This window comes from Lissotriton vulgaris, chromosome 2_1 (genome assembly GCF_964263255.1).
Source record: "Lissotriton vulgaris chromosome 2_1, aLisVul1.2, whole genome shotgun sequence".
Taxonomy (NCBI): Eukaryota; Metazoa; Chordata; class Amphibia; order Caudata; family Salamandridae; genus Lissotriton; species Lissotriton vulgaris.
The window spans coordinates 1,879,364,461-1,879,436,549 of NC_141687.1; positions in this window are offsets into that span (position 1 = coordinate 1,879,364,461).

A 72,089-nucleotide genomic window follows, 5' to 3' on the forward strand; every position below is an offset into this window, starting at 1 on the left:
CCTTTTCCTGTCCGAGACCTGGCTGACAGACGACTCTGTACCCGATATCCTGGCCGCTACTCCCAACGGTTACTATATTTTACAAGTCAACCGCCCTGGGGGACAAGTTGGTGGTGGAGTTGCAGCCATTATCTGCAAAGAACACGTCTTTTCCATCTTAGACTGCACTCCCATCCCTAGCACTCAATTTCTTGTCATCCAACTTCGTTCGACCAGGACCTCCCTTATTTGCGTTCTCATGTACAGACCCCCTATCTACATGCCCTCCTTCCCACAATTAGTTGGGGACCTTGTCTCCCAGCTTCTTATCAATCATGCCAAAGTCATCATCTTGGGCGACTTTAATTATTGGCCTACCGACCCTCGAGAAAGCTGATTGTCTGAGCAGTTCTCAGCAACTTTAACCAGCATGAACTGTCAGCAACTGATCTCAACTCCTACCCACTGCAAGGGCCACATACTAGATCAGGTCTGGACGGCTAACTTAGACATCTTGCCTCCATTGATCACCCCCTGTTCTTGGTCAGACCACTATTTTATCTCCTTTTCAATTGACCTTTCCAGCTTCCACCGCCCTCCGCTCCCTGCCAACATCACAGCTCGCAATTGGAAGAATGCCAATTTGACTGAATTGCATTCCCTCCTGGCAGCTTCAGTTCCATCAACTTCCGGATCAGTTTCCCACCAAGCCTTTACTCTTGAGCACTGGTTGATGGCAGCCTCCGACTCTGTAGCTCCTCTAAAAACTATAAAAGCCTTGCGTCCCCACGACGCCCAGCGTTGGTTTACCGACCAGTTAAAACTCGACAAACTGGCCCTCCGCCAAGCCGAACGCCGCTGGCGCCATAAGTATGATCTCTTACTTAAAATAAAATTCACGACTTTACTGAATAAATATAAATCTTCCATATTAGAGGCAAAAACATCTTACTTCTCCCGCAAAATCTTGGAGTCGGCCTCCAAAGCCAAAGACATCTTTTCGATCGTCAATGAGCTTTCCCTCCCTGATCGCATCACTCTCCCCCCTATGCCCACCCAGGCCCTGTGTGACGAGCTCAATGCTTTCTTCCAGGACAAAATCTCCACAATTAAAAACAATATTTCTCCACCCTCTCCCTTCCAATCATTCTCCCTCCCCTCTGAAAACCCCCAGCAATATAATGCTTTTCCTCCCATTTCCATCACCGAACTTCACAGTCTTCTTCACAAAGTTAGTTCCGGTTCTCCCAAAGACTGCTGCCCCGCCCCACATTCTTAAAGAAATCTTCCTGACCTGCCCTGATCCTGCCTTGGCTCTTCTCAATACCTCTTTAGCCACAGGAGTTGTCCCAGACTCCTTCAAGCAGGCCGTGGTGCTACCCATTTTGAAAAAGCCCAACGCAGATCCACTAGTGTTGAGCAACTATAGACCCATCTCCCTTCTCCCTTTCTTGGGAAAGATCTTAGAGACCTATGTAACTCGGTGTCTGAGCACTTTCATAGAGACTTCATCTTTCTTGGACCCCCAACAGGCTGGTTTCCGCCCCCTCCATTCCACAGAGGCGGTGATTGCGGCAGTCATGGACACCCTAAGAACAGGAGCTGACAACAACACTCCTCAAGCCCTTGTACTGCTTGACCTGTCGGCGGCTTTTGACACGGTCGATCACACTATACTGATCGACCGTGTCACCAATGCCGGCATTCAGGGCGCAGCCCTCGACTGGGTTCGATCTTTCCTTCAAGGCCGCTCCCAGGCAGTCCACCTCTCCACTTTTTCTGCTCCTCTTTCCCCCCTTTCCTGTGGTGTCCCTCAGGGCTCGGCTCTATCCCCCCTTCTTTTTAATTTATACATGCAACCACTCATGGTTTCTCTCCGTCACTCCCCTGCCACTATCTATAATTATGCAGACGATCTGCAATTGATCTTTCCTTTGGATACCTCACCCTCTTCCCGCACTAATTTCCAAACCACAATGTTATACATCTCTGACTGGATGGCTCACAGCCAGCTCAAGCTGAATCCGTCTAAGAAGGAACTTGTTCTGGTGGGTGGCCCGACCAATCCTTGGGATGATAATTACTGGCCCCCCTCTCTTGGCATCCCCCCTCGCCCGGTCAGCTCTGTGAAAAGCCTTGGAGTGGTCATCTCTGAGGACCTATTTATGAAATCGCAGATCTCGGCTGTAACATCTTCCTGCTGCTTTCAGCTGCGCAGGATCCGTAAGATCTGCCGATTTATTACCAGAGAGGCACTCATATTAGTCATCCTGGCTTTGGTCATCTCCAGGGTTGACTTTGCAAACATCTTATATGTGGGGATTCCTGCCTACCAGCTCCAAAGCCTCCAGCTAATCCAGAACCAGGCCGCTCGCTTGGTGTTTCATCAACCCAAACACCAGCATGTTTCCCTTCTCCTGAGGAGCCTTCACTGGCTCCCAGTGGCCAAACGGTGTCCTTCAAACTCGGGTGCACCATTTTCAAATCCCTCCATAATCATGAACCTGTGTTCATCTCCTCCAAGTTAAAGCGGTATCTCCCAACCCGCAATCTCCGTTCCTCTGCTGACAATCTTCTGTGCATTCCATCCAACCGCCGCAAGAAACATGGCGGCCTGCGCCTCTCTTTTCTAGGGCATTCCTTTTGGAATTCTCTCCCTTCCTCCTTCCATCACTGCCCCTCATATGAGCTGTTCCGAAAGACATTAAAAACTTATCTCTTCAAAGCTGCCTTTGAGTAAAACCACCTGCCCGGGTCCGCTATGTCTGTTATGAGCGCCAAGAAACCGTTTCGGTGTACGTGCGCGGTATAAGCTTTTTAACATAACATAACATAACATGGCTGCACTAATGCCTTTGCCTAAGCAGATAGCTTTAGGTTGGATAGCTGCTTCTGTCCATTTTTTGATTGGTGTTGTTTCTAGGCTTGGGATACCCCACTGAGCGTCTTCCTCCCCCGCCATGTAATTTTCTTCATTATCTTGTGGCTTAAAATACAATTTAAAATCCCCTGAATTGATTACTGATGCAGCCTCTGAAAGGTTGTCTAGGAACTCATTTAGAGCTGTTACAGTTTCAGACCTCTGCCCGCCTCTATGTCCTCTTGCATATATGTTATAGATGGGCTTTCCTGTTTTCAGTTTCTCTTTTTGGTAAATTCTGGTGGGGTTTTATCAGTTGTTTCAATACCTTAAAAAACAGTGGTTATCAGTGGTTACATATTTTCGCGCCATTAAAAACAACAGAAACAGTGTTTTTCCGGTGTTTATTGGATTTTAGTTTAATTTGAAATATTGCTTGCTTTCTGCACTGATGAGGTATGTGAGATCCAAATACATTTTTACTGCACCAGAATGAACTACAAAGTCAATAGCATTCTTCATTAACTCTGAAGATTGTAAAGATGCTTCCAGCATACCGTCTAGCAAGTGACAAGGATCTCTTACAGGGAAGCACTTCTGCTCAGGTAATGATTTAGACAGACCATCATACAGCTTTTTCACATACGTAGCTGAATTACTGCAAATACAAACAATATCACTCCAATCTTTATTGAACTTGGTAGGAACTTTTTTCAGCAGCATTCTAAGCGGCACTGCATTCCATTTTTACCAAACGTCTGGTGTCATGTTTTCACCACTATCTCAGATGCTTGGTGACAACATTCTTTTCACATATACCTGTCACTACATCTTGCATTGAATGTTTAAAGCTTGGTGTGTGTGACAATTCACTTGCAATCAACACTGACTCACTAGAAAACGGGGATGATGTATCAAAGGATTTCACCCATTCTCTGTCTGTGGGTAAATGTGATGGTACATATTGGGAAAGATTCCTATGAAACCAGCCTTTTTACCTATCAGTGAAAACAAATATAGCCAAAATGTCAAATATGTTTTCGATATTTCCAGATTCTCTTCAGTTAATAAAATAACTAAATAAGACCTAAAACATGCTTCTAAACACTGCAGAATGAAGAAGAGACAATGTTTCAGTGACATCCCTAAACAACAAAACTCAAGCAGAATAATGTTAGACCAGTCTTTCTTGATGCTACCTTGATATAACAAAATAACATTGTATTGTCCCCTTTAGGAAGACATATAAATGATTCTTTCACTCATCTTTTCCTTTCTTTGAATGACGCTTAGTTTGTGGTTGCCAAGGTGTTTTTTCAGTGTTTATATGTTTACACCGGTGATGGCTATTTTCCTTTTGGTGGGGTTTTATCAGTTATTACAGGTTTAAACCTAAAACCAGATAGCCTAGTTATAGATATCAATATTGCCATATGGACCGATCAACAGCCTAATGGTAAGGATATCCAGGCTCTGGTCGGAAGTTCCTGTCCCTTAAGGCTAATATCCTGATGAACCCAGATTTTTAACTCCCCCCGATGGGGACCCTTTCTGCCATGAATTGCAGGGACACGATCATTTAAATACCCTGGACAGTAAAGTGGGTCCAGCTTCACATCTCCTGGTAGTAAAAAACTCTTTCATTCATTTTTCACTAATGCAATGCCCACCACTTCCATAGATCAACATTGGAGTTAGCTTACTACGATTAATAAGCTGAAACACCCAAATAGGAACAGGTAACATTTTTGGTGTCTTTGGAATTAAAATGAAAAATCCTAACTTACATTGAAGTTGGAGTTTAGATTCAAATTTTGAAAAACTCCTTTTAGAAAGCTTACATTGTCCTGCTTTAGCAGTATGCGGCCATCAGCCTGTCTCTAGGTCACATGACTGAGAGTAATTGACAGTTGGTCTTTGTGTATTCCTCCTAAAAAGCCACATACAATAAGGGGCTTGGTGTGCCTGGATGGGCCATCAATGGCCGTATTCAAGAGAGGAGCTGGGCACAGCTCCACTAACGCTTGAATAGTCTGTGTCCTGCCTCCTTGAAAAGGGCTGCATACCCCCTGTAGTTAGTCTGGGGACAGTGCAGATAAGTCAGGGCACCTGTACACCTACCATATATTTGACATGGACCCTCCCAACACTTTGCAAATCTGGATTTAAGGTACTTTGACTAACAGGCTCTAACCAGGTCCCTGTAGCCAGGCCATGCTCCATCACAGCTGGTGTGAACTTGTGACCTTGTTCCAATCTGGTGCGGCCAGAGCCGCCATATATCCACAGTTGGCGCTTTGTGCCTTATGGCACTATTTTCACTGAAATATTTAAAATTATACATCTCAGGTTCTACTGATTGTATATTTGTCATTTTGGTCTTGTTTTATCGAATGAAAATGACCCTATTTTCCTAATCTTGTGTGGGATCCTGTTTGTGTGGTGTTTTCACGTTATTATTGTTTGAAATGTTGTACAAATACTTTAGACATTGCCTCTAAATTATGCCTGAATGCTCTGTGCCAAGACACTAGGCATTTAAGTGCAGGTTAATTTAGGGTCTACTTGTGCCTCACCATGACAAGAATTGTTTTGCTGCTTGACCGGGGTTCACACCCCAGTCAACCAACAAACCATTTCCTACAGTTTCTCTGATATGAAAACAAAAATGAGCAGCTACAAGTTCAATCCATGCAGTCTTCCATACCTTGTAAAACTCTTATACAGTCTGGGGCAGATTTATGAGGACGTTGCGCCTCTTTGCGCTGCAATTGCATCACTTTATTTGACGCAACGGCGGTGCAAACAATGCGCCCTATTTACAATGTGACACATCTAGGAAATGTGTCACGTTGTAAAGCCCTGCGCCATAAGGAGGCGTTCCTGCGCAGGGGGGTGGGGCGTTCCTGTTCAGGAACGCCTCCTGAAAGTGGCTGAGTGAAATCTATGAGATTTCACTCAGTCACTTTCAGGCCAATGCTGCGTCAAAACCCTGCACCTGCTTGAAGCAGGCGTAGGTCTTGACTCAGTATTGTGAAGATGGGGCACCCCCGAGCCTTGCTGGAGCTGCGTCGCGCTTGCGACGCAACTCCAGCAATGCGCCACCTTTCCGGCACAGATGCGTCACGCATCTGTGCCGTTTTTGCCCCATGGTGCGCCGCATTGTAAATGCGGCGCACCATGGGTGGCGGAGCTGTGGCGCACATTAACTAGCGCATCCCTGGGGATGCGCCAGTTAACATAAATCTGCCCCATTGTCTTTACGAGTTCAAGACTGCCCCAATGTGCAAACATGGGCCACTTTTTTTAGTTATCTAATTCACTAATGGTGGCCAGGTTTGTTAAGGTGGCCAAAACGAATTTCTGTCCCAGTCTTACCCTGCTCAGGGCCGTTTTTAAAAACCCTTTTCACAACCTGCTCCTATCACTTCACGACCTTTGTGAGTACTCAGACCAAAGTTAGAAAGGGCGGGTCCATGGGAACCAAAGAGCACACCATGGTGCTTATTTACAAGACCCTTGCGCCGCTGGTTTGTCACTTTTCCCCATATTAAAAGTGGGGTACGGGTGGCGCACTGGGCTTGTACATACGGCCCCCGGAGTAGTAGCTGCTACCCCTGACTGCCCTTTAGTGACATCCATGCTGCGAAGCTCCAGACAGCCCAAGACCGGCACTCATGACAAATTGTTCATATGCGTGCGCAATAATATAAAAGGGGAAGGGTGCTGGCATCCTGTGTCAGGCTGTCAAGCCATTACTTCCTTTTGGACAGCTGTTTAGACTAATGATGTTAATAGCTAGTAAAACTATGAAAAGGATCGTGCAACGTGAGAGAAGCCTGTTCGTTTCAGCCTCCTGCTCCTTGCAGAACTGATACACACACACATATTAACTGTGCGGATTTTTTTTTTTTGCCTGTTTCATTTTCAATAGCGTGGGCATTAGAAGAGCAGAACTTGGTGAACATTAATATTGGAATAATGAGCCTTTCAATTATTTCGGCCAATCTTTTGTGTGCCTGTCCGTGTTCCTTGAGAAGTACTTTCTCTAAGAGTCGCACTCTCTGCCCATTATCTCGTGACAGATCCTCGAGCGGTTTGAATGCATGTTATCACCTTTTAACAAAACGTTGGTGTCATTGTTAAAGGTGCGACACTCGCTAAGCCATCGCCGCGACATCGTGCTGACAGCTGAAGTCAGGGTGGCCCTAGCTTTCCCCACTTTTGGTGAAACAGACTCGCAGTATACTTTTAAGTCCATTTTAATTTTTGTCTTACTTAGAACAGAGTTGTAATATTATGATGCTTAGGCATACCTAAAAACTCCCAGTTGACCTGCACCTTGCTGTAAAATTGGACCAGTGGAGAAGGTGGGCTACAGGGACTTCCGGAGTTTCGCTGACAAGTTGGTGGACTTTACACTGAATCGACAAAAAAGCAAAAAGCAAGTACAGTGTATAGTAATTTGCTGTCGTCTAGGACCATATTCCTCAAAACCAATGTAAATATTTTTAATTGTGATAATATTCATTCATTCAGTCACCCTACTTCTCCTTCAGTCACCCAGAGGAAGAGTAAAGCAGTCAACCTGTGGTATCTACCCGTCACCTACATCATTTGCACTGTAGAAGATACCAGAACATTGGAGAAGAGACCAGAACAGTGGAACCTTGCGCCCATGAAGTTTTAGAAGGTAGAGTGAGGAGCCTGCACGCTACTGAACTGGTAGTTGGTATGCTGAGGTGTATGGAATAAACTGTTATGTGCCAGAGTTAGATCCATGTGGCAGTGCTGCACATTTTCTTACATTACCCTGTTTTTGAAAAACATTTTACGATAACCTTTTGCACATATTCATGTGTGCTACAATGTTGGATTTGTTTCGCTGAAACTGCTTTGCAAACACATTTTGCTTCGTGCAACATGATACCTCGAACACCGAGTACAAGGCCTACATGCCCGCTGTACAAATGTCGTTCAATCTTGATTCATGGCACCACAGGGCTATCTACAAATCCATAACAATGCTAATCTGTATAACTCTCGTGCTATTCTCTCCTGGTGTACTGGCCCACACGTCTGTTGTTTTTACTCTATGATGTATACTTATGACACATTTATTTGCCAAGACTCCCACCACCGCTTGTGCTACATAGTGTTAGCGCCCATGTACACTTCGTCTACACGGGAGTACTGTTGGCCTCATGGGATAGGCCAATGCCATCTGGACCTTGGCATCTCGCATTTGTTTACTACACATTGAAGGTTCCAGTTGCCTGGGCGTTACTGGTTTGTGCAAAATGGAGTTTGATACTGTATTCAGCTTCTTTTTCTTCCACATGCACAGGACCCAAATTGGTGTCTTTTACGACCGCCGGATATTGTTGCAGTCCACATTAGACAACAGTGTAGGTGGGCATTGATTCTGTCTTATCTGTTATGTTATTCTATTGCTCAAGATGAATGACTTCATCCTGAGCCTTTGGTTTTAATATTACACCTCCTGTGCATGCGAGTCCTTGCCTTCCCCTTTTTAATCTTAGCCTCACTCCTCACACGGTGTTGAGCATGTGAGTGTGACTATACAATTCACTTAGCACATGTACCATTTTGGTACCTTACGAACAGTTCTATGAGATACATGTCATATAAGGTATTTACATCTTTCTTTAAATACTTTATGATATTTCTTTTGGTTGCAGGTTATTGACCTGAGACTGTGGTATGTAGATAGCATTTGCTCTGGTACTGAAGAAGTGCCTAGATCCTCCTGACACTCAGGGCACGAAACATGTTGACCGACCGAGAGTAGGGCGTATATTGCTAGATACATTGCCTCTAGTTCACCACCACTCTCTATATTTTTTATCAAGCAGTTTACCTTCTTGAATAAATAATTGCTAGGACTAACTGACCTGTTTTAACTCACTTCCTTCTCACATTTACACACACTAGGCCCCTCACCCCCACTGCACCCTACGGCAGGACCAAAAGATCCCAACCAAAGAGCCCTGTACTGGGTACCTGTCAGGTATTGCAGCGCCGACTTGACGAGGGGCAGGCTCAATGATAAAGCATGACACCTAGCTTGCTAGGTGTGTGAGAGCCCTAGTTCCGAAAAGGGGAACCCCTCTTATCTTCAATGTGGGGCTTTTCCTGTTTTACCCCCACCTTTAGTATCTCCCTGTTCTTTTACTTAGACTCAGAGGAACTCCATACACTTCTTGTTTACAGTACTGTTAGGGCAAATATGTCGGACCTCTTAAAACATTCCCCGATGTCCCTCTTTTTGGAATCATAAACTGTTATGTGCCAGAGTTAGATCCATGTAGCAGCGCTGCACATTTTCTTATATTACCCTGGTTTTGAACAATAACATTTTACGATAACCTTTTGGACATATTCGTGTGTGCTACAATGTTGGATTAGTTTCTCTAAAACTGCTTTTCTTACACATTTCTCTTCGTGCAACATGATACCTCGAAAACACGGAGCACAAGGCCTTCATGCAAGCTGTACAAATGTCATTCAATCTTCATCCATGGGACGACAGGGCTATCTACAAATCCATAACAATGCTAATCTGCATATACATTGCAAGGATGTTCTTTATTATAAATAAATAAATAAATAAGCATTTCCGGGGGTTAGCCAGAAAAGACACTTCAGCTGACATCGAGGGCTCCCTGTATACTGAGGCTTCACCAAGCAGCTGCCTAACATCTCTGTGAGGGGTGTTCAGTTTGTGACCAAGACGGCGTCCTACATTCTGTCCTGCTAGGTAATGGGGTTAGATCATCTTGTGGGGAGATTCTTGGCTCTAGATACACAAACCTACTACCCATAGACTGGATGAACATAGAGTAGGGATTGCATAGTAGTAGTACGCCTGTTTACTACCTTGTGTTATATGCATGCATATTTACACTGTTTCTAACACCATGGTGGAATTGTACCTGCTAGTTACTATTTTGGTGCTTGTAATCACTTTCATATGCTTCTGTCAACTGATTATTGAACTCATGTATTCTGTTGAAGAATAATGTTGGTTCAATAAATATATTGAACATGTCACAGTGTGTATTCTCTGTATACTATTCTGAGAACATGAGTGCACGAGTGACTGAGCAAAAGGATTGTAGATCTGTCACCATGATCCTTGATGGGACATGGTTGTCATTTTCAATGGCTGACAGAAACCTTTTGCTCCCTGTTTCGATAAGGGGGGCTTAGGTGGCACGGTGAGCTAGCTGGTCTCTAGGCCAACATATACTACAGGGGTGCATGGAATCAGCCTAGGCACCTCACCCAAAGTTTATGTTTTCCACAAACGTGAGAATCCTACGGATTAGTGGGAACTACACGACATTGCACCGCGAATGTTGGTTAGGTTCTTATTTTATGGATTACCTGGGTAGTTAAATTGTACCTTCTCATAGACTTCTACTCACCTCCAAACTAGAGACTTCTGTGGTGATAGGGAAATCCGCCTCAGCTGACTAGGTAAATCCGATGTATTGGCTGTAGGTTGTTCAAGCGTGAAGGAAAACATTTCCCACATTGTGTTAACCCTCTCAGTAATTTATTAATTTTATTATGTCAGGGACAAAGCTGCTTACGCATTAAACATTGCGGAGAACTGCAGACATGCAGTTACTCTCAAATTGTTACATTTTGGTCTCCCAGCTACGGGTGGAAACATTACCTTCATGGTTGAGGCACACAAAGCATTCAGGACAGAGGTATTCTATTCCTAGGTTGAATTTCCAGCTGCAAATGCTTGTGCATGATTGTTTTATACCTATATTGAGGGTGAAGCCCCAGATTAATACACTCCATATGAGGATATTGAGATTCCTCTTTCTTACTAAGAACATATTAATTGGTTTAAAGGCGCCCTCCCACACACAACAGAAAATGGGAAACTCGGTCTGCTCAGTAAAGAGGGAGCAATATGGCCGATCTTAAGCTGCATACACACCTAATCCTAACCTGCTAATTTAAATGCAGCAGAAATAAATACGCTATATGGAGATTTTGTGAAAATTTACAGAAATCTCACACAATTCAAAATACGAACACTTACAGTAAACACTGCGTGGACTGCTCAATCCGCACAACCACAATTGGCTACTACTGGTATCAGCCCACAAACACTCAATGCTGTTATGGGAGATATTCCTACCAGTCGGGAGCCAATGCGCAGTGGATAGCTAAAAAACAAGCCAGTTTGAAGCAGCATTTCCACATACGGGTCTGCAGGAAAAATACATAATACTAACTATATGCTTGCCAATGGGAATGGTTCCCCCAGTGGAAGACTGTGCCACTTGGGATACAGTATTTGTTGCCAGAACACATGGACCCCCTAGGCTGGCTATTTTACCTGTGTGTTGAAGCTGCTACAGAATGAGTACCGGGCAGTACCTGCCCTGGACTTTGGGAGGAAACTGATGGGCAATTTTGAAGCAGTGTCCGATAATATGTTGAGCAACATAAAAGGGGAGACAGCTGCATTGGCTATATGCCAACGCCTGAATATCCCACTCCTGTACAGCAGGAGCAGGAATTACCAAAAAAGTATCCACGAAACCTATGCTACCCTAGGTAGAAATAATTTATAACCACAGAACTTCCTAACAGACTTCGAGATAACAATGCTGAGTACCTCACAGATTTTTTTATTTATGGCTATACCTTTAGAAATATAACGTAGTGAGGAAATACAAGCTATTGTGATTTGTCAGACTGGACGCAGTGAGACAGCATGGGACAAACATTAAAAGGCTGTCGGGCACCCTACAAGGCATTGTATGTCTCATTGAGGGCATAGCCTGATAGTAGTTGACCAAGCCAATGTTCTCCTGGTCGGAAACACTTAAATTATTGGGTTAATGATGAAGATGGGGGGACTCATGCATTGAACCTGACAGCCATGTTACATGAATTGAACCTGGAACAGGTAGTAAATTCTCCAAATCACATTAAAGGCCACATTCTGGATCAAGTTTGGACCTTGAAACTTCCAGTGCAGAACTTGAGCCTTGTCCCATGTGGGTGACCAGACCATCATCTGATCTCCTTTTCGGTGTCTAGGCCTGTGGAGATAAGCCCCCCAAGGGGACCGGTGGTCTCATTTAGCAACTGGGCCCAGGTTGAGCTCATAGAGTTCTGTGAGGACCTAGGGAAATCCCCTCCATCCCCTATGGAGGATATTGACCGATATGAGGAAAATGTGTTCCACTGGCTGAAGGCGGCAGGCAACATTCATGCCCTCAGTCCTAGCCCTCAAAAGACGAGAAGCCGTGAGGCCGGTAAATGGTTCTCTGTAGATCTGAGAATGGCAAAACGTAATCTCCGCAAAGCTGAAAGGAAATAGTGATCGGAATATTAGCTAGGTCTGGGAACCAGTTATATCCAACAACTTAAAATGTATAAGTCTCTCGTGAGGCAAACGAAAATCAGCCATTTCACGAATGAAATCCTTGAGGCACCCAATAAATCTAAGGCAATTTTTAGAATTGTTAACAAACTTTCTAATTTAGACAGAGTTACCCTCCCTATCACACCATCACAAAGTATGTGTGACACTCTAAATGCCTTCTTTGTGAACAAGATAGCCACAATAAACAAGCATTTACAATGCAACGGTTTCGCCTTTGCAAAAGTTAGAGATATTGGCATTGTAAATGACAACATTTTTATTTATGTGTTGGTTTTGAAAACAGATAAATAAATGTCATTTTCATTCACAATGCCAATAGCTTAATCTCTCACAAATGCCACACCCACACACCCACAGAGACCCCCTCACACAGAGCCCCCCCACACACACACAGAACCCCCCCACACATACACCCACATAGAGCCCCCCCACACAGAGCACACCCCACACACCCACACAGAGCCCCCCCACACACCCACAGAGCCCCCCCACACACCCACACAGAGCACCCCCACACAGAGCCCCCCACACAGCCCCCACACACACCCACAGAGCCCCCCACACACAGTCCCCCCCACACACTACGAGCCCCCCCACACACCGCGAGCCCCCCCACACACCGCGAGCCCCCCCACACACCGCGAGCCCCCCCACACACTGCGAGCCCCCCCACACACACCAGATAAGTTTCCGCTCTCAAACCTATCTGCACTCTCTAGCAATACAGCACCCTTAGCGCTTCCCGGGGGTGTCCAGCGAGGCCGAAACATTTCGCCTCGAAGAGCCCTATTAAGGAAAACGTTTCAATGCATGTTTTTCTTAAATGATTTTGTTTCCTCTTCCGGATTATATCCGGGGAAAAGGTGAAGGGGTATTGGGGGGTCTGTCTTCAAAGTTGAACACTGCGCCCTAACTTTTCCCTCCATTGTAGGAAAGATTCAGCAGGACCTGAACACGTGGAAAGCTGGTAGTAGTAACAATATCACTACTATTATGATAACATTAACTAACGGTCGCTGCAGCCACTATTTATAATGTTGACACGAATACCAATATATTAATAATAATAATATTCCTTTCACTCTTAATATTGAAAATATTAAATGTGGCACCGCTGCAAATGGCGACTATTGTCATATAGTTTTTATATGTCATTGGCTAGCGCTATACACATGAAATTAATAGAGGTAACATGTTACATAACTGGCGGTACTTCAAATAAAGACGCAAAAGAGGCCCCTCTTATGCACTTCTATTGAACATGAACATTAAGGACCAGAAAATTCCTTTGCAGGAAAACTTCAATTCATTTTAAATATAGTTAAAACCTGTGAGAAAATGAGGTCTGTGGTGCGGAAGCAGAGCGGTGAAGCGTTACTCTGAGGGTAAACCATACATATGTACTCAAACCTGGAAGAACGTGTTTGTGAAATACATACGTAATAATCAACTTAAAAAACAGGCGGACACACATGGGGATGGTAAATAACACTCGCAGGAGTAGAAAACAGCAACGGAAATCACTTCTCGCAGGGAAGATGCAAACGTTCGAGAAACCTTAGGAATATATTTTAAGAAATCTACAAAGCCTGTGCACTTTTATTTTAGAAGACCGGCGAATTAGCGAGGTCAGGGTTCTTGTTTTAGCTTGAAGAATCTGCGAGGTAACTTAAAATGTATTTACATTTCGGACAGAGACAAAATGCACAATTATTAAAGAAAGCCACACGTCGACTAGGGAAAGAGACATCAGCTTGTTATACAGGAAAGTTGCCACTGCTGTGCGACTAAGACAAAAGCAGGTGTAGCCGGAAAAGGTAGAAAATGTTCATAAAATAAACATAACTCGCTCAGTCACATAAGAACATTGGCTCCTGCAAGACGCAGCGACATCCCCCATAAAATCACAAACCCACCATAACTTGCACACACACTGACACACATGCACACACTCATACTTCCACACACACACGCTGACACACACATCATAACTTTTGCACACACTGACTCATGCTTACAAGCAACCCGACACACACAACTTATGGACACACTCACAACTTGCACACAGGCGACACTCACAGCCACCACTTAATCACACGCTGACACTCGTGCACGCACCCATACTTGTACACTGGCACATTCATGCAAGCACCCACAACTTCACACACACTGACACACCTACATTTTGCACACACACGGACTCATGGCTGTACATACACACATACACACACACAGACAGACACACCTACAGTTTGGCACAGCCAGGGCCCTCACATGCTGCTCAGAAAGATGGATAAAAGGCAAAAAGGAGAAAACAAATGAAATAAGCAAGGGAGGGGCCGGGGGGGGGGGTGTCCTGGGCTTTCACCCTGTGCGTAGGACGGGCGGGGTCCGTTAGATTCTGGCCGCTGTTATAATCCACTCTGGATAACAAGAGTATTTACACAACGTCCAGACTAGGAGGGGGGAGTTGGTGAGTGTCTCACAGTACAGCCCATAAACGGTCAAACTGGACAGGACCGCACAGTTCTCTTTGTTATACGAAAGTTCGACACTGCATACAGCACTTGGATCATAGGACCTTGCCGGCAAACGAAAATCTGGAAACAACGACCCATAAACAGTAACACAAAACATTAAGGCAAGCAATAAAAATATAACATATTCGTTCCTAATGCAATTTACTGCCAACACGGCGTTCTGCAGACAGGCGTTAATCTGACGTATAGGCTTTCTAAAAAAAAAATACAATACAAAAAAATCGAAACCGCTAAAATGTTATACTACATAAAACAAGATAAACAGTCGAACGAAATCATGAAGAGTACAGTAAAATAACCACTCTCTCGCAGGGAGTCTACTCTCTTATATAGTGATCTCATTTCAATTCAGCACCACGCCGCACAGAGCCGGGGGCATTTCTGTTCTCCGGGCTGGAGTAGCTAGGAGACCGGGGCGCCGGCTATGCAGGCCTCTTGCAGCAGGCTTCCCGTGGGCATAGGTCACAGGGCGCCGGAAAGGTCCGAGGAATAGCGCAAAGAACGTGGAATTCGGAGCATGGGAGCTCCTGAAAACTAAAACTGGTGCTATATAATGAAGTTAACAGCACATACACCATCAACGCGTATGGGAGGCGACAGAAAGGGCCGTCTTGCAGAGACATACAGAATTTGAATGCAAAAGCCCATTCATTGCCAGGCCGGCCCACTCAGCAATCCATTCAACAATACTACCCAACCTAAGAGGCGGGCCTATAGCGTAAGCAGGGAGTTAAATACTTTCTTTCCAGGACCCTGACTCTCACATTCTCAAACAGAATCCCGTGTTCAGGGTATTATAATTGGTGAAAAGTGAAAGCGGCATCACTAAATTAAAAAAACGTAATAGGCCCGAGTCCCAAAACTTTTTTTTTTTACGAACATATGTTAATCAGGTGCGCACAGAAAGCATTACGAAAGCTACAAATCGAACGAGTATTTAAAAGGATTAGATCTAGCGCAAGGGTGTTACGGAAGAACGCATGCTTCATGTTAAGGGCAGAGAGCACGTTCTGTTTAGATAGTTGATTAGGGAGTCAAAGGGTTTTGTTTAAACATAAAAAAAATTACATTAGAAGAAGTTTATAAGAAGATAACTTGATTTTAAAGAACTCGTTCGTAAGAGGAATTTGAATAGGGCAGTTTAACGGAAGCCTACCGTAGTGGGATGAACGTCAGAGGATTCCATTCAGTGGAAATGCGCGAGGGCTCTCTCGAGGCATACGCATGCGTGGAGGAGTTTCAGAGTGGATATGGAACAGAGTTGCGCTGCGTCTATGCGCGTGCTTTGTGAGTGATACTGACAGGCGATTTCTCAGAGAGGAAGACGGAGATTTAATCGAAATATTTAAGTTGGTTAATTAGGAAAGGAAGGAAGATTTGAGGCGATTATGTAAAGATAGATGAATATTAATATTGGTTGCTAGTTGAAACAAGCATTTACAACAAGAAACAATGGCACAAACGGGGGCAGAGGCTTACCTCATGGCCTCGGGAGACGCTGCTCGGAAAGCACAGCGTCCTGTAGGGATTCGGGGGCGTGCTCTCCCCTTCCCATTGGCTGGAAGGTAAAATTCCAGCCAATGGGAAGAGGAGAGGGCGGGACTTAAAAAAAGACCCAGAAACGCCCCCGAATCGCGTCAAGGCGGGCCCTGAACTCAGTGATGCTCCTCTCCTCCAATGGTTGGCCAGCATTTACGAGGCCAACCAATGGGGAAGAGGGGCGTGTTCAGGCCCCCATACTACAAACAAAAGATTTCGGCTCCGCCCACCCACTGCTTCGCAGTGGGACGGTAGCCGAAACCTAAAAAGAGTATCCCCTCGGGCTTGTCGGCTACCGACTCACCGTCTTAGGACATGAATAGCCTCACATTTTTGTAGTTCTCCATTACAGCGCTAGATGATCTGATGAAGCGTATGATGAAAGTCAAGTCAGGTTCTCCGAACAATATGTGCTCCTTGAGGGTACTTAGGGAGGTAGCAACCTCTTGTGGAGACAGTCTCCTACAATTTCTTAACTACTCTATCAGCTTGGGCCTGGTACCTAAATCCTTCAAAAAAAGCAGTCATTGTACCCCTTCTGAAGAAACTGGGGGCTGACACTTCAGATATGAAGAACTTTCGTCTAGTCTCCGTACTCCTGTATTTAGCTAAAATATCTCTGCGCTTTCATAGAGAAATCAGGGTTTCTGGACCCATGTCAGGCGGGGTTTTGTCCAGCACACTCCACTGAAGCAGTGGTCTCCTCATTGTTGGACAAATTGTGTAGAGAAGTGGATAAGGGAACACTCAAGCTCTGGTGCTACTTGACCTATCGGCGGCCTTTGACACAGTGGACCACACTTTGTTGGCTGACTGCGTCTGGGCTGCGGGGTTACGGGGCACAGCATTGAACTGGATGACATCGTTCCTGAAGGATTGATGCCAATCAGTGCGTATTTCTCCTTATTCATCTAAAGAGGTTAAGGTGAACTGGGGTATGCATCAGGGGTCGTCTCTTTCCCCCCACCTATTCAACATCTACATTCAACTTTTGGTCAGATCCCTCAAGATGACAGGAGTGAACATCTTCAATTATGCTGATGATATACTACTGCTGTTTGCGATGGATAACAGTGTTGCAACCAGACTTCACTTTCAAAACACCATGCTATTCATCAGGGGATGGATGAACGAAAACCAACCAACCAAAACTTAACTCAGATAAAACTGAGATAGTCCTCACTAAGAATAGAATGGTTTGTTAGAATCCGGGGTGGTGGCCTAGTGAGATGGGTTCCCCACTCATTCCGAAAAGGGCAGTAAAAAGTTTGGGGGTGATGACAGACGAGGATCTATCATGTAAACAGCAGGTCAGTGCAGTGACCCCGGGCTGTTTCCTGCAACTTCGCCGGATAAAAAAAGATTAGGAAATTCCTGACAAGAGAGGCCTTGATCCAAGTTATTCTGGCGCTGGTTATGTTCAGAGTGGTCTACGCGAACTCTCTCTATCTGGATCTCCTGAAATCCCTCTTGCACAGGCTTTAGTTATTTCAAAACCAGGCTGCTAGGTTGATAGTTCAGCTACCAAGAGGGGGCTTGATCACACAGGTGACTAAGGACCTCCATTGGCTTCCGGTGGCGCAAAGATGCAGTTTTAAGGCATGCTGCATGGTGTTTAAGTCACTGCATTTGTGCTGCCCGGGCTTTGTGAAAGCTCAAATTGTAAAATATCATCCAACTAGAGTACTGCGCTCGAGCTACCTTCACTTCTTGGTCACCCCAACCTACAAGAAACTCAGGATTGGAGGCCGTTGGCTTTTTATCGCGGTGCCACAGATCTGGAACACACTCCCCCTGGAAATTAGGCAGTCCTCGGTCCATATTTAGGTAACTCTTGAACACATGTTTATTCACACAGGCTTATAATTAGAAGAGAATCTCGATTCTTCATTACCTAGCGACAAGAGACTTTTTTCGGTGATCGTGCACTCAATCAATAATCAATAACACAGCAATCAGAAAGTAAACATTAGACAGATTGAAGTCAGGTACACACCAGTGATTTCAGTGTCTCCAATATCTGTACAGCAGATGAGGCACAACTGAGAAGCTCACAAACAAATACAATAGCAGCATTCAAGAAATGTTAGGATTAACATATTTTTCACTTCTCTTAGTCAAAATCAGCACGTCTGTCTTTAGTAGCTGCAAACGTCTCAATGAGTTGAACAATAAAGTCTGGGATTCTTTTGACAAGGTCTCTCAAGTTCAAGTTCAAGTTCAAGTTCCAAAATTTGTATAGCGCACTACTCACCCAGAGGGTCTCAAGGCGCTTGGGGGGGGGGGAGATGTTCTACTTATCGAATATCCAAGTTTTTAGTTGCTTTCTGAAGGAGAGGTGGTTCTGTGTAAGGCGAAGGTGGGTGGGGAGAGAATTCCAGGTTTTGGCCGCTAAGTAGGAGAAGGATCTTCCCCCCATGGTGGATCTGTGGATGCGCGGAATTGCGGCGAGGGCTTAATTGGACGATCGTAGTTGTTGGGAGGAGGTGTAGAAGGATAGACGCGTGTTGAGGCATTCGGGTCCTAGGTCGTAGAGGGCTTTGTGTGCGTGGGTGAGGAGACGGAACGTTATTCTCTTGTTGACAGGGAGCCAATGGAGGTCTTTCAGGTGGTCGGAAATGTGAGCTTGCCGAGGGATGTCCAATATGAGTCTGGCTGATGCGTTTTGGATGCGTTGGAGTTTTTTCTGTAGTTTGGCTGTGGTTCCGGCGTAAAGGGTGTTTCCGTAATCCAGCCGGCTTGTGACCAGTGCGTGGGTGACCGTCTTTCTTGTTTCGGTGGGGATCCAACTGAAGATTTTTTTGAGCATTCGTAGGATGTTGAAGCAAGATGATGAGACGGCATTGACTTGTCTGGTCATCGAGAGTGAGGAGTCCAGGATAAAGCTAAGTGCGTGGTCCTTGGATATGGGTGCGGTTCCGAGGGCCGGGGGCCACCATGAGTCGTCCCAGGCAGAGGGGGATGGCCCTAGGATGAGGACCTCTGTTTTGTCCGAGTTTAGTTTTAAGCGGCTGTTCTTCATCCACTCGGCTACTTCTTTCATTCCTTCGTGTAAGTTGGTTTTGGCGGTGTTTGGGTCTTTGGTGAGGGAGAGGACCAGCTGGGTGACGTCTGCGTAGGAGATGATGTTGAGGTTGTGTTGGCGTGCGATGGAAGCGAGGGGACTCATGTATACGTTGAAGAGGGTGGGACTGAGTGATGATCCTTGTGGTACGCCGCAGATGACTTCGGTGGTATCTGCTTTGAAAGGGGGGAGGCGGGCTCTCTGTCTTCTTCCGGTGAGGAACGAGATGATCCTTTCCAATGCTTTTCCTTGAATTCCGACGTTGCTGAGGCGTTGTATGAGGGTGTTATGACAGACTGTGTCCAAGGCTGCGGAGAGGTCGAGTAAGATGAGAGCGACTGTTTCTCCGTTGTCCAGTAGTGTTCGGATGTCGTCTGTAGCAGCGATGAGGGCGGTTTCGGTGCTGTATTTGGCTCAGAAGCCGGACTGAGAAGGGTCAAGGGATTTGTTGGATTCGAGGAAGGCAGCGAGCTGACTGTTGACGGCTTTTTCAATGACTTTGGCAGGGAACGGGAGGAGCGAGATGGGGCGGTAGTTCTTAAGTTCGGTTGGGTCTGCCGTGGGTTTCTTCAGAAGGGCGCTAAGTTCGGCATGTTTCCAGCTTTCCGGGAAGGTAGCGGAGTTGAGGGAACAGTTAATGACATCGTCGAGATGGGGTGCGATGATGGAGTCTGCTTTGTTGAAAATGTGGTGGGGACATGGGTCGGTTGGTGATCCTGAGTGTATGGAGTTCATCAAGCGGATGCTGTCTTCGGTGGTGATTGGGTTCCAGGCGCAAAGGTTGTTAGAGTGCGGTTTTGGTTCGGAGGTGGGTGGAGTGGACTGGTCTTCAGACTGGTTTTCAAAGCTGTTATGTATTTCGGCGATTTTGTTGTGGAAGAATGAGGCTAGAGAGTCGCAGAGGTCTTGGGATGGAGTGATGTCGTTGGTGCCGGCGGAGGGGTTAGTGAATTCTTTGACGATGTTGAATAGTTCCTTGCTGTTTTGGGCATTGTTGCCAAGTCGATCCTTGAATGCTGATTTCTTGGTGGATCGGATCAGTTGGTGGTGTTTGCGGGTGGCGTTCTTGAAGGTGGCTAGGTTGTCAGTGGTTGGGTTTTTTCTCCAGGTTTTCTCGAGAGTACGACAGAACTTCTTGGATTTTCTAAGGTCATCGTTGAACCAGGGGGCTTTTTTTGCTAAAGCATTTAGTCATTCCTCATTCATGGTCTACCTTAGGAATGCCTTGGTTCTGTTTAAAGTGGAAAAATATTGTTCCCACTCTGCTGTTGTCATAGGAGTGGTAATGACTATTTTTAGTAAAGCCACTGTCTCTGTAAGTGACTTTTCCATATTAAGTTTCTGAATTCAAGCAAGAAAAGAAATGGCACCAGTGGCCTCCCGATAGACATGCATTGAGTGGAGTACAATTAACTCGGTTCTCAGATCCTCTTTGTTGAACATAGGATAAGTTTCCACAGGATCATTCAGTTCTTGCTTCAGGGAAGGAAGTATCATATTTTCTTACACTGATCACTTTGCAGTAATGTGGCACTCACCAAATGCTTAGTAAAAGAAAAGCGTTCCGTTGCACGCACAATTATAATGTTACAAATCTTCTTTGCAATTCGGAGCAGACTGCTGATGTTTTTCTTGTGCTTTGAGAAACTAGGATCAATTGGTATTCTGCTGTCTAAATTGTCAATCCGATCTCGGACTTTGATCACACTAGTGACAAACAGACTGGTAGCTCTTTGCGCAAAGACAGTTTCTATTTCCTATTTTTGTAACTGGTTGTACAATATGTCAACATAAGACATTATTTCATAAAATAAAAACAGAAATTACTGAAACTCTGTCTTGTAGTGTTCTAGCAAAGCCACAGGCTTCATTCCGACTTTTGGACTCAAAGTCAGCATTGGCTTCTATATTTGAATATTAGGTTGATGGCCCGTATGTGAAAGTTTCAAGGAATTGGGGATCCCCTTGGATACCTTTTGGCCACAATTTCCTAAAGTACTTTTGTTCTTTTGGGGGATCGTGAGAAGGATGCTGCCATGCCTCCTATATTCAAAAAGTAAATGTGTGCCTTGGAGATCATTACTACTACTTGTTGCATAATAAGAGTAAGTTGGTGGTCATAACAGTGCACATAATGGGCTTTAGAGTACACATCTATAATTATTTTTTTACTCCACCAAAGATTCCACTCATTACTGAAGCACCATTTTAGCTTTGTGCAAGAATTTTTTGTTTTTGAGGCTCTTCTGGAAAAATCAAGCTTAGTTCACGTAGTATAGCTGAAGTAATGGTTTCTGCACCAGAGTCTCTATAATGTGAGAAGCCATAGAAAATCTCCACAACTTTACTGTCATTGTCAAGGTATTGAAAGTTCAATTTGGACTGTGTTTTAGTGGCCACATCAGTTCCTGGCCCTTTCTTGAGTGAGGATGCGTAAGTACGGACAATATGCAGTTGTAGGCACTCCAAGAATAGAGGCCACACCAAATATTACTTAATTAAGTTTGTTAAACTACCCCCTAGTCTAGCCCCAACCTTTTTTACTATGAGGGTGTTTTCCAATTCCCATTCGAGACCTCGGGGTGGCAGCGCTACTAGTTATTCCATCTTTGTTCATCCTGCCAGCACCTTCCAGCCACAGCTCCTCCCTCACGCACCTAATGCTACGTGCTGCTACTGCCGGGGCCTTCTTGGACTCACTCCGCACCAGCACTCCTTCTGACCAGCCAGGCAACCCAGGAGCAGAAACAGCGAGTTCACTTGACTTTCAGCTGTGAGTTCTGGTTTCTCTTATGATTCTAAAAACAACTAAAGAGAGGATTCCTTCATTCCTCGCGTCTCCCCTCTCCCGCCCCCTACTCCATTCAAGGGCCGAGTCGAATGCTGGTGGCAAAATGGATAGCTTAATGCCAGGCCTCGAAGCTCGGAGAAAGAGTGACACAGAGGGGAAAACAAACAGGTAGGAACGAGCAAATGGAGTGAGGGAGAGAAGCTAGGAGCCAGGAGGGTAAAGTTTTGTAAATAAATCGCAGGACAGTACTAGCTCAAACGGTTTTGTGGCACCACCACCAACCTAATTTTGCCTCGAGTGAGTTGGTTCACTCAGGTTAAAGTGTCTGAGGCCAGTATCATTGTCATGACCAAATACTGCAGATGCAATGCAAGATGAGGCTCACAGTGGGGTGAGGACAAATGTGAACCGAGCCTGGCGATAGTAACACGATGCAATGTGTAGTCTCCCTCCCTCATGCTCCCCAAAGGGGGGAGGGATTGCTGGGCAGACTGAACAGCCCAGCGACGGGACAAAAGGGCAATCACTGCATGACTTTACAGTAAGCCATTACAGTGATTGGTCATACTCTGTTGATGGAGCCTCCCGCCCGTAGTGCATCTCATGTGCTCAAAACTGCACCAGAGGTCTGCCAACGGCATCTCAGCCAATCCAGTTGCTGCTCAAGCAGCGCCAGGATTGTCTTGAGCAAGGGATCTCGCTGCTCATTAGGAGACCGGGGGTTGCGGCTTTGATCAACTCTGCTCTCCTAATGTGCAGGCTTGTAGCCAGAGCAAAGCCTCTAGAGCGCAGGTCTGGCTGGCAGGAGAAATTCTCCATCCAAACCGGCATGCACACTTCTGCTGTGCGCTCACTGCCACCCACCACCCCTATCAATACCAGTCATGATGACTGAAGCCATTGCCCCACACACCCCTTCAGAGCAGCTGACTGGCATGGCACAGAAACAAATGTTATAATTATATATTACTAGCAATAGTGTTGCTTAATTACACATGTAATAGGGTTTTCAGAATATTACTGGGACAATGCCATAGCCCCCTCAGGCAGAAACTGCCCCTGCGTGGAACCAAAGAAGGCATCACAACACTTGTCTGACTACATTATTAATAAAGAAGAAAAATCAAATAATGCTCAACCTCAATTCAAAAAGAAAAAAGTTAGCCGGACTTAAAATCTACTTCTCAACCCCAGAGACAAAATCCAATTAAACATGAAGCTAAGAAATAAGTTAGGGAAATCCTAGAACAAGTTGAATACCATGGTGGAATAGAAAATTGCATCTCATCAGTGAATAATCCCTTGTTTCCAGTAATGAAACCTAACAATTCATACAGTCGAGTATTGGACTACAGATATTTGAACACATCTACTTGCAAATTTGCAGTACAAAATGCACACAGTGCTACATTGATGAATAATAAAGTGCAGACAAAATACAAAACAACACTAGATATATCAAATTGATTTTTCTGCCAAAATATAGCACCTAGAAGGAGACATCTCACAGCATTTTCAGCGCTTGGCTCACAAAGGCCCCAGAGGTGTAAGAATAGCCCTGGGCTGTTTTCAAACAGAGTTACTTCAAAAGTTGATGACGAGGAATTGTCCTATGTGGACGATATCTATTTAACAGGCAATGAATTAATGAAACACTTGGACACAGTATACCGCATAGTTCTGGGGTTTGCTCACATGGGCTACAAATTTATTTTAAAAATGTGAATATTGCCCTTCTTAATATCCTATTTTTTGATAATGAATTGTCAAGTGAAGATTTTAGACAAATGTGCATTGCTCTAACCTACAATCACTCTGAAAAGACTACAATCCATTTTAGGATTTAAAAATGTTGGCAGAACATACATTTTGGATTACGCAGAACATGTAAAACACTATTAGGACTTAATACGACGTGGCTTTCCAAACACACAGGAATGCACAACATATTGCATTCCGTACAAGCTGATATGATAGCTTCCAAACATTTACACACATATTTAAACACCACAAATGTGGTAAACCACATAGTCACTGGATCAACAGGGTACACTCAACGAATGTGATACAGTACCTATAGCATTCAAATCACATTTATACACATACGCTGAAATGCGTTTTGCACTTACTGAGAATATTCTCACAGAATTACAGACTGCTTTAGTGAGAGAGAGAGCTCTGCCTCAGGGTAAGTGCATACAAATTGTAACCCCGGTTCCAACCTTAGAGGCAATCATCAAAGTAAGTGTTTCAAATGCCAAAGCTTTACATACACAATGGATACAATGGCCTAACTATCTCACTGCAACAGATGTGGACTACAGATCTAACTCTACATTACAAACACGTCTTTTTGCAGTATGAACAAGAATATCCTCTGCCAAATGAAATAATGCCTCTAGATCAATATGAATACGTTATCTATACTGATGGATCTGCCCAGCCTGCTGTTGGGAAAAAAGGCCAATAGTCGACTGCATGCGCAATAGTAAAGGGGAGCATGCATGATAGTAGACTCCATCCTTTGAAAACTCACACACAGTCCTTAGGTGAATGCACAACGCAGCTGGCAGAGGTCAAGGCCCTGATACTGGCACTGGAGAATATGGATCATGGATTCCCAACACTTACAGTGTGTGGTTCAAATTATTGTGTCTAGTCATATAATGAATATCTTCACTGTTGGGGCCAAATTGCATTTCGAGACTCTAAAGGTTGAAAAATCAAGCACAAGATGCTTTGGGAACTGGTGGCAAAGCTGAACGACTACTAGCCACGGGCTCATGTAATACACACATTGAGTCACCAACATGTTGGTGTTCACGTTACAGGGAATTCCATGGCTGATGAGGCTGCTAAGGCAACAGTTCGTACTGATACCATTGCTGCAATCACTCATTCTAGTATGAGGATAGACATAGACATCATGGTAGCTGTCAATGCTGCGTGCAACAACTCCCACCTGCCGTAAGGTTTTCCACTCAAATACTCCTATAAATTAGATGCACAGAACATACCATATGCTCACATTCCAGGAGTGGGGGATAGATGCATACCAAACACTGATTGCAGAGTGGGGTTGATATTAGCTGCACATGAGGATCTGGGTTCAGCGCACACAGGGATTACTACTAAAGTTTCGATACTACATCAGCGCTATTGGTGGCCGGGCCTTACTAAACAGACCAAGAGCTTTGTCCTTAAATGGGACATCTGCCAGCAGATGACGGGCTCAGCCATAGCACGTCCACCGCATACAGCTCTAATGATTTCAAGCAAACCTCTTGGTTGTGTCTATTTGGACCACTGTGGCCCTCTACAATCTGACGGGGCCTAAAAGTACCTCTTGGCAGTACATTCATGCTCTAGATTCCTGTGGGTATGGCCACAGCGGTCGGCTGATGACCAAACACTTATCAGGGATGTTCGAGTCTTCATTGGGACATATGCACTTGGCATGCTACATTCAGACCACGGTCCAGCGTTTAGCTCTCAGGCTTACAAAGAAGCCCTGGGAAGTCTGGGTGTGGCCGTGCGATACTCCGCCCCTATCATCCTGAGGGAAATCTAGTATTCAAGAGGAAAAACCATGACTTAAAGCAGTCCTTAACAGCAAGGGTAGTAGGCTCAGGTCTCAGTTGGATCCATCGCCTATATGAGGTCCAGAATGCACTTAACAACATGCCAAGAATGTCCCTGGGTGGTCGGACTCCATATGAAATCCTGTTTGGGGTACGAATATGGGTTTAGACTAACAAAAGGAAGAGCAAGGGATCGTGTTCACCTAGAGTGAACGGAGAGTACTCCTGTTCCCCTTATTAAGGACTAAATAAACAAAGAGAGGCGTACCACCATAGAGAATCAAGAAAAATTCCTAATGGGGTGTGTAAATGACAAAAGGAAAGAATTTATCCTTTTGTTAAAAAACCCTCACTCACCACCCTAGTGGTGACATGCTTCATCATCGGGGTCCACTCTGGTGGCCTAGGATCACCAGGGTGTGCTACAACACCTGAATTACAGTGGAGCTGGTTGTGGGTGTAAGTGCAAAAAAAGGGTGTGTTAAAAATTGTCCTGGTTTAAATTAGTGGGAAGATACATTTTATTTACAAGCAACTGAACAATGTTAAAAAAGTGTGGTGAGATACTATGAGGGTAGTTACGGCCAACAGTATCTCTGTATGTGATCTGGTCTACATGTTTCAACCTTAGATGGGATATACCAGGTTTTCGTCAGGACCAAAAAACAAGGAAGTGGACACTTTTCGTTGATAAACCTATTTTTGCGCTATCAAGATCCAAAAATCTCAAAGAACTTTTAAAACATAGGAGAAAAGAAACATCTCAAGAGACCACAAAAGGAATGTGTAAATGTTTGAACTGCGGACATTGTGGAAACGTATTAATGGGAGACACATTCACACATCCACACACAGGCAAACAAATCAAGCTCAGGCACACTTCGGACTGTAATACGAGCTCAGTAATATATGCTATCAAGTGTCCGTGCGGCCTAGTTTATGTAGGCCGGACCACAAGAAAAATTAAAGTCAGGCTCACGGAGCATAAATCAAACATAAGACTAGGAAATTAAAAATCGAGTTTGGCACAACACTGGAAGGAGAGGCAACACACTATTCCCCAACTAAGATTCACTGTACTGGAGCGAGTGTTGGTCGAGCCCCATGTGGACCCCAACATACGTATAGCCCAAAGGGAAACATTCTGGATGAGACATTTGAATACCGTGAAACCGGGAGGGCTGAATGACAACATTGAATTTGCTTGTTATTTATAAATGACTGCTACTGTGGTATCAATAAGTTGTTAATACAGAATTAAGTTTTGATATGGTGCATCCAACGTGAGTGTATATTAACAGGTCTCTTTTAGCGTTATGTTCACGTGCACTGTTCAGTATAGGAAGCTCACCATCTACCATTTGAGTTATGATTTCAGGTTAGTATGTTTGAGACAGGTTTTTATGTTGTTACACCAAGGGTAGAACGATAGTCCGTTAGTGATGACTCTTATTTTGGTTATAGAAAGAGGGTAGAACGACAGTCCACTATTGATGATTTTTAATTTTGTTTATAGAAACAATTGTATCCGTAGAGGATAATTGCGCTCATTCCCGCAGTTTGTTCAGTATTTGGTTTCTGATCACAAGTATTATGTAACACCTTAAGCGTTTTTTCAACTGCTTACATGGAGAATCTAATTTAAAATAGCTTTGTTGACATTTACATGACGATGGGGGGAGAGAGGTTAGTCCGTTGTTAGTGTTGTGTTAAACAGGTTCACCCATACAGATTGGATGAAAGAGAGGAGGGGACTAAAGTCCGTCGTTTGTGTTGAACGGTTTTTACGTTCAAGCATGTAACGCCCGAGTACGGCGTGGTTTCACAGGAGCAGGAAGGAGCCAGCTGACTATAGTGACCCGTAAGAAATACGAGGTAAGAACATGGACTTTTTAAGTCATGGGCCACCTCTGACTACATGATGAAACTGCACACGATAAATATGTGCAAACAGTAAAGATGGCTTTTTGTATTTATAGGTTGAGCCCTAAACACAAAACGACTCAGGTTGTGGGGACAAAGAGATTGAGTAAGTGATCAACGCATGAGGCGTATATATTTGTTTGGAACAGCGTGAGCCTCGCCTCGCATTTTTAATCACATTCATAATGGTCTGGTTGGTTTTTAGACACTTGTGTGATGAAGAAGGATTTCATCGAGAGTCAGTACACCCGCCTGGAGGGTATGTTTTCCGTTTTTTTCAGTTGGTTAGCATTATTTTTTGGTAACAGGTCACGTATGCACACGTTGGAAGTACAATACCAATCTTAATGGCATGTATAGGGTCTCACCACGAAATAGTAGCATAGGAACACCAACTGGTGTACTGGTTAACCTGGATATTTAGATGTATAATTGCATGATCACACTTGGGATATGATCGCTTATCACGTGGAGTATAAAGTTAAAAAAATGTGAAGAAGCAAATGAAAAACATGTATATGTAACATGGTCTGATTTCATGAATGTTTTTTTGATAGAGCGTGTCCCCTGACGAAGATGCTGAGGCATCAAAATGCATTGGGAGTCATCGCAACATATAAGATATATGTGTTACATCTATATTAGTTGGGTGTGAGACAAGAGGAAATGAACAGTATTTGCAATGAATTCAAATTGTGAATATACATGCAGATAGGCTAAAATGAAGCATTTTTGAAAAATTATCAGTAAATGATTTATGAACTGGTGTAAAGGCTTTTTTGTTATCTTACTTATGTTATTCCATTTATATGCTTGTGAAAAACACTGGTGGTGAAGGAACAATTGACACAGTGTTGATATTACTTTTTAAACATTGAACAGAGTTTAGATACGTATGAATATAATAAGAGAGAACTAAAGTAAATAATTGCACTTGTGCAAGGTCGAACAGTGCATTCCTGCACAAGACACAGTAGTGTCCGGGTGTTCAGTTATGAAGTGGAGGTAGTACCAGCAAGATTGGAGATCTGGTCGGTGAGAAAATTTTGCACGAAAACAAATTTGGGCTGTCCTACAGAGCGCCTGTACCTGTCCTGGTTGTTGAAGGTACTAAAACTGTACTTCCTCCACCCCTTGCCGGTCAACAATACAAAAGTTTACCTCTATTGACCTGATCAAACCACATTATGTGGCCCATTCTCATCAGCAAGCCACATGGACTCCTTGGTAGTCACCTCTCACCTTTCGCAACCACTTAGGAGATTCAGATAGAAGCTTTGATAGAAGATTCCTCTCTCCAACAAGAAACCATAAACAACAATGAAGTAGTTCTTCTCCCTGTTTCAACAACTACAGCTGCACAATCCACTAGTACAGAAACACAAGTTTCAATTCGAGAACTTAATGACAATATGATGTGAATATGGCTCAGATTGAGTCATCTCCTGGTTCTAAAAAAACGGATAAGCTGCCAAAAATAGACAGAACGGCGTCTGGCTTTTTCATGTACTATGATGACTACTCATCGGATTCAACTGGACCTGAGACTCCACAGTCACGCCTCTTCCTTTCAAGATACAAGTGCGTGTTCTCTATCTTTGGCTGAAAAATACATACTTTGTTATTCCTTGGCACCTTTGGATTACATTTGGATTACTATTTCTGGTCCTGTGAAATTGTTTGGTGACTGTCTTTTTCCTGCTTCTGAAAAGGCATTATCTCCCAGAATGCTCTGCAGTCCAACTTGTGAACTTGGTATTGAAACCACATGCATCATCGCACCATGAACAAAGAGATCTGTCCCTGGTGAACATTTCAGCAGGTCCAAATCCCAAAGGACTAGTGTGGGGCAGGGTATCATATGATGTCTATGGTCCTACTGAACGTTTGCACATTCCATATTTGTTTAAAATTAATTTAAATGATATCAAAACTTCTAGTACTATTTCTGATGATTGGGAGATTGATTCAGTGCATACTTTTCTAGAAGACTTAAAGCAATCAGCTGCATTTTCTTATGATGAATTGTATGGTGGCACATCTAATTACGGTGATAGGCTCTGTTATCAACATGATGGTCACCATGTTTTACATAAAGCAAGTATCCCACTTGCCATTTATAATTACACCCAATGGGAACTCTGCCCACACCACCAAGAGGGTAGTTCAAAAACATTTGCACAGAAGTTTGCTTATTCTTCTGCTTTTGACACATCAGATGTTTCCTCATATTTTTACAAGCTTACACCTACATCTGCTAAGAAAAATATGCTTACAGACACCAAGCTGATATATTCTGCTTATTTTCTCTCCCAGGTGTGAGTACACAGGTTTGACTTTTAGAATGGCACAATAGATACAAAGTCTGTTTGCGGGACAAAAGATTGGCAGGTTCTGGGAACTGAGGCCTTGTTTACAGCCTAATACCACAGCAAATGATTTTCCTGACCAGAACTGTGCAACAAACATCATGTCTTGAAGCAGCGAAGATAAAAGACCTGAACACACCACGAATTCCCCGCAGGTGCACGTTTCAACAATTGGCAGCAGTACAATGCTATAGCAAGGATACACTAGATGCCAGGATAAGCCATGGCTCTTACAATTCATTAGACCCCAATTGGAAGGGATGGTTGCTTTGGCCTTTAGACACTAATGAGTTTCAATGCAGATTTCTGGGTAACGTTAACGGTTTTAAGATCAATCGACCTGTACAACGATATGTACAAACTGAACACTCTGGGGTGGTGACATCATACAGTGCTGAGACGTTATGCCATGATTGGCTAAAATACCTCAACACTGTCTCAGGTGAAACAACAGTTGCCCCTTCTGTAAGATGACCTGTATCTCAGGTGTTTCTTGTTAGGTCCCCAGAACCCACGTCAAAAGCGCTTCTTGTATACCATATACAATTAGTTATGAAAAGTTTCTCCACAGGAAGCTGATGAGAGGCTGAACAAGATTGACAGGATAAAGCTGGAAAAGGCTTTGACAGTGGTTGACAATGGCATGACCACGTTATCATTTAAGATATATTCATAGGGCAACATAGTATCATCTGCAGTTGATATAATGCAGCAAGAAGTGTCTATTTTACCGCATTGGACGGTCACAACTACAGTGCATTGTGTTATCATGCTGAACACTTTAGACCTGATGTTCTGGCCATGTGCCGTAGTGTTACGTTAACATTCTAATCTGTTTTCTTCATACGATCTAACTAGTTCACAAACGAATAGATCCTATGAATTAGTTGGAACTACACTACAAAACCTGATGCTTCGCTTCCCTCTCTGGCCTGAATAGTGCATCATCCTTTTATCTTGCATTGTACACAATCTTTCACAAATTCTAGGTTTTGGGGATTCACTGGCGAATACTGGCCAATGGTGGGTGCACTCACAGTTTGATACCTGAAGCCTTATTTATAAGGCCCTTATGTCGCTGTTGCGTCACTATTTGTGACGCTACGGCGGTGTAAAAAATGTGCGACGCTGTGCCATATTTACAAAGTAATGCATCTAGGTGGGTGCGTCACTTTGTGAACTCCTGCGCTACATTGTACCTGCAACAGGTATAATGTATGCAGGGTGGGCGTTCCGATGCAGGAAATCCACATAGAGTGACGCAGTAAAATCTATGAGATTTCACTGCTACACTTCTAGGGCACCCCAACTGAGTGATTGGTCCCAACGAATGACAAATCATAAAATCTGAGCACATTTCATTAAACAGATGTAGTATTTGCACACATATGCAAACATTGAGGCAATGGTTGTGACATGCATAAGAGGTTTCAATCAATCAATTAATTAATCAATCAATCAGAGTACTTGAAAAGCGTGCTACCTACCTGTGAGGGTCCCAAGGCGCTGAGGGGAGGGGGCGCCGCTCCTGCTCGAAGAGCCAGGTCTTGAGCAGTCTACTGAAGGCGAGTAGGTCTTGGGACTGCCGTAGGTGGGTAGGGAGGGTGTTCCAGGTCTTGGCGGCGAGGTAGGAGAAGGATCTGCCGCCGGCGGTTGTCTGTTGGATGCGGGGGCAGCGGCAAGGGCGAGGCTGGCGGAGCGGAGCTGGCGGGTGGGGTTGTAGAAGTTGAGTCTGCTGTTCAGGTAGGCTGGTCCGGCGTTGTGGAGTGCTTTCTGTGCGTGGGTGAGAAGCTTGAAGGTGATCCTCTTGTCGATGGGGAGCCAGTGTAGGTCTCTCAGGTGAGGGGTGATGTGGCTGCGGTGGGGGACGTTGACGATCAGTCGGGCGGAGGCGTTTTGGATGCGTTGCAGTCGTCGTAGTTGTTTGGCTGGGATTCCTGCGTAGAGTGCATTGCCATAGTCCAGTCTGCTGCTGACGAGGGCCTGTGTCACCGTTCTTCTTGTTTCAATCGGGATCCACTTGTAGATCCTGTGGAGCATGCAGAGGGTATTGTAGCACGAGGAGGAGACAGCGTTGACCTGTTTAGACATAGAGAGGGAGGAGTCGATAATGAATCCTAGGTTGCGTGCATGGTCGGTGGGTGTTGGTGCTGTTCCCAGTGTGGTCGGCAACAGGGAGTCGTCTCAGGCTGAGGGGGTGGGTCAGAGGATGAGTACCTCCGTCTTGTCCGAGTTCAGCTTCAGACGGCTGTTCTTCATCCAGTCGGCGATGGCCTTCATTCCCTCGTGGAAGTTGGTTTTGGCGGTGTGCGGGACCTTGTTGAGGGAGAGGATGAGCTGGGTGTCGTCAGCGTAGGAGATGATCTTGAGGTCGTGTTGGCTGGCCACTTGAGCGAGGGGGGCCTTGTAGATGTTGAACAGCGTCGGGCTGAGGGATGAGCCCTGGGGGATGCCGCAGATGATGTTGGTGGCCACAGATCAGGAGGGCGGGAGGCGGACGCTCTGGGTTCTGCCGGAGAGGAAGGACGTGGTCTAGTCAAGGGCCTTCTCTTGGATTCCGGCTTTTAGGAGGCGTGTCTTTAGAGTGCGATGGTAGATCGTGTCGAAGGCGGCTGACAGGTCCAGGAAGATGAGGGCTGATGTTTCGCCGTTGTCTAGTTGGCGCCTGATGTCGTCTGTGGCGGCGATGAGGGCTGTCTCGGTGCTGTGATTTTGTCTGAACCCGGACTGGAACGGTTCCAAGATGTTGGTGGCGGGCCAGTTGCATGTTGACGATTTTCTCAATGACCTTCGCCGGGAACTGGAGTAGAGAGATGGGCCGGAAGTTCTTGAGGTCCTTGGGGTCCGACTTAGGCTTCTTGAGGAGGGCATTGATTTCGGCGCGTTTCCAGCTTTCCGGGAATGTCGCTGTTTTGAAGGAGATGTTGATGACCTTCCGTAGTTGTGGTGCGATGGCAGCATCTGCTTTGCGTGGTGTGGGCACGGGTCTGATGGAGATCCTGAGTGGATGGAGTTCATGACCTTGCGTGTCTCATCGTCGTTGACATTGGACCAGGAGGTCAGGCGGTTGGCGCTGGTGGTGTTACTAGGGAAGGTGTGGTCTGGCGTAGTTGGGGCGGTCATGGTGTTGAAGCTGTTATGGATGTCAGCGATCTTGCGGTGGAGAAGATGGCTAGTGAGTTGCACAGTTCTTGTGAGGGTGGTATGTCGTTGTGGTTGGCGCTGGGGTTGGAGAGTTCCTTTATGATTCTGAAGAGCTCTTTGCTGTTGTGTGCGTTGTTATCCAGGCGATCTTTGAAGGAGGATCTCTTGGCTATTCTGATGAGGTGGTGATGTCTGCGAGTGGTGTCCTTGTGGGCTGCGTGGTTGTCCGGAGTGCATTCATGGAGCCATATATTCTCCAGTTTCCGGCAGGCGCATTTTGAGGTCTGTAGCTCGTCAGGTGGCTCTCTTGCTGGCGTGGTTGTTGGCAGGTTTCTTGAGTGGGGCGAGGGTGTTGGCGCAGTCGTCGATCCACTCTCTGAGGTTGGGGGCTGCGGCGTCTGGGTTGGTGGGGTTGGTGGGTGGGTTCTGGACGAGGGTGGTGATCAGCTGGTCTTCATTGACTTTCCTCCAGCAGCAGTGGCGAGGCAGCTGTTGGGTGCAGTGGTGCACTGGATGCAACAGTGGTTGGTCCAGTGGAGTACGGTGGTGTGGTCGAAGGCGACGTGGGTGCCTGTGGAGAAGATGGGGTCCAGTGTGTGGCCAGCGGCGTTGGTGGGTACGGTGATGTGTTGTCTGAGGCCGAGGTTGGCGAGGTTGTCGGTCAGGATGGCTGAGTTGGCGTTGTTCCCTAAGGAGGATGTAGTCCATGGAGGCGAGTGCGTGGGTGCTGGTGAGGTCGGCGATGGATTTGCTGAATTGAGCTCGGGGTCTGGGTGGTCTGTAGATGAGTGTTCCTCTGAGTGTGGTGTTGGGGTCGGTCTGGATCCGGAAGTGCAGGTGTTTGGCGATGTTGAGGGTGTCGTCTGCGCGGGTGGCAACCTTGATGTTGGACTTGTGGACCATGGCTATTCCTCCTTAGATTCCGTTGACGGGATCCCTGCGGGTGATCTTGTAGCCGTTCAGGATGGCTATGGCGACGTTGGGCGCTATTTCACCAGGTCTCGGTCAGGAAGGCCGCGTCTGGGGCGGAGGTGTCGAGCAGATCCCAGAGCTTGACGGCGTGTTAGGTGCAGAGCGGATGTTGAGGAGTATGCAGCGGAGGTGGTTGGGTCCATTCCTTGGAGGTTTGGTGGTTCTGTCGCAGGTGAAGCTGCAGGTGTGGCAGGAGAAATGTCCGTGAGTCCGTTTCGGGGTGGCTTGGTAGCAGTTGTGATTTCGGCCGGCGTTGAGTGCGTAGAGGGTGCTGGCGTCGTAGCAGCGTCTGGTGTTGTGGCATTTGCGGGGTCCAGGGGTTCTGGCGTCGGCTGCAGTCCAGGCACGGACGGGCACAGACAGGCTTGCCTTTGGAGCGCCTTTGGCGCACCAGCGGCGCGCCTGCCTTGCTCGTCCGCTGCGCGACCTCCATAAGAGGTGGAAAGGGAGAGAGGAGCAGCTGGGAGGCGGGAGCGGGGTGGCCAATTGTTATTAGGGGGGCGGGGCCGCAGGGACGCAGCGGTGGGAAGGAAGGAGCGGGAGACGGTGGCAGGCAGCAGGGAGACGGCAGCAGGCAGCAGGAGGAAACGAGGCAGCTGGCGGCTGTGTAGTGGCGTGGAGAGCAACCTGCCTGCGAGCAGGGTCGAAGGTCGCTCCCACGCAACTGCGCGGCCCACTTAAGAGGTGGAAAGGGAGGGAGGAGCAGCTGAGAGGTGGGAGCGGAGTGGCCAATGGGGATCAGGGGGCGGGGCCGAAGGGACACAGCGGCGGGAAGGAAGGAGCGGAAGACGGCGGCAGGCAGCAGGAGTAAACAAGGCAGCTGGCGGCTGTGTGGTAGCGTGGGTAGTGACCTGCCTGCGAGCAGGGTCAAAGGTCGCTTCTACGCCACTGCGCGCCCCCTTAAGAGGTGGAAAGGGAGGATGGAGCACCTGGGAGTCGGTAGCGGGGTGGCCAATGGGGATCAGGGGGCGGGGCCGGAGGGAAGCATCGGCGGGAAGGAAGGAGCAGGAGACGGCAGCAGGCAGCAGGGAGACGGCGGCAGGCAGCAGGAGGAAACGAGGCAGCTGGTGGCTGTGTGGTGGTGTGGGGAGCGACCTGCCTGCGAGCAGGGTCAAAGGATTAAATGAAGATCATCAAGGCACTCTAATGTTTCATTGTAATTTTGTATTCAGCATTATTTAAATATTCTGGTATTGCTCATTGCCAAACATGTTCTGTTGTATTATGTCATTGATCAAGCAACTAAGCTCAATATTTCGTTTAGAATGTATTGGTTAACATTGTAGTGATTCATAATACAGCAATTAGGCACAGACCTATTGCGGTGTCAATGACAACTTCCCAGCTCAGGAAGGCCGATCAGTCTGGTGATGGCGCATGGATAAGCATGGAACACCTTAGCTCCCTCTGTGTGACTGCCTAGAGTAAATGCGAAAGAGCCTAACTTTCAGCCAACAGGCAAAGGCACCAAATTGTTAAGGAAGAAAATGTCACTTTCTAAAAGTGGCATTTTTAACCAGGCAATTTTAAAACCAACTTAACGAAAATATATATTTTTAAATTGTGGGTTTAAAAACTCCAAATCTCCATTTGCTCCCAATCGGATATTACACTTAAAAGATATTTCAAAGCAATCACCATGTTACCTATGGGAGATATAGTCCTTGCAATAGTGAACAACTAAATTGGCAGTATTTCACAATTAGGACATGTATTAACACTAGTACATGTCGTACCTTTTAAATACTCTGCATCCTGCATATGGGGTCACTTGGGCCTACCTTAGGGGTGACTTACATGTAGTAAAATGGAAGGTTTGGGCCTCGCAAGTGGGTGAACTTGTCAGGTCGGAAGGGCAGTTAAAATTGCACTCACAGACACTGCTGTGGCAGGTCTGATGCATGGTTACAGGGCTACTCATGTGGGTGGCACAATAAGTGCAGCTGGCCGATTAGTAGCATTTGATTTACAGTCCCTGGGTAGACCTGGTGCACTTTACTACAGATTTACTAGTAAATCAAATATGCCAATCATGGTTAAATCAATCACCAATACAATTTAGACTGAGAGCATGTGCACTTTATCACTGGTTACAAGTGATAAATTGCTTAGCGTCCTAAAACTAACAAAAACAGGTCAGAAAAATAGGAGGAAGAAGGCAAAAAAGTTTGGGGAAAACTCTGCAAAGGGCTAGGCCCAACAGCCAGTCATAAAATGTCTTCTGCTTTACACTGCAGAAACAAATCTCCTAATATATGAAAGTAGGTACCTGCCACTCTGGCCTCCAGTCCACCACTTCAAAGTTGTGTCTGAAAACTATTATATTTGTTTAATGCCAATGGAAAGAAAGTTTTCTATGGAAGTTCATTTTACAGTAGAATACAGTTAGTGAAGGCTGCAGCATCTAAAATAAGAACAGTCTAAAAACGACTGAAACGTCCATAGTTACAGACTACCCTTCGCTTGAACCCTAAAATCGAGAATTTTTTTTTAGGTTTGAGCCTGCGAGAGCATGCACTAGTGCGTGCATCTCACTTGCAAGACACTGTTGTTAACAAAGGACTTGGAGCCCAACTATTGCTTACCTTACCCATTTGACGGCTTGTGTGGTAGGTTTCTTTATAGCCTCGTTATTGGTCAATGCATCATTTCCGTTTCCCTCTGTGGAGAGGAGACCAAGCCCTGATTGATTCAACGTAATCATTGTCCGTACACCAATCCCGACATAATTGAGGTACTATTTTGTTCTGCTTAACTTTTAGTGCCCTGCAAACAGACTGGCAAAAATGTGCCCAGCTGGACAAGCAACATTTTTAAGTGTTATTTTTCTAAAGTTCAGATTTTTTTATTTTGCCAAGTGTTCTTTTCTCACTTTGCACTTATGTTTTCTTTTGCATTCACTCCTAGGCGCTGTTCTCAAAAGATGAGGATTATTTTATAGGAAAGCAACATTGTTTCTTTCTTATGTGTAATTTCTGAAATGATGCTTTAACACATAATAATGGAGCACACCCCAATTCACCCCACTCCAATCTATGCCAATCCACCTCACCTCACCCACACCAATCCCCCTGATTCAATCCAATCCACCCCAGACCAATAAAATCCATCCCACTCCTATCCAAACCACTCACCCCAATCCAATCCACTACACTCCAACCCACCCCACTCCAATTTGTTCCAATTTGTTCCACTCCAATGTGCCCCACTCCAATTGTCTGCACTGTAATTTGCCCCACTGCAATCCAAAACAATCTGCCCCACTCAAATCCAAAACAACTTGCCCCACTCCAATCTGCTCACTCCATTCTAAAATAATCTGTCCAACTCCAGTCCAAAACAATCTGCCCCACTCGAGTCGAAAACAGTCTGTCCCACTCCAATTCAAAACAATCTGCCCCATTCCAATCTAAAATATTTTGCCCCACTTCAACCTGCCCCGCTCCAATCAGCCACACGTCAATCAAAAACAGCCTGCCCCACTCCAATCTGCCCTACTCCAATCCACAATAATGTGTCCCACTCTAATCTGCCCAACTCCAATCAAAAACAAACTGCCCCACTAAATCCAAAGCAATCTGCCCACTTCCATCTGTCCATCTCCATTCCAAAACAATCTGTCCCACTCTAATCTTCCCTACTTTGCTTCAAACTGATCCACCTCACTCCATGCCACCTACTATATCCCAATTCACCCCACTTCAATCCACCACACTCAACCTCACTCAATCCAATCTACCCCACACAAATCCAATCGACCCCAATCCAATCTATCCCACTCCAATCCAATCTACCTCACGGCAAACCACCCCAGCTCAATCCAATCCACCCCACCACTCCCTCCCAAATCCACCCCACTCCAATCTAAATTAATCTTCCTCACTCTAATCTGCCCCACAACAATCTGCCCCACTGCATCCAAAACAATCTGCACCACTCCAATTCAAAACAATTTGCTCCACTCCAATCTGCCGCACTCCAAACAGCTCCAATCCAAAACAATCTGTCCCACTCCAATTTGCACCACTCCAGTCTGCCCTACACAATTATTTATTTATTTATTTAAAACATTTGTAGAGCGCGGCTGTCACCTGGCAGGTATCCTGGCACTGGTAGCTTACTCCTGGGGTTATTAGGCGGGAGGGGTGACTAGGGGCGGGTGGGGTTTGAGGGGTGGGGGAAGAGCCATGTTTTAATTTGCTTCCTGAAGGATAGAAGGTGAGGGATTTGGCGAATATCGGCAGGCAGACTGTTCCAGAGCTTGGCCGCAGCCACTCTGAAGGATCTTCCCCCAATTCTGGCCTTCTTGCATCTGGGTACTTTCACAAGGCAGGCGGTTGCGGACCTGAGTGTTCTGGTGGGGATGTACCATGAGAACAGACGTTGAAGAGGTCTAGGTCCTGCACCGTGTAACGCCTTGAAGACCAAGCAGAGTGCTTTGAAGGCAATGCGTTGCTTCAAAGGAAGCCAGTGCAACTCGGCCAAGGCAGCGGTGGCCGAGGATCTCCTGGTCCATCCAAGAGCCAGTTTGGCTGCTGCCGACTGAACTCGATGGAGTCTGTCTAGCAGTGTCGCAGGGGATTCAAGCAGGAGGGCATTACAATAGTCGAGGCGACTGAGAATAGTGCACCTGACTATCGATGCTCGGGCTGAAGGTGGTAGTAGAGGCAGGATTTTGCGCAGTGAGCGCATAAGGGCTGAACAGGTAGCGACTGTTCTTGAAACCTGCGTTTCCATGCTCAGTTGGTGATTTAGCATGACGCCCAAATTGCGGACGCTGGTGACAGGTAACGGGTTGTTTGAGTTTTCCGGGGAGCAGAACTCGGCAGGCAGAAGGCGGGGTATGCGGCTCGCAGGACAGAACAGAACCTCGGTTTTCGAGGAATTGAACTGGAGGGAGTTCCGGTGTAACCAGCCTGCGGTGTCTCTTAGACAATTATGGAAGGCTTCTAAGGAGATGGAATCTTCGCCCTCCCAAGAGAAAAGGAGCTGGATATCGTCCGCATAGTTTACTGTGGTCATATTGTGGGATTTAATTAGTGTGACCAGTGGTTTCAAGTAAACATTAAAAAGGATCGGACTGATAGAGGAACCCTGGGGAACACCGTGAGGGACAGGGGAGAAGACAGATTGGAAAGGGGGGAGGGATACAGCCTGTTTTCTGTCACTGAGATAGGAATGAAACCAGAGCAGGGCCGTGCCATCGACCCCTGCCTCTCTCAGCCTCTCAAGCAGGGTCACGTGGTTGACAGTATCGAATGTGGCAGACAGGTCCAATAAGATCAAGGCCACGGCTTGGCCCCTGTCTGCACGCATTCGAAGCTCCTCCATGGCCGTAAGTACTGCAGTTTCTGTGCCATGGGCTGGGCGAAAGCCAAATTGGAATTCGTCCAGAAAGTGATGCTGCTCGAGGTGGGCTGAGAGGCAGTTGCTGACCCAACGTTCAAGCACTTTCGCCGGAAATGGCAAGAGTGATATGGGGCGGAAGTTGGAAAGGCATTCTGGATTCAGCGTAGGTTTCTTCAGTAGCGGGGTGATGAGCGCTTGCTTCCAGGGATTGGGGACGAGACCACAGCTGAGAGATCGATTGCAAATCATCCGGAGGGTGTGGAATAACTCGTGCCCGCATGCTTTCCAGATTTTCGGGGGCAGAGGGTCAAGGGGGGATCCCGAGGTAATGCCCAGTGCCACTTTCTCAAATTCTGCTTGAGAGATCAGGGGAAAGGCCAGGAGACTATTCACAGGAGGGCACGCTGACCTCGGAGGATCAGGGTTGGAGGAGCCAGCTCCGGGGGGGATTGGGTGGTTATGTGAAGGGGGCGTTGCCAGATTGTTGATGATGGTCTCAATTTTGTCTGTAAAAAAATGAGCAAGATTGTCACAGAGGGTCTGAGATGGTGGAACAGAGTTCTTGACGCAGTCAGGATGTATAATATTGTCCAGGATTTGGAATATACTTTTTGGGCTGTTAGCAGCGTTAGCTATAGTGGTGCAGTAGTAATTCGATTTACTCTCTGCAATGGCGGATTTGTAGTCACGGAGTGAGTTTTTCCAGAGGGCTTTATTATTGTCACAGTATCCGTGTCTCCACTTTCTCTCGGCCTGTTTACAGGCTGATTTGAGGGATTTAAGGGAGTCATTGTACCAGGGAGCAGGTACAAGGGCTTGAACAATCCAAATTAATCTGCATCACTCCAATCTGCCTCACTCCAATCCAAAACAATCTGCCCCCCTCCAATCCAAAACAATCTGCCCCAATCCTATCCAATCCAGCTAGCCCCATTTGAATCCACCTCACCTCATCTCACCCCAATCCAATCCACCCCACTCCAATCCAATCCACCCCAATCCAATCCAATCCTCACCAATCCAACCAAATCCAATCTACCCCACTCCAACCCACTCAAGTCCACCCTACCCTGCCCCAATACAAACCACATCAATCCAATCCAATCCACCCTAATCCAGTTTGCCCTACCCCAGTCAAGGTCACCTCAGTTCAATCCACCCCAGTCCAATCCACCAACTCAAACCAATCCAATCAATTCAATCTAATCCACCCAGCAGCAATCTAATCTACTCCACTACAATCCACCCCACCCCACGCTAATCCAATTCACCCCACTCCATTTTACCCCACTCCATTCCACGCCACATCAGTCCACCCCACTCCACTCCAATCCACACCACACCAGTCTACCCCACTCCTCTCCACTCCAATCCACCCCATCCAATCCACCCACCCCATTTCAATCCACCCCACTCCAATCTAATCCAGTCCACCCTACTCCAATTCACCCCTCTCAACTGCAGGCCACTCCGCCCGCTCTACTCTAATTCACCCCATTCTACTCCAATCCACCCCACTCTACCCGAACGTAATCCAAATTCACCACACTCAAATCCACCCCCCTTAATTCAATGCATCCAACCCACCACACTCAAATCCACACCATTCCAGTCCAATCCAATCCACCCCTCCAGTCCACTCTAATTCGCCCCACTCAAATCCACTTTACTCTAATCCAATCCACCCCAACCCGAATTCCAGAGTTTACACACTGCCACTGAAAAAGCCTTATCCCCCACTTCCTCTTCTTAATTCTTGGTACCAGAAGTTGCATTTGAGGTGAGAAGCGAAGTAGTCGACCTGGGGAATACCATTTAAACATGGTCTTCAGCTTCAGAGATTAGGAGGCGTGCAATGACTTATGGACCATACACAGTGCTTTAAAACTGATAAGTTGTCCAATGGGAAGCCAGTGTAGGAGTTCTAGTCCCTTTTTGGCTGATTGACTTTTGGAAATGTCCAGAATAAGTCTTGCCAATGCATTCTGCAGTACCTGGAGTTTATGTTTTAAGCCCTTACAAGCGGCCAGGTACTGGACATAGCAATTATCAAGTCTGGACATTACCAGAGCCAGTGCAACCTGTACCCTAGCTGAACGTTGGATAAAAGGGAAGATATTTTTAGCATCCTTATAAGCCAGGAGCATTAGGAAAAGGTACGGTTCACTTGGGCCTTGAAGCTAAGTTCCGTGTCCATCAGGACTCCCATATTCTTAGCCTTTTCACTCGGGACAGGACAGAATCCTAAAGATTGAGGACAGCAGTTGCTGTTCCATTTGACTGCCCCTGATCTCAATATCATCTCCTTTGTTTTTTCCCCGTTAAGTTTAAGGAAGTTAGCCGACATCCAGTCTGCTACTCCGGACATGCATCCACGAACATTCTCTGACCATGAGCCCAGCCCCTTAGCGATGGTAACCATAATTTGTGTATCATCTGCATATGACAGCACCTCGAATCCAAAAGAGTGGATTACTGTAGCGAGGGGAACCACATACAGATTAAAAAGGGTGGGACTCAAGGAAGACCCCTGCAGGACTCTACAAGGCAGTGAGTAGGAGTCTGAGTTAAAAGATTTTAAATTCACCCTTTGAGATCTCTCTGTCAGGAATGAGGTCAGAAGGGCAAGTGCTTCATGAGAAATACCAAGGCTCTGGAGTCTGTCTAGCAGCAACGTAGGATAGATGGTATCAAATGCTGCTGACAGATCCAAGAGAATTAACACTACTCCCTGCCGTTCGTCCACCCTACGAATGATGTATTCCGGGGATGAAACCAAGGCCGTTTCTGTACCGTGAGGTGCTTATGCATCCATTATTGTATTTTCCCTGAACAGATCATTTCTGTTCCTGTGTGTTTAGCTGACTCCTGTGAATGTGATGTTCTGAGCATACTGTATGAATGGTCCTTCCAAACAAAAACATTTTTATGAGACTTAAGGTGCATTTATGGGTGCGATGAGGTCAGATTGTACTTTATTATGACAAATGGACATTATTATTATTATTAGTAATATCATATTCTTCCTCTTATTATTATTAATATTATTGTTATTACTATTATTAATATTCATTACTTGGAATACATATTGAGGCATAGAAGCACTAGGAAAAATAATTAAAGACATTTTTTTTTAAAAAGACAGACACAAAAGCTCTTTCAGAGAAAACAAGCTGACACACCTGAGCTTCAACGGAAAGACTGGTAACATGAGGAGAAGGGTCACTACTGATCTGCGTAAAACCGTTGACAGGGGAACTGGGCATGGGCTTGACCATGCCATGTGTTAAGCAGATACCCCAGGTAATGGTACTGGGTAAGAGCATATTTTAAGTGCATGAGTTGTGAATTTGGGAACGGACTGAGTTATAGCTGTGCAGCTGGAAATAATTTGTGAAACTGTTTTTTTTAGTTTTGGATCATACGTGCTTCACTAATGTAACTTACGAATGGCTAAGGTTTCGAAACCAGCAATTTATAAGAGTAACGCCATACATAGAAAGTGTTTCTTCTGTAGATCATGGAAATTGCATTATCACTATCAAGTACAGATATCATCCAGTAGTTAGGCAAGTCATTTCCACTGCTTACTACAATATATGACTGTATTCATTAGTATCACTTCGATTGTTTTTTTACAGGTTTCAGGTTACATTTATTTATATATTAATTGACCTTGTAGTTTGCTATAGTTCTGCAAAAACCTTGTAATGGATTTATAGGACCATACTGCGCAGTCACCTGTTATTTATGGGGAATGGTATTAACAACGCGGTGTAACCCACGCATGCCATATCAACGCAAGCATTACCAGAATTGATTTTACCACCCAAATTCCTTCACAACCATTTCAGTTTTAAAGGCCGTAAAGACATATGTGTGATAAAGGCAATTATTTTATTTATTATTATTAAAGGGGTTTGTAAAGCGCCTGGTGACGCCTCCCGGCGTGTCCCCGCGCTGTGGAGAGAGAGTCATAGGAGGACGGAGAGAAGGGGCAGCTAGAGTGCGAAAAGATAAGTTTTCAGCAATTTTCTAAAAGAGGACTCATTCTCATCTAATCTGATGTTGGTGGGGAGGGTGTTCCATTTGTTGGCTGCTAGAGAGCGGAAAGACCGACCTCCCATTCTAGCTTTTTTTGTGAGCGAGGTTTTGAGCAAACCCATTCCCTTGGAACGGAGAGATCTGTTAGGCTCGTAAGACATAGCTAAATCGGACAGATAGGATGGAGCTTTCTGATGGATAATCCTATGGCACCAAAGAAGTGCCTTGAATAATATTCTCTTACTGATTGGCAACCAGTGGAGGATAGCCAGGGATGGTCTAGAGGGTGCTCTTCGGGGGAGTCTTAGCACTAAGCGCGCGGCTGAGTTTTGTAAGACCTGCAGTCTTCTGATGTTCTTTTCAGAAGTGCCCAGCAGCAGCACATTGCCATAGTCTATTCGGGAGGTTATAAGTGCCTGAGTCATGGTACGCCTGGAGTCTAGAGGGAGCAAATCCAGAGTGCGATTAAGAGTTCTCATGACTCCAAAGCACTTTCCTACAATTTTCTTGACATGGCTGTCGTAAGAGAGTTTGTTGTCGATCCAGACGCCTAAGTTCTTAGCTTCCTGACTGGGGGTGGGTAGAGGTCCCAGACAGGTAGGCCACCAGTCTTTGGTCCAGTTTGTGTCCTTTCCTCCTATTATGAGTACCTCAGTTTTTGTACCATTTAATTTGAGGCAGTGCTTAGTCATCCAAGCTGCAAGATTGCTCATGCAGGATTTGAAGTTGTCAGCCTCGGAGGAGGGAGTTTGGGACAAGGAGATCAGCAATTGAGTATCGTCGGCGTAGGAGACAAGCTCTACGCCGAACGATTGGACCACCTCTGCCAGCGGTGCCATGTAAAGGTTGAACAGGGTGGGACTCAGGGCAATCAGTGCTCTAGATTTGGAGCCAGTGGGTGGGTGGGGGGGTTTGGGAGGTGCTGGAGACTTCCCGGAGACAATGGAAGAAACGACTTGGTGAGTAGGTTTTCGTTTGTTTAGGATGGACTGGGGTCGGGGAATTTTTAAGGTCGGGCGAGTTTTAGGGCTCAGGGCAGGGGTGCAGGATAGTTTTTAGGGCTGGGGGGCGGTTTAGGGCTAAGGGAAGGTGGCTGGGGTGTATGTAGGGGTGGGATTGGGGTAGTATTTAGGGATGGGGCTGTGCTTTAGGGCTCAGGTTGGGCAGTTTTTAGGGCTAGGGGCCTATTTATCGACCACATGGTGGCACTGTGCCTATTTTCCGGTGCAGAAATCGCCTGTGGCGATTTAATATATCTAAGTGTTGCTGTCACTGGTATGCATCGTGCAGGAATTACAATTGGCTATACTCAGTTCGAGCATTCCATTCATCTCTTTTTTTAGTTTTCTAAGTCAAACCTTAAGAGCAGTGGGTGTGCCCAGATGCAAGTCCTATAGTACACAGGGACACTAAGGAGATCACAAATATCTCATACTGGTCTGGTGTTGCTTGTGTTCCTGTTTAGAGTGGACACATCCGGCTCTTAGCTTGGATTGTCCCTATTGAAGAAAGGCCATGGTCATGGTCGAGCTGGCTTACAGAGCAGTCTAGCAGTGCTAGAAAGGCTGGTCTGACAGGTTAGAGTGTGGGCCCTCTTTTTGGCTGTTTGTGGCCCTCCTATAGCCTTGCTTTTTAAAGCACCTATACAGTGTGTCTTTACAAGTTCAAAACTGCCCTGACTTGCAGATGTGGGTCAATGTTTTAGGGGAAATGGCATTTACAACGCTGGCTGAGCCATGAGTACCGTTTCAACGCAAGCAGAACAATGCTTGCCTGAACCGCACATATGTGTAGTTAAGGCACTCAGCGATCTAGATGTGCGGGTGGGCAGGGAGAGGAAGAGGAAGGATTGGGAGAAGATGCATCCAGGTTTTTGGGGGAGGGGGCCGGTTTCAGGGCTCAGGGCTTAAGGGCCAGGGTAGGTTTTAGCGCTGGGGAGAAGTTTTTAGGGCTCAGAGTGGGGTGTGGGGCAGTCTTGAGGGCTGGGGGTCAGTTTAGGGCTGAGGACGGGGTGGCTGGGGTCGGGGTAGCTTTTTGGGCAGGGGCCGGGTTTTAGGGCTCAGGACCGGAAGGCATCAGGGTAGTTTTTATGTCTGAGCCCTGGGTTTTAGAGCTCAGGACGGGGGGAAGGGGCAATTTTTTGGGCTGAGGGTCTGCTTTAGGGCTCAATGTGGGGGGGCCTGAGGTCGGAGTCGTTTTTTGTGCAGGGTGCCAGGTTTTAAGGCTCAGGATGGAGAGTCGGATTTGTTTATAGGGCAGGGGTGGGGTGTATTGCAGGGCAGGGGTATCAGGTTTTAGGAAGCAGGGCGGGGGCTGGGGTGTGCCTTTACAATGAAATTCGCTGTAAAGCCATGCAAGGTAAAAACGAGGTTGTGGTTCAGACCGCGTTGGTTAATGCTTGAATTTTGTATAGTCAACTGTAATTCCTCCAGGATACATACCAGTGACAGCAGTACTTACATATATTAAATCGCTACTGGTGGTTCAGACCGCATTGTTTAGGCATGGGTGGTTAAGGCATGCGTGGTTGTATCATGCAACCATGTTTTAGCTACCTTACTCACTATGGGGGCCACTATTGTGTTTTTTTCATTTTGGTCATTTTCTGTCCAAATCCGACCATGGCTAATTTGCATATGATTGCTCTCTGGAGATATTCAGTTAGCACAGAACACGACATAGAGTAATTACCAATGTTACCTATGTCTCAGAATAATTCAGTCATTTCACATATCACGTTGTTGTCCTTCTCAGTGATGTCGTAAGTGTAACTAATGTGCCCAGACATGGATCCCATGCTCGCTGTGCCTCTGGACTCAAGTGACACCTCACTGATGAGCCCAAATAAGGCTAAAACCGGTTTAGGGCTGCTTGTGTTCCTCACACGGGGCATAAAGTGCCAGTTTGGACTAGACTATTCTTATTTGAGAAGGGCCATGGCTGATTTACATATGGTTGCTCCCTGTCTCTTCCTATTGGAGCAGGCAGGCCAACAGCATATGGTATGCATATGAGCAGAAAACACGATGGCCCGCCTCTGTACATCCTAACAGTAGGCCACACGTCCTCATACCCATCCCACACACAGAATAATGTATCCAGTCTGTCTTAAAAACCGTTGATGAGTTTATTTTTGTAATGTCCCCTGACACAGCGGAGTACGACTGTATACACTGCAGCATTTTGCATCAAGGCCGACAAATTCCAGGCAGTTGTAATAATCAGTGCCCACGCAATGTTTCTAAGTTACAGTTAGATCCGTTTTTTCTCTGCCTCTCGGGCATGTTCTGAGACAAGGCCAAACACACACTCCATCACAGCCAAACTCCGTTAACAATTCATGCTAATTAGAAACTTCTAACAGTTTCCCCTGGTTCAGAAGCAAAATACACTTTCTTTTTAGATGAAATGGAAAAAGAAATCCTATAATACACCAGAGCTGGCCGTAATTAGACTTTTAATATGGTCTCGATCCCTGTTATTGAGCCCTTTTAGCACCGTTGTACAATGAAATGTTATGTTTGTTTTAATTTTGTATCTGCAGTGTTGCCCACAAGGGCCTAATTAGCCGGCTACAGATGCTGATATCAATTCTATCTTGTCTTTTTTATATGTTATGGGGAGGGAGAAGTGAGTTGTAGCACAGATTGCTGGCCTCCGGGCATTCGAAGATCAACAACTGATTTCTCTGATACAAACCCCCTCGTGAAACCTCCAACATATACCCACGGAATCCATAATTCAGAGGCTGGAGGAACAGTGAGGCTGGCAGTTGTTTTTGGACTGTTATCATCTGGTTGTTGCTCACTTGCCTGAAGGTGTCTCAGAACCTCCAACAGAAAACAACCTGGCTCCCTGCTTTGTTGCACAGAGCAACCAAAATGCTTGCAGGCTTTGTTTATATGTGATCCCGAAAGACTGGAAAACTGTAACAGTAGCTTGAAGTGAACTTATTTTAACAGCTGCATTTCCAACTTTCTCTGATGTATACTTAGTTTTCTTTTGAATATGTTTGCAATATTCATTTTATTATCAACCTGCCTCGTTTTATCTTGTGTTCAATTTAGCTATTCATATGTCCCACAACTCATGCTAGATTTTCTTTTCATATTTGCTTAGGTAAACTTTAATATTACCCCCTTCTCAATTTGAGTCATTTGCTTGGCACAGGCAAAGTTTCTCTGCGCAGGCGTAATTTTGGTAATTTCACTGTATACTTATTACGCGAAATTTCCAAAATGATGCTTTTATGCCACGCCATGTAACTACGTGCAGCTCACTGCAAGAATTGTAGGATATATTTTACACAAAAATATAGCGGCAAATACTGGTTTAGCATTTTACATATTTACACAAAATGTTATGTAATTTTTTCATAGTTTTCCAAAATTTAGCAATAATAGGCAAAGGGAAATTAATAAAATTTCACCCCCCCCTATATTTTACCAACATTATAGGGATGAAAGTCTGATTTTATTATGCTGGACTTTAACCACTTTTATGTGGCGAACATCTCTTTGACGTCCTCTGTACTACCTCCGCAGTGCGGATGGCGTCAACAAGTCATCCAACTGGGGGGTTGCCGGGGAAACTCCTGTTCTCGGACCGGAGACTTCCCAGCATGATGGCTTCAGTGGGGTCTGATGCGGAATTGCTTCTGTGTCAGGCCCTGCCTCTCCACACACCCATCAGTGACTTTAGTGCACAGCACCGCATGCTGATGTCACTGATTCACTGAGCAGTTCGAAGAGGAGCAGTTAAGGAAGCTCCCTGCGCGTCTAGTGCGTTTTTGGCCCTCCAGACTGCCTCTTTAAATTAGAGAGAGGCATCGCTGGAAAGGGGAGGGTCTTCCCTTTCCAGTGACGCATTCTTCAATTTGATCCCTGTTCGTGGATCATGGATGCACTTGAATCCGTGCGCAGGGATATTGTTTTAGAAGTGGGGGGCAGGGCCGTAACACGGGCCCCCGCAGCCCCAGCGATGCGGGCAGTCCCTAACATCCAGGGGACCCCCTCAGCACAGCACTTCTGCCGGAGAGCTCCAGATTGAGTCCGGAGATGGCCGCTCCACGCACCCTGCATAGGGACTAACCCTGGGCAAAGCACTACGCTACTCTCGCATAGTTTGCGAAGTTTGCGCTACTTCGCACTACGTGAACTGCAAGTAGCACAGTGCAAACATGCATAGCGTAGCATAGTGCAGCGGTCATTTTTTGCTTGCTCGCTGTCCTCAATGTCAAGTTGGCGACCGCGAGCAAGCAAAATGATATCCCGGCGAGACTTTTTTCCTTGTTCGCGATCAGTAACATCAAGTTGCCGATCACAAGTGTGGAAAATAAACCTGCCAGCGAGATTCTCAACGCGGGGAGGTCAGGTTTCTTAATGCGGGTGGTCCGTATGCTCACAACTGCTCGCAATGAGAAACTACCAGTCCGCGTTGAGAAAGCTGCCGCTCGAGTAAAAATCTACTCGAGCGGCAGAAAACTACAACTCTCACTGTGCAAGATGTTGTTTTCAATGATTGCACAGTGCTGGATGCTTGTCCACACTGTGCAATCATTGAAAACGGCATCTTGCACAGTGCGAACAGGGTACTACGCAGTTCGCGTAGTGCTACGTGTAGCTCGCGTAGTGCAAAGTGCACTTTGCGTAGCTTCGCATAGCGTTACTTCGCAAACTACACCCAGCCCTAATAGGGATCCCCTCAATTTTCATTACTCCACTGACCTCATCTGTTTCATCCCTAATGTGCTCAAAGAAGGGCAGAATCGCAAGAAGGACACATTCGGACAAGAGGTGCTTACGGGGGCAGAGATCGATGTCTGCCAGAGCTGCAGATGTAGTTTGACCCTGCCTACTACACTGGGCCCTAGGCCTCGACAGTTTGCATCGGAGGGGGCCCACGTGCTGCAGTCGATGACATACTGTGGCTGCTCAGGAGGGCTCCACGAGAAGCACCTGGGGAGAGGGCTGCACATGCCAGTCCCTGAATACTTTGGGGTGACTGCCGGGCCCCACCAGGGGAGAACCCCTGCGTGTGGCGGAGAACTTGGAGACTGCAGACTATCCTGGGGCATCTGACTGCGGCCCAACGAGGAGACAAGAGGGTGGCATGGACGCTTGCTATGACGTTGCTTGCTGGAGGCTTCTCCCTACCCCCCAGTGCTTCTATCCTTTTCACCTCATCTACTGTGAACACACAGCAGAGAGGGGACTGGTGGGAAGCTACGGATATCCTGCTGGGCTTATTCCAAGGGGAATAGATGACTGCACTAGAGGGGGGCTGCTCTTGCTAACCCAACCTGATTGAGAGTACCTGGCCCCATTTGTGAGGAACCAAGAAAACGAGTAATATTCGGAAGGAACTCTGACATAAAAATCACTTTTACATCCTGCTCCATGACCCTCTCCCTCCCATGCTCTCTCAGTAGCAGATCCTACCTCAGAACTCTCCTCCATCATTTGACTTAGAGCCTCAGAAGTAGTCATCCAATGAGATGCCATCTCCGTTTTCAAACTAAAACTTTCTGACCTAGGTTGAATACAGAGGTACTTGTAGAAATGATTGCTGTGTTTGTGGGGCAAAACGGTGTCCTATGAAGTGAAAGGATTTAATGTTGTCAGAGTGTTGGACAGTGTGATCACAAGAACAACAGTCTCAGACTGGCTCTTATCGGACACAAAGAACTTCTCCAAATATACAACACTGCCAAAAACTTTGCCAGCAACGCTCCGAGAAAAAGATAAGACAAATATGAGTTCATGTCTCAACACACACAGTAAGACAAAAGCACACTATGCTACATTTGTCCCCTATGCCTGGTAAAAATTATTTGCAAGACATGCTCCTTGTAAAAGAGCCGAATGTGGCAAACTCACAATGAAGTTAACCATTTGCACTATGTGCAACTCTGCTTCCATCCATCACGGTCCATGTCAGGCACTGATATTTACTTTCAATCCGCACAACACATAGCATTGCGAAAATGAGGTAACACACTTTTGCCATTTATCAGTTATTCTGCCGTTCAGATAGTAAGTCTACCCAGCATGGCTGAATCCATTTCAACTGCTGCTCAGTTATTCAGCCATTCACATTTTGCTTTCTTCCTGCAACAGTATAGGGAAATGCGCATGCCCACCCTCCTTGGCCTCCAAAAATACAGTGCCCATACTAAAATAAAGACTGAATAACTGATCACTGGCTGAAGTGAACCCAACATGGCCTTGTGATCTAACCTTTGCTAGATGTACATACAATGTGAATGTCACACTATTCGGTGGATGAACTGCTGTGAGGGCCTAATCATCCCACCATGAAAAGAAAACTAATCAAATGTAATATATTGACAACTGGGGCGATTCACCCATGAGTGGGAAAGATCAGAAAAGCCCTGGGTACATAAAAAACTTTGGTTGCATAATTTCCCCTTGTCTAGGGGCCCATTTAGGCTACACCTTGGTGGCCAATATACCCCCTCCAAAGAAGGGAAAATATAAATATACAAGGAAGGGTCAACCACGTCAACGCTCTTTATGTTGGCATACCAGCCTACCAGCTTCACCGCCTACAGCTGGTACAAAACCAAGCTGCCAAGCTTATATTCCGCCAACCTAAACACCAACATGTTTCCCCTCCTGTTGAAGAACCTTCACTGGCTCCCGGTGTCTAAACGCTGCGCCTTCAAACTTGGCTGCACCATTTTCAAGGCGTTACTTGGTCAAGGCCCTGTCTTTATCGCCTCCAGGATTCATCGGTATGCCCCCTCCCGCGATCTCCGCTCCTCCCACCACAACTTACTTGCCATCCCCGCGTTCAAACGGAAAAAAAATGGTGGCCTCAGATTCTCTTCTCTGGCACCCCGGTTTTGGAACTCTCTCCCGAACGAACTCAGATTAACATCTAGCTACACCTTATTCAGAAAACCTCTGAAAACCCACTTGTTTCGGCAAGCCTCTGAGTAGCAACACCTTTCATCATTGCCCTTCCGCTCCTAGCGCCATGAAACCGCTTGGTGGCCGTGCGCTGTACAAGTAATTTTAACATAACATAACAAAGCTGTTCCTACTACTTTTCATCCTCTGCATGATGCACACAATAATATTAAATGTACAAAGGGTACGATTTTTGTTTCCTCACGCCAACATTAGCTTACACTATGTACCCCACTAAACTATACCTCCTGTCAAAGGCAAACCTGATCCCATGTGTAGCACCAGTCAGCAAGTACGCCAAGGACAAACACCAGAGCGAATGCGCGATTTATGTAATTAAACCTATAGTGACAACGTAGCATTTCCCCACCCACTGTAAACCCAGCAAAGTCTGCAAACGCACAGTAGCCATTAATACCGCCAACATCTAAAGCACATTTCCACTTCCTTTCAATGGCAGCTCCTGATACATATACCTATGACCTCTGGGCGGCATGTACCACAGACCACAGCATCCTTTGTCTCCCTAAGACTAACCGAATGCTGTCGGTGAACGCTTCTATATTCTTTCTTACTAATAACTAATGGAGGATAATTGAAAAAATATATAGTATTTTTTTATGCAAATAGCGTATCAAGCACTTTCTGTCCGCAGTCCTTACCAGATCCACACGTATCAATATTCTGCTATCGCACCTTCCTGTCAACCCTATTGTTATCTGGAGATGTTTTTTATCCCTTCCGTGAACTGGGAAAAGTAATACCTTGCATGAAAACAAGTCCCTTTAAAACCTTTGCTACTTATACAGGCTCGCAAAGCACTTACTTGTTTTACTAACAGTCATTGTAAAGCAAACAGGTAACTCATTCTAGAAATGGAATTACTGCTTAGAAGTAAGGAAGTTAATACTGAGATGTAAGATGATTTTTGGCATGTCTGCCAGACACTTGTTCTTCCCTGCATGCGCACACAATGCAACAATACAATTTAGCTTAAGAAATTGTTCAGAAATGTACCGGAAGGTAAAGAAACAGGCCATATTATTTTTGCAAAGAAAAATAGACAAACGTCCACTTTATACCCCATGACATAAAAGCCTTAGCGTGCACAGCTAGTCCAAACCCATGCCACCTAATTCAACCCTGCCAAATACCAATGATCTGGTGTAAGACTAACGCATTTCAGTGTGGGTATCCGCATCACCTCACTGAAATGCAAAATCGCGCATAACAGGCATCGCACCTCCTCTGGTACTAGTGCTGCTAATCAATGCTGGTGTTATATTATTCCCATGTGGCCGCCATCTGCTTTCTGGTGCTTCCCCTGTCTCCTAAGCGCGATGCGGTAAATTTTGTTATGCAGTACAGCTGCCTGTGTTGTATTCCTATAATGAATGTCCCTTTTCTATGCCCACAACATTTCGTCGTATTTCCGTAGTATGTCCATAAAGTTAGGTCTCGTGAGGATTTGTTGCAGGCGCGTGCCATGCACCTGCAGCCCTACGATGGCAGCCGTTTCGGGTGCAACATATGCAAGGACTGGTTCCTGGCGGGAGCTAGGGGCTTGAGCTGGGCACCGAAGCTCTGGAGTGGGTGATCTGACCCGGGATAACCTCCGCCTCCCTGTGGGGAACGCTGTGCAAAAACGTCCGCTCTGCATGGAAGAGCCGGGATCTAAGATTCCAACATGATGACACCACAGCGCTGAAGTGCCCAATTTCATTGCTGTTGTGTTGTTGGGGGAACGGAAATAATGATGAGTAAGTATTAAAGGAATAACATGCAGGAGTCTGTTTCCAGGCTGATTTCTACTCGTTTTCTTTGAAACTTTCACATGGCTGTAATACCTACTTTCAGCAGCAGACATACCGGAATGAAAAACAAAAACATTAATTGTGAAGGTCCCGTAACTCCTGTGACATAGGTGTATTGGTAACTCTTACCTGTGTCAGAGCGTTGATTTCTTCAGATGCAAGATAGATTTATAGCCGCACTGATTAGGGGTGTTACATTGAGTAATTGCTAAATGAGTGACAACGGTTTCCGAAAGCGTTATTTTACCCAGGTGACATTGTATTGATACCCCACAATATACTCTCGGAGTGCATAGACATAACTTCTCCTCTCCTTACTGCCATGAATTATTGCTCCTCAGAGGGATAGCACCTCTAATCATCTCTCGTAGTTCCACCTGTTACTGTGGTCAGTCACCTTGCAGCCATCCAACACCTGTTAACCCTCCCGCGGTCCTCAATGCTACACTTTTGACTAGAGTCTATCAAAAGGCATGCTCTTACAGTCTACTGTATTGCTTCATCCAGCCACTAATTTTCGGGCCTCTGCCTTCTGTACGCAGGCCAGTGAGCCCAATTTACATACACACAGAAGAGGCCACAGGTCCCCCTCTGTCCAGCAGGTGTTGTATTAATGCACCTACAGACCTTGCTCTGCAGACAAGTTGATTGTGTTGAGGGTCCAGGTGCCTACAGTGGTGCAGGGAGCTGTGGCCTAACTCTAGTCTGGGAGCATCAGAGGCACCACTGCACATACTGCTTCAGGCTTGGATCTCCCCTCCACTCACACTCCTGGCTAAATGGGCGAAACACTTCAGCCCAGGGTAGTCTAGACCACATAGTCCTAAAACATGTTAGATCCCAGTTGCACCCTACCTCAGACAGAAGATCACCGAGGAGGCACTAGTGGGTAAGTCACTGGATCTTACTGTGATTTTAGCATCCCAGAAACGGACGGATTACTCATAGATGAAAGCAGCTCTTTTTGGAAGGTTTAATCTGACCACAGATTAGCATTTAAAAAACACTTTGTAGCATTTCTACGCAGAGTAATCAGACATTATGGGAGACCTGATTGGACCTTGAATGAACTGCCACTTTTAAAGTGCTGTAGTAAGTGTAACCTGCCCATCCAAACCTCTGATTTCTGCAGACACCATCCTATATATTTATTTTGTTTAGTTACATTAACATGTAGCTGATGGAAAACTGCCTGGTGCTTGCAGGTTTGCAAAAATACCTGGCAGGTTGGTCACCATGAGGGTGCAGAGGAATACACCTCAATTAGAGCACATTTTCACACTGATTGACTCATAGATGCCAAGGTTTCAGATTGGTAAGTGTGATTGTGGAGTTGTGGGTTGGGCGGACCGGAATAACAGGCTGGGAGGCCGAATGTAGTGAGCTATGGTTAAGGGTTTATTGTTCAGTAAGGTACACAAAGTCTTGTTCGCCAGAGGTATAGGAAGGAATACTGGATGGAAGCGCAGAGCAGGGTGGGTTCGGATGAAGGGTAGATGCCGTGGATGTAGTCCTCTGCTGGGCTGGTGTCGTCAGGATAATGTCGGGTGCTGGTGCTCCTCGGAGATATACAAGGGAGAGAGAATACAGGGGGTTAGTCCAGTCCAGCAAGGACTACCGAGTACTTCCACCTGCACCGGGGAATGAATGGACCGGAAAACAAACATGGGGAAGGGCCGGTTGGGTAGGAGGGGACAAGACAAATATGAGAAGGGAAGGGTTAGAGGGTGGTTGATGGTGTCAGGGATTAGTGCGGCGGAGTATAAACAGTGCCCGTTATCCTACTCTATTTCTATGGCTAGAGTGAGGTGCTCGTGAGGGTCTATATACAAGGCTTACAGGTATTTACACTATTTACACTAGGGAACACGGAGAAAGGATAGAGGGTACTCACGTGCCCCGCCACAACTCTCACCCGAGTTGCGGCCGCTCTCCAGCCACCTCCGGAGGTCGCCACCAGTCCTCCGACGACAGGTCCTCTTCCTCGTTCTCCTCTCCGCTCTCCTTCTTCTCTCCGCTCTCCTCCTCCTCTCCAGTCTCCGTCGGGGGTTCCACGCCGTTCGCTGTCTCCTGCCACGAGTCCGCTGGGCTGAACGATTCTCCGTCTGTCCTCCCGGCTTTTCTCTGTTCCCGGCGGACTTCAGTGGACGCGCTTCCGGTTCCGGAAGGGTTGAGTTCCGGGTCACCTACGGGAGCTGCACTTCTGGTATCCTGTTTGACCACTTCCGGGTCGTCGGTCCGGGATGTTGTTGTCGGATCCTGTGGGCGAAGAGAGAGAGAGGAAGTCCGATGGGTAAGGGACGCTGTTCGTCCCGATGTTGGGGGGAGGGACCCCTGTCTGGAACGCCATCCCGACGAGGTAGGAACGACTGCTTCTCCACATCCCCTTTCCCTAGCTGTCTTACTAGTAGGGCTCGAAGGAGACGGATAACGTGAGAGGTAATCAGCATTGCCCTGGTCTAGTCCCTTTCGGTGCAGAGTTCTGAAACGGAAGGGCTGTAGAGAGAGAAACCACCGAAGGACCCGGTCGTTGTGGCCCCAGTTGCGGGCCATCCACTCGAGTGGGGCGTGATCCGTATACAAGAGGAACTCACGGCCCTCTAAATAGTACCGGAGACTATCCACGGCCCATTTAATCGCTAGAGCCTCTTTCTCAACCACCGCATAGTTCTGTTCACGTGGGAAGAGCTTCCGGCTGAGATACAGGATCGGTTTTTCGACCCCTCTTGAATCTTTCTGGGACAGGACTGCCCCCAAACCCTGATCGGAGGCGTCCGTCTGAAGAATGAATGGTTGCGAATAATCAGGACTGATTAACACTGGTTCGGATAGGATGGACTGCTTGAGTAGGTCAAAGGCTTGCAACAGCAGGGGAGTGGGTTGTTGTAACTTCTCTTCGGTTCTAGTGGTTTTTTTCAACAGGTCGGTCAAGGGAGCTGCAGTTTGGGAAAAGTTGGGAATAAATCTCCTGTAATACCCCAGTAACCCGAGAAAGGCTTGAAGTTCTCTCTTGGTGTGAGGGAAGGGTATGGATTGAATGGCCTTGATCTTATTGTCTTGGGGACGGATGACCCCCTCCCCCAACAGATAACCCAGATATTTCACGCTTTGGGCCACCAAGGTGGTCTTGGCGGGGTTGATGGTAAAGCCGTGGTTACCAAGGGAGTGCACTACTGATTGCAAATGGTGTAGGTGTTGTTCCCAGCTGTCGCTATAAATGACTATATCGTCTAAGTACGCCCCGGCATAGCCGGAATGGGGCCGTAAGACCAGGTTCATAGCCCTTTGGAAAGTTGCCGGGGCTCCATGAAGCCCGAAGGGCATCCCCTTGAACTGGAACAAACCCTCAGGGGTTGAAAACGCCGTTTTTGGCTTGTCTTCGGGTTTTAAGGGGATCTGCCAGTATCCCTTGCACAAGTCAAGGGTACTGATATATTTGGCTTTGCCTATGCGCTCCACCATCTGATCTACTCGAGGTAGGGGATAGGAATCAAAGGCAGAGATCTTGTTTACCTCTCTGAAACCAACACAGAATCGAGTAGAGCCATCGGGTTTGGGTACTAGAACGATTGGGGAATTCCAACTGCTGCTGGAGGGTTCGATGATCCCCATCTTCAACATCTGGGCCGTCTCTTCTTTTATGACAGCTCTTCGTGCTTCAGCGATATGGTAGGGTCTTTGTCTCACGGTTTTCCCTGGTTCGGTGCGGATTGCATGCTCCACTATGGTGGAGTGTCCCGGTAGGGAAGAAAGCACTGATTGGACAGAGGTCTTGTTTGTTCCTTTCAGGGAGATCTGTGATCTGTGTCCATACACCCTTCAAAAGGACAGGAGGAAGAACTCGACAGGACAGGGAGGGGTCCCTCCCATTTCTTTAGGAGATTTATATGGTAGATCTGGGTGACCCCTCGGGTGGCATCCATTTCGAGTTCGTAGGTGACGGGAGACACCTGTCTTAAGATTGGGAATGGGCCCTGCCACTGCCCTAATAGCTTATGGTCGGATGAGGGTAGAAGTAACAAAACCAGGTCTCCAGGTTGAAAGGAACGGGCCTTGGTCCCCTTGTCATACTGCTGTTTCTGGGTGAACTGAGATGCCACCATGTTCTGTCTCACTATCTCTCTGATTTGTGTTAAATGGGTTCGGAGATTGTCCACATACTCAGGGAGGGGACGGGTACGGTCTGGCTCAGCTTCCCATGCCTCGCGAGCCATGTTTAGCAGGGTCCGATGGGGGCTTGTCCATATAACAATTCATATGGTGAGTACCCGGTACTACTTTGCACTTTGCAACGGATGACAAAGAGGGCAAGGGGAAGCATCTCCTCCCACCTTTTGCTCTCAAGGCCTAGGAGCTTCTTGAGGGTGGTCTTTAGGGTAGCATTATAACGTTCCACCAATCATCTGTCTGGGGGTGGTACGCCGAAGTTCTTATTTGTTTAATTCCCAGATGGGCGCATACTTGACGCATGAGGGAGGACACAAAAGGCGTACCTTGATCTGTTAAGATCTCCCGAGGGAACCCTACTCTACTGAAGATGGAGATGAGGGCCTTGGCGATGTTTTGGGTAGTGGGTTGTTTCAAAGGGACGGCATCCGGGAACCGGGTAGCATAATCCACTAACACCAGAGCGTACCTACACCCTGTCCTGGATGGTAGCAGGGGTCCTATTAGGTCCATACCCACTCGGGAGAAAGGTACATCGATAAGAGGAAGGGGCTGGAGAGGAACCCGGGGGGGACGATACCGGCTGTTTCTCTGGCAGACCGAACACTCCCTGCAGTACTGTTTTATTTGACCGTGTACACCTGGCCAATAGAACTTCTCTAGGATTGTTTTCCCCGTTTTTTCATCGCTGAAATGCCCTCCCAACAAGTGACTGTGGGCCAGATATAATACTTTGTCCCGAAATAATCCTGGGATAACTAGCTGGGGTGGGAGCTGTGGCCCCCCTTTTCTGTATAGGAGTCCATTCTTTCGAAAAAAATAAGGACCTACTTTCAGTGGGTCCTCATTGTCCAGGGCACGATTCCAGGCTTCCTGCAAAACCGGATCCTCTTGCTGGGTTGCGCGGAACTCCCTGTCGGTTTCCCGGGATGAACATCTATCTGAGCCGGGTATACACTGGTAAAGATCCTTGTTTCTCTTTTCTTTTGATTCTTGGTCTTCCCCGGTTTTGACGGAGAGTCCGTGGAAGGAGACCCATGGGGGAACGGTGCTTCGGCCCACCATTTCTTTAGGGAGTCTGTAGTGTCTTGAAGGAGGTGGGGAAGACCACTGTAATCGCTACCTAAAATGGCTTGTTCAGAGAGATTGGGAACCAAGCCGACAGTTAACATACTTCCCTCATCTGAGAGTTGTTGCACCCGCACTCGGGCCGTCGGATAGCTTCTGGTGTCGCCGTGGACGCATTTGATAGCGACCGTTCCGGTCACAGGTCCGACCGGATGGGGTAGTTCCTGGGGTCGTAGGACGCTATGTCTACACCCCGTGTCGGCTAATGCCATCATGCGGTGTCCTTCAATCCTTACCGGACAGCGGAAAGGCGGCGGGGTGACTGAATCGGTGAGACAGACATAGTTCCTGGCCATTCCTATGTCCATGGGCTCTTCCTTTTGAGGACACACACGAGCTATGTGGCCATACCCTCCGCAGTGATAACACTGAGGTCCAGGCGGGTTGGGTCGAGGCATAACTGGGTAGGGTAACAAGGGGACCGGATCCGGTCTTCTGACCCCGGGAGATGGTCTTTGTGGACGGGAATGGCTGCCATGTGGGATGCGTGTATGTGGTTCCTCTTTGATCCGTTGGGACTCTTGGGCTCTTCTGTAGGCACTGGCAATCTCCACAGCACTGTCAAGAGTCAGGCGGGCGTGTTGTCTCACCCACTTTTGGGTGGCCGGATGTAGGGACGCTAGATACTGCTCCAAGTATATTTTAGCTAGGATGTCCTCCTTGGTGGCGGTGGCCGGTTTCAACCACCTATTCGCCAAGTCCTGTATACGGAACGAGAGGGCCCGTGGCGTTTCTTGGGGTCCCTCTTTGGCCTGCCTCAGACGAACCCTGTATGTCTCGTCGTCAATCCCCAGTCTCTCCAGAATGCAGGTTTTAATGTCATTGTAGGGGGGTCTGGCATTGTATATTGGCCTGCTGATAGGCTGCCTGCAGTTCACCAGTCAACAGGGGACCCAGATAGTGGCCCCATCCGTCGGCAGGCCAAGCCGCAGCCTGGGCTAGGCGCTCGAAATTAGTGAAGAAATAGTCGGGATCTTCACCCGACACATACTTTTGCAAGACAACTGAGGGCAAGGAAGTTATGGGTCTTTGTTGTCCCATGACGGTGGTCAGTTTCTCGAGGGCTTGGTCCTGTGCGGTCCCCTGTCCTTTTAGGACGTCATGGAGTTGGCCTTGATCATCTTCTGCAGTTTTAAGAAAGCGTTCCATCATTTTGCCAAGCTGCTCCTGGCTCTCCGCGAGGTGTTGGACTGCGGCCTCCATGCTTCCGGTGGATCCCACTTCTGACACCACCTGTGGAGTTGTGGGTTGGGCGGACCGGAATAACAGGCTGGGAGGCAGAATGTAGTGAGCTATGGTTAAGGGTTCATTGTTCAGTAAGGTACACAAAGTCTTGTTCGCCAGAGGTATAGGAAGGAATACTGGATGGAAGCGCAGAGCCGGTGGGTTCGGATGAAGGGTAGATGCCGTGGATGAAGTCCTCTGCTGGGCTGGTGTTGTCAGGATAATGTCGGGTGCTGGTGCTCCTCGGAGATATACAAGGGAGAGAGAATACAGGGGGTTAGTCCAGTCCAGCAAGGACTACCGAGTACTTCCACCTGCACCGCGGAGTGAATGGACCGGAAAACGAACGTGGGGAAGGGTCCGGTTGTGTAGGAGGGGACAAGACAAAAATGAGAAGGGAAGGGTTAGAGGGTGGTTGATGGTGTCAGGGATTAGTGCGGCGGAGTATAAACAGTGCCCGTGATCCTACTCTATTTCTATGGCTAGAGTGAGGTGCTCGTGAGGGTCTATATACAAGGCTTACAGGTATTTACACTATTTACACTAGGGAACACAGAGAAAGGATAGAGGGTACTCACGTGCCCCGCCGCAACTCTCATCCGAGTTGCGGCCGCTCTCCAGCCACCTCCGGAGGTCGCCACCAGTCCTCCGACCACAGGTCCTCTTCCTCGTTCTCCTCTCCGCTCTCCTTCTTCTCTCGCTCTCCTCCTCCTCTCCGGTCTTCATCGGGGGTTCCACGCCGTTCGCTGTCTCCTGCCACGAGTCTGCTGGGCTGAACGATTCTCCGTCTGTCCTCCCGGCTTTTCTCTGTTCCCGGCGGACTTCAGTGGACGCGCTTCCGATTCCGGAAGGGTTGGGTTCCGGGTCACCTACGGGAGCTGCACTTCCGGTATCCTGTTTGACCACTTCCGGGTCGTCGGTCCGGGATGTTGTTGTCGGATCCTGTGGGTGAAGAGAGAGAGAGGAAGTCTGATGGGTAAGGGACGCTGTTCATCCCGATGTTGGGGGGAGGGACCCCTGTCTGGAACGCCATCCCGACGAGGTAGGAACGACTGCTTCTCCACAGTGATGTTTTTATAATTTAACTGTAATAATGGGTGACATTCACGCAGTCTGACTCTGCTCAGTTTTCAGTAGCCTGCTGTTAACGCACTTTAGTTCAGTGACTTTCTTAGAGTTTCTAGTTGCTCAAATGGGCGTAATTTCTAATATTTATGGGCCATATGTAGGTAAAAGGCATTTACCGAATCGTAAATACCGAATTTTACCGATTCGGTATTTACAATTCGGTAAATGCCATGTAGGTAATTATTCTTTAAATATTACCGAATCGGTAATATTCGGTAATTACCGAATCGGTATTTACCGATTCGGTAATTGCCATTGATTCCTATGGGCCTTGAGGCCCATAGGAATTAATGGCAATTACCGAATCGGTAAATACCGATTCGGTAATTTTACCGATTTGTCAAGGGGGACAGGGTGTCACTTTGACACCCTGTTGCACCCCTGATTCTGGCTTGTGTGCAATGTGACACACATACATGCCCTTAGGGCATGTATGTGTGCCACATGGCACAGGTGTACATGCACAGATGTGCATGTACACAGAAATTCGTTATTTACCATGCCATTGTATTTCATGGTAAATAACAAATTTCTAAGGGCCTGTGGCACTGTTTCCAGTGCCACCTACATCCCAAATTTCCGATTCTGTACATTTACCGATTCGGTAATTTACCGATTCGGTAAAATTACCGATTCGGTAAATATACAGAATCAGTAATTTTCAGGCCCCCTACATCTGGAATTACAAATACCGGTCGGTAACGGCCGAAATCGGCCGTTACCGACCGGTATTTGTCCACCTACATATGGCCCTATATGTTTCCCTTCTCTTGCTTGATTTTGCTCACGAGAATGTGTCACTCATAGTCGTTGAAATGTCACTCATAATTACACTGAAATTATGAAAATGTCACACATTGCAATCTGAAACCTTGGCAGCTATGCTAAGTCTACCAAACACAGCACATTTGAACATCTCATAATTCCATGCCACACAATTAAACTATAAATAATCTAACCCTACAACATGCAATACCACATAATTACAACCCTAAAAATTAAAAAACACATATTTCCACTTCACTCCATACCACATAGTTCCACATCACATAATAACATTCCACACAACTTAATACCACTCCAAACCACATAATTGCACTCGACACAACACAATTCAACTACACATAATTCCACTTCAACCTATATAATTATACTTCACACAACATATTTACATTCCACTCCAAAACACATAATTACCCTCCACAAATATAACTTAGCAACATGCTGCACAATTCCACTCAGCACAGTTATATGGCACACCATGCCACATAATTCCAGATGTCACACAATTCCACAATTCATCCCCACACAATCCATCACAGAACATAACTACACTCCACATAATACCACTCAGCACCACATAATTTACCTCCAGATAATTAAGCTCTACTCCATATTGCATAAAAACACTCGACATAAATCCAGTGTATGCCAGGTAGCAACACTCCACATAACTACATTTCACACCATGCCTTATAATACTACTCAACATAATTTTCACTCAACAGCGCACACTTCTATGTCACACAAATTCAACTCTACACATTTCCATTCCACACCACATAATTCAATAACAAACTACATAATTCAAACCAATAACCAGTAGCGGTCGGCAGTAGGTGTTTCTATAGGGCGGTGACGTGGGCAGGAGGAGGGGCAGGGTGGGGGGAAATAATGTATGGATTACGGAGTTTTACAGGTAAGTAAACATTTAAATACATAAAACGAATTTCGTTGCGCACACTGCATCACATTTGGTGATGCAGTGTGCGCAACGAAATTCGTTTTATGTATTTAAATGTTTACTTACCTGTAAAACTCCGTAATCCATACATTATTTCCCCCCACCCTGCCCCTCCTCCTGCCCACGTCACCGCCCTATAGAAACACCTACTGCCGACCGCTACTGCCAATAACACAATTACACAACACACCTCATACATCCAATCTACACCACAAAATTCCACATCATGCTACAGTATTTAACAGCACACCACATAAGTAAACTCCACTACATACCACCCCCAAAAAAATCAAAATACCATTCCAGATAATCTCTCTCCAAGACACACAATCTGACTCCATGACACACAATCCCACTCCACATAATTCCAGTAGACTCAATACCACATAATTTCTATCCACATAATTACACTGCATACCATGCCACATTATTTCACTACACAGATCCAATCCACACAACACAATTCCACAACTAACAATTCCAATCCAAACCATATATGACTTGCATATAAGCAAATGCATATATCGCAAAATCATATATTGCAAAGGCTTGTTTACCTTTGATGTGTCGCAGCAGATTCTGTTCCTGGAGCTGCAATCCTTCACCTGCCCCTGTCAGCTCTGTGCTGCCGCACCCCTTCTCAGAGGCTGTGCCCTGTGGAGAATGCTGTCTCTGAGGGCTCCCAACCCCATCTTTGTTCCGGGCCTGGCTCTCACTGAAGACGAACAATGCAAGTTGTTACTTTGTTTCTCTTAAGTCCTGGGTCAGTGCAAGGAGCTCAGAACAGGCTGCAGACTGCAGCTGCTTTAGAGCAAGCCTTTCTCTCTACTGAAGAGCTCAGTGGGCCCCCTTTACCTATGAAGACTGGGGCCCCCGTACCGCAGGAGCTGCAGGGGTGTTTGTTACGTCCCTGTCTTTGGACATAAACAGCGATGTGTGATGTTCGGCATCACAGGTAGCCTAGAAGTTAATGCCAGAAACATCTTAAGGATATTGGCTGGCCCTGGGCCAAATGTATTTTGAAGACCCCTGTTCGGAACAGCTTTGAATCTATGATTCAATTTCAGCTCTTTCATCCCTCTTTGGCCAGGTTACTGACAGTGCACAGGCTCACTAGTTCAAATTCTAAATGTGTTTGCATCTATTATTCAGGGATAGTGACGTGCTTTCAATATTGTAATGCAGCACTAATCTTACTGCAAATAATCTCTGTGACACCCTCTCATTTCTCATATGTGAGGTCCTATTGTCATGTAAAAGAAACTTTTTTTATGGATGTTGCCCAAAGGCATGAACACATTTCTCTGTGGTAGACTCTCACACATCAACCATATTACAAATAAATCAAAGGAAAACAGTATTTAAAACAATCTGTTTAAGAATTTTTCAAGGTAACTAGAGCAAGACTCTGCAGACCACAACTGGCTCTAGTAGGGGAGGGGGGCTGAAAGGTTGGGCCCCTGGGCAAGAGCCCACTTTGCCCTTGCCTTAAAACATCTCTGTTTATTGCTTTGTTGCATTTTCATGCACTGAAGATGTGCAGTGTACATATGACAGAAAGTGTAGTGTTGGGTTAAGAGGGGAGGCTATGAGGTTGTCCAAGGATCACTTTACATGACTGTGATAAAGGAGAGGGAAGTGAAAAATAATGAAAAATAATGGAGCAGATGACTGAGGGTGAAGGCAGGTTCTGCGATTATCTCCTAAAGGCTGTAGCATAGACTGTATAATGCATATGAACGTCTCACCAATAAGATAAAAAAGCAGTAGGGGATTTAAAAGAAAATAAATGATGCAATGAAGTAAGGGGGAAGGAGAACAAAGGCATCAATGAAATATATCGGAATGGGTGAGTAGAAAATAAAAATTAAACTGCAATGCCGGACAATTTATGTTGTTTCTGTGATTTACAAACAGTGATTTTAGTCTGTGGTGGATCGTGCTTTGCTTTGACTCTAACTTGCCCACCCTGTTAAAATCACACGCACACACACACACACATACACACATGTGTGAAACTGATGAAAGAATGCATGCTATTGCTGTTAAAGATATTCCCTGGCAACATCTCAACCCCATCCAGGAAGATATCAAGAAAGTGGGCTTTCGTGACATTAATATTCATCTGGATGTTTCATGTTTAAAGTAAACACAGAGCAGTATGGTGTTAATATGAATGGATTAACTGATCCATTGCTAAAGGGTGTAGGCCATTGCATTCCAAAGAGAATGAAACCAACAACTCAACACTACAGGGAGCAGGGTATGTCTGCATAGCATCCTCAGATATGGGGTAGCTCAGCATTATGATTTGGGATTCAAAGTTCCAGTTCACAGGACCCAGCTATAAAAAAAGTGGAGATGAATGACTGGTCACTTGGGACATGAATGTTGGTTGCCGGTAGGGGTAACACTACAGCCTCCAGCTGGAAGAAGCCGCCGACTTCACTGCAAGCTCCTGGAGGTGCCTATTTACTCCCACAAGAGCTCCTACAGCACAGGACATGCCCGGGCGAAGACTGGGCCAAGACGGGCCTGCTGCGCCAGTCTGCGGCCGACCAATGCTGAGCTGGGCCTACTCTGGAGTATTTTTAGTGACCATAATCCCCTTCTGGCCGAATTCAGCTGGAGAGGCTTAGGGGAGAAGATTCAAACAGGAACAACAACTATCTTATACTAAAAGAGCAGGCTTGGCAAATAAGTTGGGACAGGATAGTCCCTGTGGATTTGTTAAGGAAGCTGATTATAGGTTGTAATTGTGACTTTGAAATGTCTGCCCAAATCCCATCTCCCCATATCAGGCTATTTTTGTTGCGTATGTCAAAATATGAGGAGTTGATTAATCAAAAAGAGACTAGCTAGGAATGGGGTTGACAAGATTTTTATATTTTAAAGATCATAGTGACTCAGTTTTGTTTTGTCAAGGGGTGGTGGCACCTGATGGGTGTCCTTAAAAAGCCCTCACCCACCAACCTAGTTGGTGGCATGCTTCATCATCGGGCCCACCCAGTGACACCTAGCGTGTCCCGGGTGTGCTACGACGCCTGGTTACAGTGGAGCAGGTATGTCACTGTGTGTGCGGTGAAGGGTGATAAGTTTGTGAGTTTAAAACGGCTTGGCGGGGGTCCCAGTACCCGGAGGGTAAAGACACTTTATTACCTGGGCCTCCGTCAGTGGTTAAAAATAAGGCTGTGGGACGTTAGAGGCGAGTTACGACCTCCCACGTCCTTTAGAGTGTCAACATGTTTCAGCCAGTGCCTTATCAATATGCTGGCTTTCTTCAGGACAGATAAAAAGGTGTGTGCAATTAAAACTAGTGGGTGTGTGAAACAGGCTATGTGTCTACACACCCTAAAGTGTATCTATGTGTGAGAGGGGGGATTCCCTTCTCAAGATCACCTGTACATATAACATATAAGGACAAAGACAAAACATACAGGAGAAAAAAGAGTCACTGGAAGATATTTATCATTGGTTATGACAGCCGGCTTAATAGCGTAAGGGTGCAGGCTATAAGCGGCTCAAGTGTAATGATACTGGTGGTACCATTATAGTGAAAGATCGCACTAGAACTTCGTAAGTGAAGTGGTTGAAAAAGCGGTATTTACAACTGTGGTGAGAGAGGTGAAAAATGAGGCGTAAGGGCTATTTCTTACGCTAGTTTTAAGTTGTTTTCTCTTCAAGGTTATTGAAGTGGCAAGGGGTTGGCCCTATATGGAAGACAAAGGTAGGACCACTGGGGTTAGGAGACCTGTAGGGAGAAAAGAGTGGTGGCGCTTACCCATAGTAGAGATGGTAGTTCAGCATACTCACAGGATTTCTGGCCAGAGCCGGCTTTGGACCTGTTGTGCCTCCTTCGCAGAACCGGTAAGTAATGGCCTGTGCTGCAGGTTTATATACTGTGGTTAATAGGTTGAGCGAGGGCACCTGTGGGATGGAAGGAATGGTGGAAAGACTCGAGTTGTCGAGTCATGATCGCGCTCAGGTGTGTGCCGGTTGCTGTGCGCATGTGCGCGGAGTAGTGGGCAAAGTCCGTACATGCGCGGTGCGGCTGACTCGTGGGGCACCTACACAGAGGGAGGAGGTGGTCAAAGCGTCCCAATACTCAGGATTAAAAAGGCGCATGCTCAGGGGGTTACTCTATGTACAGGGAAAACGGGCATTATCATGAGAGCGGGACGCTTTGACCCACTTGCCCACAAGTGTGATTATTCACCCAAGACAGGCCACCAACCAGCGCCACACCCCCATCCCTCACGTGCGCTTTATTCCACGTGCCCACCTCCTCCCTCTGTGTATAAGAGCCAGCACATGTAAGACAACACATGCGCTAAACTTTAGCGCATGCACACTCTGCCGACAGGACCCATCAGGCAGAACTCCCAAATGCGCACGCGCGGCAAAACTAATCCACCGCGCATGCGCCCCACGAGTCAGCCGCATCGCGCATGTACGGACTTTGCCCACTACTCCGCGCACATGCGCACAGCAACCAGCACACACCTGAGCGCGATCATGACTCGACAACTCGAGTCTTTCCACCATTTCCTCCATCCCACAGGTGCCCTCGCTCAACCTATTAACCACAGTATATAAACCTGCAGCACAGGCCATTACTTACCGGTTCTGCAAAGGAGGCACAACAGGTACAAAGCCGGCTCTGGCCAGAAATCCTGTGAGTATGCTGAACTACCATCTCTACTATGGGTAAGCGCCACCACTCTTTTCTCCCTACAGGTCTCCTAACCCCAGTGGTCCTACCTTTGTCTTCCATATAGGGCCAACCCCTTGCCACTTCAATAACCTTGAAGAGAAAACAACTTAAAACTAGCGTAAGAAATAGCCCTTACGCCTCATTTTTCACCTCTCTCACCACTGTTGTAAATACCGCTTTTTTAACCGCGCTTTTTTAACCACTTCACTTACGAAGTTCTAGTGCGATCTTTCACTATAATGGTACCACCAGTATCATTACACTTGAGCCGCTTATAGCCTGCACCCTTACGCTATTAAGCCGGCTGTCATAACCAATGATAAATATCTTCCAGTGACTCTTTTTTCTCCTGTATGTTTTGTCTTTGTCCTTATATGTTATATGTACAGGTGATCTTGAGAAGGGAATCCCCCCTCTCACACATAGATACACTTTAGGGTGTGTAGACACATAACCTGTTTCACACACCCACTAGTTTTAATTGCACACACCTTTTTATCTGTCCTGAAGAAAGCCAGCATATTGATAAGGCACTGGCTGAAACATGTTGACACTCTAGAGGACGTGGGAGGTCGTAACTCGCCTCTAACGTCCCACAGCCTTATTTTTAACCCCTGACGGAGGTCCAGGTAATAAAGTGTCTTTACCCTCCGGGTACTGGGACCCCCGCCAAGCCGTTTTAAACTCACAAACTTATCACCCTTCACCGCACACACAGTGACATACCTGCTCCTCTGTAACCAGGCGTCGTAGCACACCCGGGACACGCTAGGTGTCACTGGGTGGGCCCGATGATGAAGCATGCCACCAACTAGGTTGGTGGGTGAGGGCTTTTTAAGGACACCCATTAGGTGCCACCACCCCTTGACAAAACAAAACTGAGTCACTATGATCTTTAAAATATAAAAATCTTGTCAACCCCATTCCTAGCTAGTCTCTTTTTGATTAATCAACATATAAACCGGGGATCTGGACTAGCTATCTGGTCCTCTCTCTCCCTCTTGATACACGCGCAAAATATGAGGAGTGGCACAAAAAGCGCTCTTTACCCCCAAATTGAAAGCAAAGGAGGTAGGACCCAAATGGTTTGATAGGCTTTGTTCGAAGGCCCATAAAGATCTAAAGCCGGCTCTCAAACTAAAACCTAGGAATAGGACGGCAATTAAAGCTGCCAGAAGAAATTATGCGCAAACACAAAAGGATAAGAAGAGCCAACTTGTTAAAATGGCATGGGAGGAACTAAAGGAAGCATGCGAAGAGAGAAATAATTTTGCCTTCTGGAGGATTGTGAACCGCCCTCTTTTCAATAAACTAACCCCACCAGACATGAGGCAAATGATCCGAGCTAAAAATTGGGTGGTGCATATTTACTCCAGTAATTGCGCACATGACTATTTACACTGATGGAAGGGAGGCCGCCATTGATATTTGAATCTGAGGAGGTAAGGGCTGTCATACTGACCTCAAAGTAACATTAGAGGGGTCCCCTCTTATAGGTATCTATACTGCGAGCCTCCTTTGAAAAAGCGCCAGGACCTGATGGGTACCTGGGGATTTTTTTAAATCACATGTAGAACTCTAGACCCTAATACTCACTCAACATTTGAATTCTGTAGCCCGCAGTCATATCCCCACATCCTGGAAACAATCAATCATCATACCAGTCTTTAAAAAGGGCAAATGAGATGATCCAAGGGTGTATTTTGCAAACATGTGAAATTAACTGTGAAAGTGAGCTATATTATAAATATACTGTTCGTGTAAATTGGTTAAAATATGATTAGATTAATGGTTTTGGGTGACCCCTATTATTCCCTACTTACATAGCAGACCCTTATATGGAGGCTTTTGTTTGTTAGGTTTTACTAGGATGAGCCTGGATGCCCTTTTATACAGTATTTTTCTTAGATGTTTTTACTTTTTTTATGTATTTTTAGTAATGCATTTTTATCTTTACAAAGGTTGCACTTTAAAAATGTGCTGTATTTTAATTTAGATGTTTGTGACTGTAGTTTTGATAGGAGATTAATTGTGGATGTTTTATTTTTATGTGCTTATATGGCCTTTTTAGGTCGAATAAAGAATGCATTGATTGATTGATTGACTGGTATAAAATTATACACTTATGGCAATGGGTGTGTGTGTGTGTGATATGAGTGTACACATTTAACTGGCTGTTTGGCTGCATTTCTCTCCGCACAGGTTGCAAACGATGTTGTGTCAACTGGGACCACTTGGGCGTCTAAGAGTGGGGTCGGGGAAGACGTTCCTTCTGGCCTGTGTGGAGCCCTAAAATTAAAATTCATTTTATTGTTTCCATTGGAGGCATAGTACTGGGTCAATTAGTCAGGCTTCAGCTGGAGATTTTGTTGACGTTGAAGTTCATAAAGTCCCCTTCAGCAATTCAAGTTCACAGCCCTGAATGGCGCGCGAGCGTGGGAGCCTGTCTTTCAGTCGGAAAGCACCTCATAAACGCTCCCAAACCGTTCCGTGCCGCATTTTAATTGAAGACAAGAACCGTTAAACGGCATTTATTGGGTGGTGCTCGCTGTAGGACAGGGATCCGTGCTGGGGAAACACGGTGCTCGCTCTCATTAAAAGGGAGGAATAATTACTTTTAAAACATGGCAATTAATGCCTCGAGCCTGTAAAAGGAAGTTAGTCCTCGCGCCTCTGGCAAGGTTTTGTGCACCTGCACCGAGGTGTGTGTGGGTACACTCGACGTCCTGGGAATGTGCCTTTTTGCCTCGGAGAAATACACATATTCGATTAAGGAGCGTTCCGGAGGTCTTTGCGAGATTTGTGATAATTTAAGCAGCTACAATAATACCTACAAAAACGAAACAATTAAATTGTGTTACATTTCTCTGATCATTCCTAAAGCAAGGTTACTTGAACTGTCTGCGCTGCCATGCATGTATATCATTATTCAGAGGAAAACGTGCGGTCGTTGCTCTAGAAAAAGTCACACTTAAAGTGCTTGTGTGCGTCGGACTTTTGGAGGTAATTCTTCGCTAGTGCTTTGGGGAGTGTTAGATGTGTGAAAGTATCCCGCGAGGGCTTGGGCGTGAGTAACCGTTTGGGCTCGAGTTCCCTTTTCAATGAATTGCCATAATGCGAATATGTCCATTTCGAAAAAAATCGATTTGAAATGGAAAAGAGGGGAAACAAGGATTTTCAACATTTATGTACCAATGGCTGCCAAAACCTTGCTGTTGTATATTGTAAAGAACTGATTTTAATAACACCCAGCTCACGAAGCTCCTAAAATACTGAGTCAATGTGCTAGGATTCAAACTTGTGAAGCTCAGGGCACAGATATATCTCCTCAGGCGACAGATTCACCCACTGAGCTATATTCACAATATAGTAAAAAAAGGGTGCACGTGTTCTTATTTTCTTTAGGGTGTCTTTTGCGTGCTGGTGCTCATGCTGTCAGGCATATATATTATTTATTATAGTGGTTTATCTAAAATACTTCACAAACAATTAAGGAAATGTTAAAACCGCAAATAAATTTACGACAGTAACAGAAAACAAGTAGAGAACACCCTTGAAAAAAAGAGTAGAAACCCAACGTCATGTTAAAAGCATTCAATAGAGGAACTAATGAATAAATTGTCAAATCCAAATATCCCTCTCTCCTGTTAATGGGTGCAGAAAAAACACCCCGGGCGATGGAAACCCTCACCACCAACTCCTGCTTCCACAGTCGCCCGCAACCACTGATCAGAGATTCCACCCATCCTGCCATCAATCAGGGGGTTTTATAGAGTGCGCTACTCAACCGTGAGGGTCTCAAGGCGCTGGGGGGGGAGGGCAGCTATCAGTCGAAGAGCTATGTCTTGAGGTCTTCCCTGAACGTGTGCAGGGTCGGGAGCGTCCGATGTTCACAAGGAGCTCGTTCCAGGTCTTGGATGCGATGTGGGAGAAGGCTCTCCCGCCTGTTCTGTTTCCACGGATGCAGTGGACCTCTGCCAGGGTGAGGTTGACAGGTCGCATGCTCCTCTTGGGTACGTGAAGATCAATATAGTGGTGTTACAGAAGGCCCAGGCATCATATGCTGCCTCCATAACCAAGAAAGTACACAATCCTCCATGATCTGGCAGAAGGGCCTAGCATTAGCGATGGACCCTAGCCCAACACACCATACTGTTGCGGGGAATGAGATTTTGATATCAATTTCTGATCAATTTAATAACTTATCTCATTCATCTATTTTGGACCGCTAGTATCTGTCATTGAGTAAAAGACAACCCCTGCATAGGTTAGACAAACCCCATTAACTGACGCCACTCTGAAGAACCACTTACAACTGATAAAGTTTGAAAGTTTTATATAAAAGTCAAAGTTGGATGCAATTACAATCCGCTCAGGATAAACCTCAAAGTATACAAAAGAATACAAAATCAATTCCAATATCAGCAATTTAAAGCTTCGAAGTAAAGTGGTTCCTTGGCGTCATCTACAGAAAGAGAAAAGTATCACGTTAAATCTGTCCCTACTCTATGCTAAGTGACATCCCTACTTCGTAAGTTCCTAACCTAAAAAAGGTGTCAGCAGTTTGACTTCGAAAGAAGATCAAACTCTCTTAGCCTCTAAAGGTAACTTAAGTTTAAGAAGCAGTACCCTCTCT